This window comes from Semicossyphus pulcher, unplaced genomic scaffold (assembly GCF_022749685.1).
Source record: "Semicossyphus pulcher isolate SPU_LCO1_2020_fin unplaced genomic scaffold, fSemPul1.0.p SCAF_18, whole genome shotgun sequence".
Lineage (NCBI taxonomy): Eukaryota > Metazoa > Chordata > Actinopteri > Labriformes > Labridae > Semicossyphus > Semicossyphus pulcher.
Window position 1 is genome coordinate 8,396,288 of NW_027211691.1, and position 72,089 is coordinate 8,468,376.

The following is a 72,089-nucleotide window of genomic DNA, read 5'->3' on the forward strand; positions in this document are numbered from 1 at the left end:
GCAGCATATGATTTAAAAGAGATTTCCCCTTTTCTCCTTAACTTAAATAGCTATTTTTATGTTGATATTTTCATTAAAAACACAAAGCCTTATATATGCATTAAACACACTTTAAAAATAAGATAAGTAGAAAGCATAATATGTAGACAAACAGTTTTACACCAGGCCATGCAACTGTTGGACTGCATTGAGTGAACTTTTAACTGCAAGACTGCTTTCAAGAAGAGATGCAGAAAATCTTCTACTGAATATGACAGACAAAAATATATGAAATTAAACAATTTCTAACGGTGTGTTCACTGATGTCAGCTTGAAAAGTACATTAGTACATTACTGAAGTACAGTAATATCTCATTTTTGTACCACTCTCCAGCCCCTTCGGCGAACAAACTGCCTTCTGCTACAGCCAAATATTTCAAATGTTGACTCATCAATCCAGAGCACCTGCTGCCATTTTTCTACACCCCAGTTCCTATGTTTTTGTGCATAGCTGAGTCGCTTGGCCTTCTTTCCATGTCGGAGGTATGGCTTTTTGGCTGCAACTCTTTCATGAAGACCACTTCTGGCCAGAATTCTCCAGACAGTAGATGGGTATACTTAGGTCCCACTGGTTTCTGCCAGTTCTGAGCTGATGGCACTGCTGGACATTTTCTGATTTAGAAGGTAAATAAGCTTGATGTGTTTTTCATCTGCTGCACTAACTTTCCTTGGCCGACCACTGCGTCTACGATCCTCAACGTTGCCCGTTTCTTTGTGCTTCTTCAAAAGAGCTTGAACAGCACATCTTAAAACCCCAGTCTCCTTTGAAATCTTTGTCTGGGAGAGACCTTGCTGATGCAGTATAACTACCTTGTGTCTTGTTGCTGTGCTCAGTCTTGCCATGGTGTATGACCTGTGACACGAAACTGTCTTCCACAACCTCACCTTGGTAGAGTTTGGCTGTTCCTCACCCAGTTTTGAGCCTCCGACACAGCTGTTTCTGTTTCAGTTAATGACTATGTTTCAAACTACATGTGAAATTGATGATCATTAGCACCTGTTTGGTATAATTGGTTGATCATACACCTGACTATAATCCTACAAAATCCCTGACTTTGTGCAAGTGTACCTTTAAGAATTGTTGCTGGTTTGAAAGCAAAGGGTAGTAACACCAAATATTGATTTGATATCGATTTTTCTTTTGTTCGCTCACTTATCATTTTGTAAATTGATAAAAATAAACAATTATTTATATTTTTGAAAGCATTCTTAGTTTATAGCATTTTTTCACACTTGCCTAAAACTTTTGCGAAGTACTGTTTTTTCCGATATCATGCAGCCCTAGAGGGTGAAATAAAACTGTGACTACTTGACCAATCAGAAACGATCAGCACTGCAGGCCCTGCCCTGAAAGTTCCTGGACCTTTGGAAAGTACTACCCCCTGCAGTTCTCCCCCTCCCTGTGCTGCGAGTCTGCATCACACTTTCTTTCAAATTATGCTTTATATTATTATATGATACCTCTAATGAAGGAGACTGAGCCAGCATGTTTATTTGCATACAGAGCGGGAAAGTGAGATCCGATCACAAGTGGTCACTGAAGACGCATTCGAGGAGCTCATTAATGCTAGGTGTGAATTGCAGGATTAGAGCTGTCCACTTGTGATCGGATAACCCAGGACAGATGCGTAATACCAAATGTGAACAGGGCCATTGATCAACTTCTATAATCCTTGTCTTCAGTTGGAAATGGACAAGTTAGATGGAGTAATGCAGGGGTTCCCAACCCCCGGTCTGTGGACCGGTACCGGGTCGTAGGTAGTTTAGCGGCTGTGGTTAAATGGTAGGGTCGGACGTCTTTTAATCGGAAGGTAGAAGGTTCGATCCCCAGCTCCCTCAAGCTACATGTTGAAGTGTCCTTTGGCAAGACACTGAACCCCAAATTGCTCCCAGTTGCATAGTTGGGCACTTTTCATAGCAGCCCCCGCCAACAGTGTATGAATGGGTGTGTGAATGGGTGAATGTGATATGTAGGGTAGTGGTCGCAAAGACTAGAAAAGCTCTGTATTAGTACAGTCCATTTACTATTACCATTTTACCGGGCTGTGAAACCCAAAAGATGTCTGTGACATTCCAAATATACGCAGAGTCAGAACCGTCGCATGGGTTGTGTGAAGTGTGCAACCGCACAGGGCCTCATGCCTCTAAAGACACTTCAAAAGTAGCCCAATTCAGCTGGAAAAAGCACGGGCCTGGCAACCCTGGCTTCACATCGCATTAAATTTTGATCATGATGCCTGATGCCCCTCTAAAGCTCTGTGTTTATCAGTTAAATATATGAACTACACAGCATATGGGCATATGACAGCAGTTTATACTTTAACTTTCCGCAAAAATACGGACGGATCGCAACGTTATTGATTCAGGTATGAGCATCAAAACACACACAGGTCTGCATTATATCTGCTCCTATCTATCTCCTTACATCTGTGTCCTCCCCGCGCGTCATGATAAACTACGTGTGGATCACCTCTGGCTCATCTCAAACACAGCATGTGAAGACGTATTTTATGCTTTACAAAGGGTTTTCATGGAAATGCGGGACCGGACGCAACCCTATCAGGGGCAGAGCCTGAGAAACACACACAGATCGGTGTCCTCACTGCGCTGCATGATTATAAACTGCTCACTGCTGGATCACCACATAAATTCGGATAAACTGCTAGGATCACACTATGAATCATCTGTCTCTGACCCGCGCTGTCTCTCTCATCGGCTCGTCCCATATTAAAAACTTAGATGCAGTCTCCTCACTGAATAAATACAGACAGATCGTGTCGTTTCCATGCGTATGACCCAATTATGCGCATGCATGTCAATGAGTAGAGCAGAGCCAAACTACACCCATGGGACATGGGATCTTATGGACCGTTACACTTTAGGAAGGGGTCATTTTTCTATTTTAAGCAGGTTTGGCAGAATTTTGCAGGTGGAGAGGAGGGGAGCTGTGAGGGCATTCAATTTCCATAAAGCAGATTGGGATAAGTTTAAGGAACAGCTGTCAACATGTTTAGGAGATGTAGTGAGTGAGGGCAGCACCCAGGAGTGGAGTAGTTCTTTCTGTGATGTTGTGAAAAGAGCAGCAGAAACAGCTATACGAATCTAGGGTGAAAGGAAAGAGAGGAAAATAGTGCCGTGGTGGAGTCAGGGTTATACTGATGCTGTGCGTTCTCGTAGCGCCATGTTATTGAATATAAGAAATGGCGAGCTAAGGCCAGGAAGGTTATAAAAGAGGCTAAGAAAGAAAGTTGGCAGAGGACTCCGCAGGGGAGTTCCATCCTGTACTGATTAACATAATAGTTAATGATATGTTTGATGGTATAGGAAATGGCTGTGGGAGGTCTCTGAATGCGGATGACAGAGCAATATGGAAGAAAGGCCGTAATATTGATTATTTATTTAAGTAGATGCAGTGTGCGCTGGATGCTCTTGGGGTGCAGATAGGAATATGATGCTGATGATTTATATTGCCATGATAAGAACAGTTTTTGATTATGGAAGCCTTGCATATGGTTCGGCAGCTAAGTCCACACTGGGTAAGTTAGATGTGGTTCAGGCTAGGGGTTTGAGGTAATGCACTGGGGCATTCCGGACAACGCCAATCCTGGCGCTGTTGCTGGAAACCAGAGGCTCCACTAAAGCTGGGACTTGCAAAATTGGGTTTAAATTGGTGTCTTAAATAAAAAGGTTTGGGGCAGCTCTTCCATCAAGCTTGTTGCTGGCAGACTGTTGGGAGTTTAGGAAGGGTGAGAGCAGGCTAAATAGGAGCAGCTTTTTGCATTCAGAAAGGAATACACAGAGGAGATTGGATTAAATGAAAGGGAAGTAGCAGCCTCTGTATGCTGGCCACCTATTCCACACTGGCTGTGGCCAGAGCTGGATGTCGACTTGTTCATTAAAAAGCCAATAGAGGGAGGTACAGTGGGAAATATTGCCACTCATGTTGAGGAACACCTCAGAATGAAATGGGGCAGTTATATACATATATATACTGATGGCTCAAGAGACCCAGAGAGCAGGAGTGGGCACTATGGTAGGTGGAAGAAGGATAGATGGAAAAAATCATCGTTTGCTTTGACTCACTATCTGCTCTGATGGCATTAGGAGGGGGAGAGGGCTGCGGGGCTAGGCCAGACATAGTTGGGGAAATATTAATGATGGTTTTTAAATTGGAGAGGAGGGGTTGTAGTGTGGGTTTGTTGTGGGTGCTGGCAGGGGTGGAGCAGCGATTTTAAAAGTGGGGGGGTTCTTAGGATAGGACATAAGCAGGGTGGACTCTGGCTATTTTGGTGCCCTAGGCGAGTTTAGCCCTAACCCTGCCCTCACTGCTCGACCTGAGCACAGCTAAGCAGACAGATAAACTCCTTGACAAATGACGGATGTATTGTCTTGTGAGACTTTATCTTCACTTGTTTACAGAGCGTAACTGAAACAAAACAAGAAAGAACACTTTTCAGGCACTTAGTGGATCACATGTAAATCTTACATTTCCTTACAAACTTGTAAATATATAAGAACTAAACTAAATATACTAAATGCAAAAGGGAAATAATCATCAATTACATATTCAAGACATCTTAGCAATTGAAAATACTCACAGGCAATGCTTCCCATAAGCCAACAAAGAAGGATGGATGCAGATTCGATATCTAACCCCTGTAGCTTACGGCCATTACTGAACATGTGGCGCTTACTTTCAGTTTCTAAACTAACCTGATGCATTCCTATTGGCTACTGAAACACACAATGAATGAAAACAGAAACAGAAATAGCACCTCCTGCTGGTGGGAAAGATCATCTGCCAGCACAAAAGTGCTGTTGAGTATGGTAGGGGGTGAGAGTGTAGGGGGACTTCTCCTAAAGTCCACTGTCATCTCCACAGTCTTACGTGGGTTCAGCTCCAGGTAGTTCTGACTGCACCAGAGAACCAACTGATCTACCACCTATCTGTATGCAGACTCGTCACCGTCCCAGATGAGGCTGATAACAGTTGTGTCATCTGCAACCTCAGTTCAACAGATGGGTTCTCTGGGGTGCAGTCATTGGTGTAGAGGGAGAAGATCAGTGGGGAGAGGACACACCCCTGGGGTGCTCAAGTGCTGATTGTTGTGCTGGATGTGATTTTTCATAGCCTCACCTGCTGCTCTTGTCAGTCAGGAAGTAGATGATCAGCTAGAGGCAGGCACAGTGAGCTTGGTGAGCTTGTGGTGGAGGATTTCAGGGATAATGGTGTTGAACGCTGAGCTGATCCACAAACAGGATCCTTGCATAGGTCCCTGGAGAGTCGAGGTATTGCAGGATGTAGTGCAGTCCCATGTTTACTGAATCATCCACCAACCTGTTTGCCCGCTAGTCAAACAGCAGGGGCTACAGGAGGGGGCCTGTGATGTCCTTTAGGTGACTCAACACTAGTCTCTCAAAGGATTTCGTGACCACAGACGTCAGGGCGACAGGCCTGTAGTCAGTCTTATGATTGAGGGTTTCTTGGGGACCGGGGATGATGGTGGAGCGTTTGAAGCAGGAGGGGACTTCACACAGTTCCAAAGATATGTTGAAGGTGGGGGCCAGCAGCATTAAATGGATTATCTGTACATACATAACACCCTCTCTGCGACATTGCTTTGATAATAATAGTCCGAATTAATGTACTAAATATGACCTTGACAAAGGCACATTTTTCCACTGTCTTTGGAGCTGCCCGAAAATGAGGAAAAGGTCATGCAAACTATATCTTATATTATCTCTATTGGGTTGGCTGTCTGCCCTCGGGCATTTATTCTTTGACTACTTCTACCTGGATTGAGACTTTCAGGTGCAAATAAAATGATGTTACTTTATACTCACTTCAGGCTAAATACTTTTGCAACAGCCTGGAAAAGCACGGAGATACTTACAGTTGGACATTTGTTTAAAAGTTTTTCCAACTGTTTAGCCATGGAAAAACTGACTTATGCCACTAAAGGTAAAATACAGAGCTGTTTTAGAATATCGGGACAATTTATTAAATATCTGGAAAGTCACTGACCAAGATGTATTAATACTTGAGAATATTATGTAATGCATAAAGATAATATCTTATATTCGAATTTAGCTAGGAGGTGGTGCAAGGGTTAGCGCTGTTGCCTCACAGCTAGAAGGTTCCGAGTGTGTGAATGTGATATGTAGTGTAAAAGCAGCTTTGAGTGGTCGCAAAGACTAGAAAAGAGCTATATAAGTACAGTCCATTTACCATTCCATTTACTATATACTGTACATACTATAACGCAGTAACGTAGCCAGTGACAGAGAGGGGAGATAAGGTGGGGACTTAGCAGTGCGACAGCCGCTTCTCAGTTGGGTCAAGGTTCTCCTGTTGCATGTCGAGACCTCCGGTGCTGGACCATGTGCTTCCCCCCGACATGTGCCGGACCAGTGCCAAAGCTCAGACCCTGGGGGAGGGTCTCGAACCCCAGGAAAGCTAAGTCTTTTAACTTTAAGTCTCTTTTCTTTAGTGAGTGTGTGGCTACATCTCACTGTTAATCCTCATCGTTAATTATGACTGTTAACAATTGTTTGTTTAATGATTTTAATGTAGCAGTGTAGCCACAGCATTCCAGGGAGGATGGGAGTGTAAAGGACTGTTTATTCTGTACTTGCTAATGGCTTACGTTTGCTGATGGGCATTAAGGGCGGTATCTGAGCAGAAACAGGACTTTCTCCAACCATCCTGTGTGTTCCTGAATGGTAGCTGTGGAATGAAATACATAAAAGTTTGTGTTTGTTATCCAGTCTTGTGCTACCTCTTCATTTTGGTTGTCTATTTAGTGACATTTCAGACTATAATTCTTCAGATAAAGCGAGGTTCATTACAATACTACATACTATATACTATGTACTATGTAGTATGGAAGAGCTTTTCAAATTCATTTTGTAGTATGCTACGCCAGGCGGTGCAATAGCCGCCACTGCTGTCCGTCATTTCAACTGCCGCTGTGACGTTCCAGTGATTTGCATTGTGGCATACGTAGGTGAGGTAGACTGGTCCGATGCATACTGGAGATTTTTTCCGAATCAGTATCAGACATCCAGGCATTTTTGGCATACTGCATATTTTGCTTTTGTTTGCATACTGCATACTGGCGGAACCGGACACCAAGCATGTGAGAAGTGCTTCTCCGATGCTCTGTAGTGATGTGAAAAATTTAACTTAAAACAGTCTCCTTGCAAATTTTTTGGACACAGTGTGACTCTTTTTTCTTCATTTATCAGTTCGGCACACTTTTTGGGACATTGATTTAACAATGTCCTCCGCTAAGCAGAGAACCGATACATCGCGTGCAGGCTGCAACAAATCCTCCCAGTTGACAGAACCACCGTCACCGCCAGGTGAAGCCGCTAGGACTAGCATGGCTAACATCCCCAATCTACAGGCTCTACAGTCAATGCATACTACATACTACAAACTACATTTTGGCCAAATCAGTACGTACGCCTAGTATAGTATGGCATTTCGAATACAGCTGATGTCTGTCTCTATGTGTCAGCCCTGTGATTGACTGCCGATCAGTCCAGGGGGGTATACTACGAAGCAGGATTTGTGGTTATCGAGGTAACTTCAGGGTTAACTCCAGGTTTTCGAGTACTACGAAGGTGGTTCACTACTTACTGGGGTAAATCATCATGGTAACTTATGACACCTAACCTGTTCCGGAGCAGTTTATGTCCGAGATAAGAGATTAACCTGAACTCATCACCACCTACTGACCAATCAGGTCTCTTGATTTAGGAGCTCTGTGAGCAGATTATAAGAGGGAGGAGGGAGCGTAGTAAAACACTTCCACTTTACCGTAGGAGTTTTCAAATTATATCCATAAAAGATATTCATTGTGCTTTACTGATGTACATCTACAACAAAGACTGATAAAAACACTGAAGCCTGAAGTACTTTTGTACTCATAAGATATGAAAGTAAGCATTTGTACAGCTTTAAATTGTGGTTTTATAGGCTATTTATTTTATGCTTCATGGGTCTATTTGATACGGCTGAGAGAATATGATCTAAATCTGCCACTAACAAAAATACATCTGTGCAACGTATTAATCTAATGTAACACAGGAGTGTTATAATAAATATATCATGCTCTAATGATTGCGCAGTGATATTATATTTGCACATTTACACAGTCTGCGTTTTTTTGCTATTTGTCCTTCCTGCATTCAGCAGCTGAAGCTGAGTGCATTTTGAGTCTGGATTATGTGTAACTTCTTCATATCTTTCTGAAATCATAGTTTGCTCTGAATTTGTAAAATATGCTGATCAGCTGATGGCAGACTTGCCCATGTTTAGATTGGTCGTTTGCTCCAAACAACGACCCTTTTATGTGAACGTGGTCATAGAAACCCTGGGTTGACATATCGAGTTGATAACCAGCGTTGTGTGACAGATTAGCGTGATCTCCTTTGTTAAGTTAAGTGAAGCCAGAACAGGAAAAGAGACCCTGGGTATGTTGAATCACTTCGTAGTATAGGCCCCAGGGTGTACCCGCCTCTCACCCTATGACAACTGGGATTGGCTAAAGCAGTTTTGCACTACCTTGTGAAGGTGATGAAGCCAGCAGCCACTGTGGTATAAAAGAACCTGCGAGATAGTAAACCCTGTCCAGGTCTCAATCACACCCCGAATCTAGTGCTTCCTTCTCTTGGCACTACATACATCCAAAAACAAAGGACAAGAGTCCCTGGGGAGTGTAGAGAGGTACCTCCAGCTGCCGGGCGTACAGAGAAAGTGGGTTACAAGCGCAATACATTTAATTTTGAAAAAAAAAGACCAAAAAAACCCAACTTTTTATTTGTGTTTTCAAATCACAATTTTCTAGAGCACAAGGAGATGATTTAGAAAGCAATTGATTGACAGAAACTTCCCTCATTTGAGCTTGTCATTTGAGAGGATTTTCTGCTTTTCTTTGTCTTATGCAATAGTAAATGTGTCATTTATTTTCTCCTTTATACTATATGTAACTCATATTTGTCAAGTGTCTAAAACATGTAAAGTCACATTGATCAATGTGTGGTATATTGTTTCTACATTCAGCTCTTATATAGTATAGATATATACTTTGTACATTGCTATTAGCCTATTGTAAATACTATGTATAATGTAAAGTATATCTTGTTTTTGTTTTTTACAGTCTGTCAGATTGCATTGTATCCTTGTGATAATAATTGGGCAGGTATGCAGCAAGCCTGCTGTGTGGCAATATGTTTTCAATACTATTTAAAAAGAACAAATTAATGAGAGGAAATTAAGACTAGTTTAATTGTGGGGTCGGCATTTAACATTTGTATCTCTGACATTGTTAAAATGTTTCTTCGTTATCTGAACACTTTTTCCACACCTATAATTTTTCATTTTATTTGTCTTTTAGATTAGTCTCCAACAACAACTGGGGCTCAGTGGTAGAGTCGGTCGTCTCTCAATTGGAAGGTTGGGGATTCGATCCCTGACTACTACAGTCACATGTCAAAGTGTTCTTGGGCAAGACACTTAACCTGAAAATTGCCCCTGGTGGCATAGCCATCGGGTATGAATGCATAGATCCTGATGGGAAATTGGCACTTAGATCATTGCCATCAGTGTGTGAATGGATGAATGTGACATGTAGTGTAAAAGGAGCTTTGAGTGGTTGGAAGACTAGAAAAGCAAGTACAGTCCATTTACCATTTAACTTATATTGCTCTCAGCAAAGCAAACAGCTGAGATGCTAAAGGAGAAGATTATTTAGAATTATTTGCTGTATGTCTATAGACCAGAATGTTTTTTAATTTCCTTTTTTTTTTCTTTTTAAAAAAAAAATCTGTTGACCAAACTTACAACATTTTGTGTTTTTATTTCAATAAGAGCTCCTGAAGGGTCCATCTTGCAATGCAAGAAGGTCCTCAGCCTTGTCAAAAGGGGTTCTACAAAGGCAGACGCCTACAGCAGCTTGAGGGTGGACAGAAACACAATTGTCAATCCATCATCGACCGCAGAGCTGGCAGCAGTCAATCCTGACATGTAATTTCAAAAAAGGTGCTATGAAATGTATGGCTCAGTGTATTTTGGAGCCAAATTCTGGACTCATCATTGCCATTAAATAAGCAAATGACCTGCTAGACATTGTAAAAATGAAGAAGTTTGACTTGTATGTAGACTTCTAACTCAGTTTTATTGTAAATTGCTGGCTGTATTGATTTTATTTTTGTTGCTACTGGCTTTTTATTAGTATGTATTGTATTGTATTGTATAAGTACAATCATAATCAACATTTGTTCAAATGTATCATTGGCTAATGATTCACAAAATAGTTAGATAGTTATGTTATGACTTTAGATGGTGAGTCACATGATTATTAACTCATTATGAAGTAAACAGGTGCATCCCAGTTGAAATCCATGGCTTGACCCATGTGTTAATCGATACATGAATTTCCAGTATTAGTAAATACTAGATATTGATGGGAAATGAATACACAATTGCATTTTTAAGTAATAGCAATTCATATATTACTCGATCTGTTAATCATATAGACTGACGTTGCTGATGTGGTAATTATTAATGCATGGCTTAGTTGTTCATGAGTCATACAATATCTCATAATGATCTGGGAATTAATTAAGCAAATAATAAATGCATATTAGCGCATATCTATATTAATCAAGCATCATATGACACATCTTTACAGAAAAAGATTTAAAGAAATAGGTGTATAAAACCACTCACCAAAATAGAGCTTGTTAATCAACGTTGTAAGATGTTGCTCAGAGCCCTGATATATTGAAAAACGGCCATGTTTGCTGCAGCATACTGTTTTATTTATTGGGTGTCGGCCAATCTCTATAACTGGTGGTCAGTGTTATGTTTGGATGTGGCTAATTGTGTTGAGAAGATAGGCTGCAATCAGTTTCACCCTGAGAATTACAACACAGTTTGGCGTATTTCAATAGAATACTACATCTGGTCCACTAGGGGCAGATATGATCTGTTATAACAAAAAAAGAAAGGAGAAGAAGAAACTGCGCGAGACACCCAGAATGCCACTGTTGTACTAACATAGCAAACTCGACCGAACCAGAACGGTTTCAGGAACATGGCGACGTTCAGTAAGCATTTGACAGCGAAAAACTCTTCAATAGCAGGCGGTATTTTGCTGTTGTTTTACCTACTGAAACAAAGAAGACGGACGCCCAAACAAGAGGGGTAAGTAATTGCCATTATATCATGTCAAGGTTTGCTTTGCAGTGCCGTAAACTTGGCTTTTGAGTGAGATTTTGATTGCTGTCAGGATGCTAATTAGCACCTGCTAGCTCTCTATTCTGACAGGTGACAGCGACCTGCTGCTGGGACACTGTTGAACTCGCTCCATTTTTGTTTTTGCTGGCGGCTTCCTCTGCCTTGCTTTCGAACAGCTCGAATTCTAGTTCAAAGTACAAACAATAAATGTCTTTGTACGCCAAAAATATCACCTTATCAAATTGCTTCATGTACACCTATGAATGGTCTATTTCTGTCACGATGGCTAACTTTGTAATAACTTGTCATTGTGTTGAGCTGTCTGACACGATGTCCCCTTTCCGTTATTTTAATATTTGACATTGCGTTTAAAAGCGACTCTCTATAAAATGCTAGGTGAAATCGTTCCTGACCGTTTCTAAAATGACAGCAGTCCCTGACCCTGAAATCGAAATTGGAACAATTGGCACTTATTTTCAATAAATTTCAATAGATTATTTTTAGATCAACAGTAACAAAAAATGCTAACAAATTCATTAATACAAAATGAGGGTAAGATTCTGGCAGTTGCCACTTCACTGAGGTGGATTAGGCTATATTTTATTAAGTTAAGGCTCCCTCAGAGTAACCCTAGTTCCCTTAGTGACGACACAGGATATTTTACTAACTTCACTACAGTATCAGTGGGAAATCTGTGAGGAAAACTTTATTATAGCTGAATTAAACTGGGACAATTGTCACTTCACTGAGGTGGAGCACATGTTATTAGGTTAAAGGTCTCTAAGCGTAACCCTTTGGACCTTAATGAAGACTGAAAACACACAGAACATTTTATTCTCCTGAATTAAACTTTGGTAATTATACTTAATTATGTAATAATAGATTAGTAGTTTTTACTGTGATGTGTAAAGGTGCCCTCTTGAGTTATCTTGAAAACAAAGCATCATGTTACTCACTTAAAGGCATTGTACCTCCTTGAGGGCTAACAGACCCGTTGAATGCAGGACTTTTTCATTCAAAGTTGATTGACAATTTTTTTTAAAACAACGCACTAAATATAAAACATGTAAAACAATTACTTTCCTCTTCATGCTTTGCTGCTTTTCTCAGTGCATTATCGCCATCTCCAGCTTGGTGGAATAGTGTGAAATGATTTTGCATGTGTCCTCTTACATCCATCACAATTAAAAACATTGCTCCTTACAGCTATGAGCTGTAAAAAAACTCCACAGCATACCTGTGGTATTGATAAAATAACCAGACTGGAGTGTTTTTAATTCATTAAGCGAATAGGATATTTTAAATAACTTTTTAACTTTGATGCAAAAACTACTTACCATAAAATGCACTGTATAAGATGTACTTTAATGCTTTTTTTTTTAATCTAAAAAGGGTTCTGCTTACTTATTATTACGTATTTTATTGTGTAACGATATTTTACCTAGATGATGGCGTTATAATCTAGCTAAAGCTTCGTCAGGGAGATGCACCGCCAGTGCAGCCACCACCCTCACAACAATCAACGTTACCGTAGGCTGAGCTCAACTATGGTCAACTATGGTCAACTACGGTTGACAACTCACTGGTAGCTGGCAGGATTGCAAACTCGACATGACTAAAACAGATGGTAGAGGCCACAATTTGTGTGTGTTTTTATAGTGTGTCAAATGAAAATAAATTGAAATAGTGTTGATAGTAGTTAATAGTGTTATGAATAAATAGCCATAGAAAACCTTTTTACCCCCCAAAACAGACTGTGTCTTATATTCCAGTGCAACTAATATTCCGGATTTTATGGTAATTCCAATATAACCATTATGTTCATTTTGACAACATACCCCAACTCAACAAGCAATATTGAATGAAAAAGCAGACACTATAAGGTGTTATCCCTCCAGTGAAAGACAACAACAATATGATCTGTCTGATTTAATTATGTTTCTTTCTTTACAGTAGAAAAGGAGGCTCAGATATAGTGCTGAACACTGAGGTGGGTAAATTGTTCATGTGTTTTGTCTAGAGCCTATAACCTTTTCATAAAATGAGTTTAATTAGTAAATTGATTATAAGCTGCACTTGTATTGCATCCCACTATTGTTATGTCGTTTTCTCAGAGAGATGGCAGAAAAGACCGTGCAGCAGTTGACAAGGTGTTCTTTTTTCGAATCCTCCGGATCCTGGGCGTCATGGTACCTCGAGTTTTCTGCATGGAGGTATGACATCAAACTGCTGTTAGACTGGTGTTGTCTTTACCATGATGTTTACATTTCCAGCTGTCGTCCAGAAAGCAGTTCTTCAAATCAAACCCTATTAATATAGTTAACTTAAATTTAAGTAATATCAGGGGCAGCAACAGGTTGTTTTTTTTTTCTTCTTGTTTTTACACTCCATTAGCAGCATACAGGCATAAAACATTTTATTCAAAATGCTGTATAGATAGTATAGCCTTTGACACAGAAACATCAGGTCCATAAGCCAAGGTCACAAGCGACATGGCTGTCTAGTTCATTTTGTCTTATCAGATCAGAGTTGTTTAGATATGCGCAGAGTGAAGGGCATGACAATAAAGGACTTCATGATATGAAGTGTTTTATAGGCTCTACTAACTATTCCTTGTGGTTTTGTCTTTACCACAGACTGGCTACCTTATCTTTATTGCCACCATGCTGGTGGCGAGGACCTACTGTGATGTATGGATGATCCAGAACGGCACCATGATTGAAAGGTCAGGGTCTAGCTACACACCTAGATTAATAATTTAAGTTTAAAATATAGATTTTATAATACATTACTTTGAAAATATATTTTATATGTTGAATGAAAAACTGTCCCAAACAAAAGTAAGTTTGTAAGTAACAGGCTTTCCTCAAACAAAGTTGTACGAAGAGCCAAAGACGGTGGTTGGTATATATTGCTTTGTTGTCTTAATCTACATGGTTTATGTACTATAGCCAAACGTCATTGGACACCCCTACTTCTTATTTATTTAAGGTGTTTAAGCCACACACTTTGCTAACTGGAGCATAACATCTATTGCATTAATATAAAGAATTTACGGGATGTAAAGAGCTTATTGACTTTTAACAGGGTTCCATTGTAAAATGTCAACTTTGCCAAAAGTCAGTTCATGAGATTTCTCTCCTACTGCTTCCACCTCAGTCAAAAGTCAGTGCTATTAACGTGAGGTGGAAGTACCTGGGAGCAGTAACAGCTGAAATGTGACTAGTAGTTGACCACGGAAACTCACAGTGCGGGGCCAAAAAGCCTTATAGTGCGTAAAAGTCAGTAAGTTATTAAAAACTACGGTTGCATCACTAATTGATAAGCTCTAAACTCCCAGTGGGAGCAACATCAGCATGAAATGAGTTACCATTGCAGAGCAACCACATGCAAGCCTCACAATAAGAAATGGGCTGCAAGATATTGGAAAAAAGTGTTCTTTGATATTTATTGTGAAAAAAAATACAGGACATTCTAACCTACCAGATAAATGCAGTGTTTTTATGTACATATACAATTAATTATCATACTTTTTATTATTTAAGACTTTTACGTTTATTTTCCTCTAACAAACAAAACCCCCCTCCTACTTTTATCACTCTTGGTCCGGAGACTCTGACACCCCCATGAAAAAGTAGAAAGAGTACAGTTTCTTTATAAAATGCAGTTTCTTAAAAAAAAAAAATACAAACACACTTGTGGGCTGCAGTTGCGTTACTTAACGGTATGTCATCTTTCATTTTTAATGAGGTTTTAATGTACGATTAATCAGTGTGATCAGCCTGTAACTTTTTGTGACCAAAGCTCACTCTGTCCCATTTCCTAGCGGCACACACAACATCACGCTATGTGCGCTGCAGATGTAGTTGTTAAGTAAACACTTGTCCGCTCCGTCCGTTACGTTACCAACAAACATTTGGTGTAAAAGAAATCCGCACTGCCGTGGCTGTCTCGCAAGCTCTTGTGCGGTCCCTCATATGTCTGCCCATGCACTCTCTTGATCACGGAGCATCTTTGAATGCACACCTCATTTTCAGAACAGTCAGTTCACTCTGTGCTCTGATGAAGAGTTACACTAATTTGATATCAGACAGACTTTTGTTGTAGATTACTGATGGAAAATGAGAAAATGGCGAGTACTAGTAGCAGCTCTACTTGTTTCAGTTAATTTGCCGTACAGACGCACGTCCTGCGATGTGACTATTGCACATGCGCACTTCAGAACTGAAGTGTAAAAATATTTTCGGTTCATTACGAAACTGTGGGGAGACAAATTAGACTACGGTGTGCCGCCTCAGTCTAGGTAATTAATGGGAAACACTGAATGGTATACTGTATTCAGTTGAGGCTTATGCAGATTAGTTCAGTGATCCACATTCAAATGCAGTGAAAAGATTTTTAAGTGTAAGCTAATTAGGTTGTGCTCAATCAAAAATGCATTCTTTTTGACAATTTTCGTTAGTGTAAAGAACGTAGAGATGAAAAATATTGAAATCATTCCCATGGCAGATCATTTGCAAATTGGTCATTGGTAGTCTTTACCATGCTGTCACTTTTAAACTGTAATGCTTGGTAGATGGGTTTGCCAGAAAGTTGTTTTTGTCCATAAAAAAAAATAAGGAGAAAGGTCCAAATTATTAAATGTTTCTGTAGGTTATCATCCAGAGTCTGTTTGCCAGTTACCAATAGTGTAATCTGTTAATTATTCACGGTCATGGTCTGTGTAGTTATTTTTAACAAGATCTTATAAATCCTCAGCCTGCTTAAGCAGGTTTAGTGAGTTATTGTGTCAAATCATTTAAAATGCTAGTCCTGTTAAAACAGAAATGTTATGTTCTCTTTTTCTTTAGTAAGATTTTAATGAAAATGAGTGGGGTGTTAAATTGTGCATTGCTAAACTGACAACTTTGTTTTCATTCTCCACAGCGGTATTATAAGCAGAGACATCAGTCTATTCAAGAAGCACTTTTATTCCTACATATCAGTCATACCAGGGGTAACTCTCTAACACATGGTTCTCATAGAGGTGGAAAAACAAGCTTTAACCCTTTAGACCCCAATGGAATTTTAGAATGTTGCTCCAGCTCCCTGAGAATTCTTTGTTAAATGCTTGTTTACTGACATATTCAAGTCAAACAGCTGAAGCTCAAAAACAAACCAAAATTGACAATTACAAGTTTTTTTTTATTTTAAAGAGCACAACTTTGTCTTTATAATGATACCAAATACAGTGGCTTGCATAAGTATTCATTGAGTTTTTCCACATTTTGTCACGTTAATGACCACAAACATAAATACATTTTATTGGAATTTTATGTAAAAGACCAACACAAAGTGGCACACAATTGTAAAGTAGAAAGTATTTTTTTTACAAATAAAAAACTGAAAAGTGCAGTGTGCAAAAGTATTCAGACCCCTTTTCTCTGAGTGCAACCAATTGCCTTCAGAAGTTGCCTGATGATTGCTGAATAATCGAATGTTGACCTAATGACTAAATAGAGTCCACCTGAGTGTAATCTAATATCAGTACAAATACAGCTGTTCTGTGACGGCCTCAGAGGTTTGTTAAGAGAATATTGGGGAGCAAACAGCATCATGAAGTCCAAGGAACGCACCAGACAGGTCGGGGATAAAGTTGTGGAGAAGTTTAAAGCAGGGTTAGGCTATAAAAAGATTTCCCAAGCTTCGTACATTTCATGGAGCACTGTTCAATCCATCATCCGGAAATGGAAATAGTATGGCACAACTGCAAACCTACCAAGACACGGCCGTCCACCTAAACTTACAGGCCGAACAGGGATAGCACTGATCAGAGATGCAACCAAGAGGCCCATGGTGACTCTGGACGAACTGCAGAGATCCACAGCTCAGGTGGGGGAATCTGTCCACGGGACAACTGTTAGTCGTGCACTGCACAACTCTGGCCTTTATGGAAGAGTGGCAAGAATAAAGCCATTGTTAAAAGAAAACCATAAGAAGTCCTGTTTGCAGTTTGCCAGAAGCCATGTGGGGGACACTGCAAACATGTAGAAGAAGGTGCTCTGGTCAGATGAGAACTTTTTGGCCTAAATGCAAAACGCTATTTGTGGCAGAAAAGTAACACTGCACATCACTCTGAACACACCATCCCCACTGTCAAACATGGTGGTGGCAGCATCATGCTCTGGGGGTGCTTTTCTTCAGCATGGACAGGGAAGATGGTCAGAGTTGATGGGAAGATGGATGGAGCCTAAACATAAAGCCAGGGCTACAATGGAATGATTTCAAACAAAACATATTCATGTATTAGAACGGCCCAGTCAAAGTCCAGACCTAAATCCAATCGAGAATCTGTGGCAAGATCTGAAAACTGCCGTTCATAAACGCTCTCCATCTAATCTGACTGAACTTGAGCTGTTTTGCAAAGAAGAGTGGGCAAAAATTTCAGTCTCTAGATGTGCAGAGCTGGTAGAGATATACCCCAAAAGACTTGCAGCTGTAATTGCAGCAAAAGGCGGTTCCACAAAGTATTGACTCAGGGGGGCTGAATACTTTTGCACACCGCACTTTTCAGTTTTTTATTTGTAAACATTTTTTAAAATCATGTATAATTTTCTTTCTACTACACAATTGTGTACCACTTTGTTGGTCTTTCACATACAATTCCAATAAAATATATTTATGTTTGTGGTTGTAACGTGACAAAATGTGGAAAAGTTCAAGGGGTATGAATACTTATGCAAGCCACTGTATATGCCAAAACGATTGTCTATTTTGTAAAAATCGGTTTAATAAATAACTTTTTGAGAAAACATCAAAAACAACAACCATTAATATATCTGTATAAAAATGTCTTTTGAAATCTTCACGTGAACCAACTGGTCTTCGAAAGACATCTAATATGTACATAATATGTAAATAGTAAGTTCACTGAATAGAGGAAATACCAGACTTCATTCATTAAATTGAATAAAATATTGATAGGCTTATTGGTTTAAATACATTGATAGCTTTAATAAGTAGTGCACATTTATATGTATCTTATATTAACAGTGAGTTATAGGGAAATTGAGAAAAATGTGAAAATTGTCCCCGGTCTCCCCTACGTGCCCAGAGAGCAGCATTTGTTACTGGGACACCCGCCATACCGTGTTTGTTTTCCCTCGCAACTTACTCGTGCGCTGTGAAAAGTCAGATCGCTCTGATCTAACAAACAAAACAACATCTATCATCAGGAATATCCCATAAAGTATCTAAAGTTAGGGTACAGATAAAGTTTGTAGTGACGTTCATTCATCCATACTGGCAGATGGAAGACACTCGGTGTCCCGTGTTTGTTTTCCCCCGTCAACTTTCGGGGCTGTGAAAAGTCGGATCGAAACAACATCTATCAACAGGAATATCCCGTACAGTCAGCGTATACAGATAAGGATATGATCAGATGACACGAACAAAAGAAGATTGAAATCGCTTCAACAACCGGTCAATCAGGGTGAGCGTAATCACTGTTTCTGCCCCCCAAAGCAGCACTCTCATCCCCGCGGCTGAGTCCCTCTTCATATCAAAGTTGATGGTGGGTCACTTTACTGAGCAAGATATAATTATAGTTAATTACAACTTACAATGTCATCATCACTTTCCACAATACATGGTAGATCAGGGTCCTCTTCGAAAATAAGTTGCCTTGCCTACTTTGAATTATAAAGACGCTGATGTTTCCGCGGAGGCTGCTGCTGATCCGACATTTTCAGGACTACAAAACTTTGACAGGAGAATGCTAGAAAAACTACAATGACAACATACATGATTTCCGGTTTAGTAACACTGCCAACAACCTAGACCAGCTGTCTAACAACTGCTAGCAACTTCATTGTCTGTTTTTGATATGATTAAAATGCTTTAGTAACAAAGGCCATTTTCGGCCGTTACAGGGAAATGCAGTACGCCCGTTATGGGGTCTAAAGGGTTATTAAACTACTAACATTGTGGTTATAACATATTGCCTTGTAATAGTGGTGTGTTGTGCTTTTCATAGCTTACTGTCTGAGGTCTACATTTCCTTCCAAGCCACAGCAATGGCCTGTGGGATTTATCAGGTGGTAAAGTTGATATGATAGGCTTACATTACATTACCATTAGCCATTAGCCAACATTTTGATATGTAATTCCATTCAATTTATGTTTTATCACTAAAAGATATGCAGTATTTCTGCAACACAAGTTTCGATGACGTTAGGAACTATCTTTTTTTTCTCTTAACAGATAATGAAACAAAAATAAAAGCAATGTGAAGTTAACAGTTATTAAATATAATTTGTTAATGGGAGAAACTCTTTTGTACATTTCCTAGCAGATTAAACAACAATACATGGTAACTTGTATTTGCCTGAAATTTACAGGTAAGTGTCTGTTGAAGACATAAATCAGAACCAAAAACTAGATTGTGAACTTTTTAGGTTATATGGTTTTGTTTGCCATTGCACTACATTGCAGCAACTTTAACAATTCAGCAGTAACCTAGAAATTCTTTCTATGCAGGTCTCTGTGCAGGACTATAGTCTGTTTCAACCGACAGTTAGTTGTACAGTAACATTATGTAATATAAGCTATAATCTGTTTAATTATTAGTATAATTTCTCAGATGCTGTCTGATCCAATGATCTCCCCTCATAATAGTCTGTCTAATTAAAAGTTATTAATCATGGAGCGTCTTAAAACGATCAATCTTATCAATGACATTGATATGTTTTATAACCTTCATAAACAGTGACAATCAATTAATTTATGGTAGGGACATACGAAGTTAGATACAATATAATTTGATATAATTTGAAAATAATGAAAATGGTAAATGTGCTTATATATTGCCTTTCTAGTCTTTTGAACAATTGCTTTATTCTATATGTTGCAATTGACCCTTTTACACACACACACATTCATACACCAATTTAGTGCCATGTTCAACTAATTGGTCATGCACATTCATACAGCAATTATTGGTCCAATATCTTGCCCAAGGACACTTCGACATGTAGACTGGAGGAGCTGGAGATCAAACCACTGTTCTTCAGACTAGCGGCCACCCACTATTTCTGCCCCAAACAAAGAAACAAGACTCTTGATTATAGAGTAAGGTTGCAGTCTCATTCCATGGAGTCTTCAGGCCCCACTAATCCCCCTGTGGTTATTTTGCTGAAAGGGAGAAAAGAATAGAGAGATTGTGAGACACACCAATATAGGCTTAAACAGGAACTTGACTTTGAAGATGTTGTTTGGTCTTTGTTTCCCAACTGAATTTATGGAACTTAATTATTTTTGATTGATGAAAGTAAAAGAAAATAACCAGTTCCTGATTTTAATATGAATTTTTAAATTTAACCATTTCTGATTGGCCAGTTATGGCATTTAGTTAGCAATACATTTAATTGTTAATAATTTGTTGGTTACGTCATCACAAGTGTTTTTCATGCTGTGCTTGGACAAAACATTGTTTTCTGGAGCCAACTCACATCCTTACTATCTCTGGTGAAAGTTCCGCAGGCAAAACAGCGACAGGTAAACAAAACATAGCAAAATGGCAGCTGCCGACGCAACACCATTGCGTCCTAAAACTTCTAGTCTGGGAGCATTTCACCCTTAACGCTGCAAAGAGAAGGATTGCCTGCAAGATTTGTAAAACGGACCTTGCTTATCATGGGAGCACGTTAGTAATTTGAAGAAATATTTAAAGGGAAGGCACGTTGGATTTGTATATGATGCAGACTAGGCCTGCAACAACTAATTGATTAAATCGATTAAAATTGCTGATTAAAATAGTTGGCAACGAATTTCATCATCGATTAGTTGGGTCTTGGTTATGATGCACGGCATGTGCTGTGAAAACTTCACTGGGGGCAGCCAGCCAATGCTGCGGCTTGTGTAGCTCACGTGATGAATTACAGGAAGTTACTCCGTCTCCTCCTCAGTTTGTTTTGCAGTGCTAATAACGTGTAATAATCATAGACTGTATAAATAATGGCCGTAGTCTCAGTGATGTCACCCATTGGTTCCTGAAGCAGCGTTTTGAAGCCCGAATTGCGCCGCCGCTGGGGGTCACCATATTGGATATGCCAGAGCCGGCTAATCCAGAGACGGGCAAAGAGGCGGAGCAGCTACGGCTATGAAGCTAGGCTATATGCTCCTCAGCGTAGCTAGCGGTTATTAGCCATAGACTGTATAAATAATTAATGAGCTAGTTTGACTTTCCCCGGAGGAGATTCTGTCGGTGACTGACTGCAGGTGTTTAGTTATCAGATTAAAGAAGTAGTGGACTCTCTGCTCGCTCGCCCGGTGAGAGAGCGGTGAGCCGACACGTAACTGGAAACCTAAAATAACCAGTCTGCTCAACACAGCAGTCCGCTGTAATCTCTCCGGGAAAAAGCCAACAACTCCTGACTCCTATTTACTGGCCGACGATTAAATAAATGTTTGATAAATGCTGCACAGGCTAACAAGCAGCTAAAGTGAGCACAGTATACCTGCTACTTAGTGCTAAAAATATTTCAATACAATAACACTAACATTTAACTCATCGAAAAACTGGAGCTCAGACTTCTTGCACAGCCATAAAGTTCCATAAATCCAGAGAGACAGATTATTTGTCCAAACTTTGAATGAAAAAATCCCCAAAAGTCTCCAACAACACAAACAGGTGAAGGTGAGCTCAGTGTCTGTGTCTGTGTTGAAGTCTAGCAGACAGCCAGCAGGATCAACCTGTCAATCAAGTGATCCGGCCCCTATGATTTAAGGCTTAATATAATTAAAACGGGTGTGTTATAAAAAAAATTCACCCCCCCGTACAGTTATTTTGAACAATAAAATTAGCTATTTATAACAAAACCGTTTTTTGTACCGGGCTGTAAACATGTTTATTAAAAAATTTAAAATTGGCATTTTCCCACCTGCTGTAACGTTATTTCTTGTTTTCTGGAGCCAGCCTTAAGTGGCCACTCGAGGAACTTCAGTTTCAACTTCTGCATTGGCTTCATTTTTCAACACCGGAGGTTGCCGCTTGGGTAAAATCAAAGTGTCCCTATTTGGAGGTTTGAAAATACGGTCACCCTACATTATGGAGTTTTTCAATATTTCATGGCTTTAGTCAGAGACACACTGAAGTAAAACTTTTTATATTCACAACAGTTACTTGAGTATTTTGGTTAGTTACATTTCCCTATTATACTCAAGTCATGGCTGCATCCCCAATGTCCTTTTTTTATTCTAGTGGCCTTGTCTGTACTTTCCTTTTTCATGTGAAATTTTTAAGTAAATCAACAAGATATTAATTGAGTTACTTAATTTATATATTAACAATTGATATATATATATATATATATATATATATGTATAAGAAAACATTACGTTGTGTTTTGAATACAATGCTTATACTAAAATTGAGCTTTTTTTCTTTTTATCCGATTAATAATTGATTAATCGTAGAAATAACTGCTTTGCTTTTAACATTAATATAACACTGTAGCGCTATAGGAAGAAACCTAACGCATCTCTCTTTTAAACATCAACTATGTCATTTAACTTAAAAGTCCAAAGTTACAGCCACGCTGTGTGATTTTTCTTATTTACATTTTCAGTCCCTCACCTTAAAACCTTTCCCCTTGAACACACATTATCTCTCCTTCTCATCTCTTGTACTTTATCCTTTTATCTATCTTTTTTCAGTAGTAACCAAATCAGCAGCAAAGTTTAAGACATATTTTCAAATGAAGAACTCCATGTTATTGTCAATATTGTTAGTTAGCACATACCTCTTGTCACTACTGTTAATTTGACTCGCTTGGTCAGGTCATTGGTGCCACCTTGTGGCCAAAGCTGCACTTTGCTAGAACCAGTTGTTATACAACGAGTCCCGACCTGGAACCGGTTGCCCACATAAAATGTGGACCCGAACCAGTCTGGGTCCCAGTTCAGACAATTTTGAGACCCATGGTAACCATGGCCATATACTGAAGATAAAATGGATATAACTTTTGAATGCTTCAACCTACAGACATGGTTTACGGCTCTAATGAAAGGTGACACTTGGAGGTATCCTATCCCATATAAAGATACTACTGACACAGAACTATTAAAGCATAAACTTTTAGTGCAAATTCACCCTTTTGAAACCAAACTTGTGCATATAAAAGAGTCAAAACAAGTGCTATGGATGTAAAAGGAATTTATATAAAAAATAACACACAGAAAACTATTTACACATCTACATGCACACACTTTTTACACATCTATCTGCCTTCTTTAATCAAAAATGAATGTCCATGAATTTTGTGCAGCGATGACAATACTTTAAATTACACCAGATAACTTTAATTGAAAGCAAGGACTCTTCTTCACACTTCTAGTGGAAGCTGACTAGTACGATCACATTCTGATCTGTTAGCAGAGAGTGAGAAATTTCGTAAATAAGTGTCTTGCTCAAGACAGGCTGCTTTTTTTCTGACCAGTAGATCTTTTCAGTCACAAGCCTGCCTCTATAACCTGTATGCAACTTTCTCCTCGTTGATGCATCATCACATTTACTTAAAACTTGTGAAACATGCAAATAATCCAGGCAGTTATTGAGGTCTCCAAAATGGCACTGTATATGTTAAGTTTAATAGAGATGCACCACAAAGTATATGATAATTGGTTTGCAAGATTATGTACACATACCTGTATTTACCTCGAGCAACATTGCTGGATTTTCGGTTAGCTTAGCGCCATAAACGCCTACAGTCTGGAAATTAGATGTCAGAATGATAAAAGACTGTCCAACTGTGCCATGAAGGATGTTTCAAGACGTACTTTTGTTATGTGCTCGATTCAGCATTTCTGTTATACACAAAAAAGACATCAGAAAACATGTTGTGTATAGTGTGGTGGAGCTAAATGTGTTTCTAGTAATCTAGGGTAATAGAAAAAAGATTGTGCTTACCTTGTCAATATCAGTGTTGGGATTTGGTAGAAGCAATTTGGTTATTAATACAAATTATTATTAATAATAATTGTGATTATTAATGTTATTAAAAGAATATCAGTCGGAATGGCTAATTACGGGGCACCACCCTGGGATCAGGTAATAATAACCAAAAGAAGAAAAATCTGTCTCAATATTACATATCAAATATCAATATTGTTATGAAATAATCAATATTGTGGTCGCGCCATGCGTGTGTTCAAAATGGTGGATCAAGTCCGTGTAATTTGAACAAAGAAAACGGGTGCGGCCTGGCCTGATAAACAACTGAAGATAGTGTGGGAAAGGCTGTACCTTTTAAAGGGGGTGGCCGGTGGCCAGTGTGTGTGAGTGCGTATGTGTGTATGTCGGTGAGTACAAAGGAGGAGAAAGATATGCCGGTGAGGCAAAACAAAACAGCGCGAACTAGCTGCAGCAAGATTCAGCAACTGTAACTTTATCACGCAGAAACCCAGCAGATGATCGCAGATCATCAGCTGTGGCACAAGACTTACTGATCTTCGCTTGGTAAGTGAATTAAAACAAACACAGCAGCAAAACACAAGCATAAACGGGAGACGGCGTTCCGCAATCAATAAACAAAAAGAGGCACGTTCTATGCAATCTCTGCCCAGACAAAAGCCTCTTACTTGAGATCACTCTCGGTAGTGATCAGCGTGTGTTTTGTCCAGTGTTCAGCCCAATCCTTGCCGTGATCCTCGGCGCAAACAAAGGTGGATCCGTGAACTAATTCGAAAAGGAAACAAGCGCAGTCGACAAACTTCTGGTGGCAGAGGAGATGTTGTCTGTGTCGGTCCTTCTGCAGGTGACGAGACGCGGTGCAGCGATGCGTCCAAGTTACTTACTAAAGTTGTCTCGGTTTAATCAGCGTGGAGCTGATTGCGTGCTGGTGCAGTTAAAGTTAACTTGAACAAGAAAAATGACCTCCCACAGGACTCAATTCACTGTTGAAAGGCTTGAGGGGAAAAGGTACCTCCTAATGCAACTGGTCACACATGGGAAAGGCAAAGATATGTGGATTTCACTGGCTTTTTTAATCTGCATGAAATCCTGGTTGTGTCACAGGGACCCCCAGGGGTGTCCTCGGCTTTCCTCCAATGGAAGGGGGGAATTTTGCTATCTCCTTCACGTCACACTTAGTATCCCAGAATGCTCCTTCCTTCACACCTGAGTCTTTGTGGTATTGGCACCGAGGCCCCGTCCCCTCCTGAAAATATACACCAAGAGGAGGCTGCAATCCAGGCACCGATTCTACAAGCTCTAGAAATCATTCGCCAGTAGCTCACTACGGTGAAGCAGGAAATTTGTGCTAAAATAGACTCTTATATTGAAGATGTAACTGCGATGCTGAGAGGGGAGATTCTACGACTGGAAACCGACATCGACCGTAAGCTGGAACCTACTCAGGCTGCCTTAGTTGCCCACAGCAAAAACATCCATGAGCTAGAATTAGCGGCTACAGCTAGCTCCGACGCCACTGTCAAGTTGAAAACCGTAGTGCAACTCATTGCCGGCCTGTTATCCAAATTATCAGAAAAATGCATGGACCTGCAGGGGCGTTCAAAACGTCAAAATTTGAGGATAGCCGGAGTGAAATAAGGTAAAAAGCATGGCCAAAGTGTCCGTGATTTTACAGCACAGCTACTCAAAGAGGTACTCGCACTGGATGAGAACCCCGGGCTCGACCGGGCGCACAGAGCGCTGCAAAGCATTTCGGTATGCCCAAAGCATTACCGGAGCCGCCAAGGGATAAGCTCCAATCTGATACAGTAAACGATGTGTGACTTACAGGTTGAGCGACAGCTCTATGGTAAAAATTTGCTGAGAATGTTACTATGCTAAAGGCCTTTAATAATACACCCGGCTACTTGTTGTAAAAATCTGAAGACGTAGTGAATGATTTCTGCATTCCAATAAGAGGGGTGTTTGCTTTTAGTTTTCTCGAACTCTTTAATGCTGAAACGCAAATAGGGGTGGCTTTAAATATTATTTCATGATAAGCTTTTATAGCCTATACTGTGACTGATGAGAAGGGCAATCTAAACCCTTACGTTTGACTTTGTTCTCTGTTTGGTTCATAGATGGCACAGAGCTGCTCAACTATACTTTTAGGAGTTAATTTTCGGAAGGTTACTTAAAAACAATATACCGCTGGTTCGAAGTGTTTATTAGCGGTTCTATTCTTTTTTTGTATTTTATGTATCTTTGGGTTTATAACTATGTATATATTCTGTGGGGAACATTTCAGCGGGCAGGGGGCTGGGGTTTACACCCAGACTACACATGTATCTTCTTTATTGGGATGTACCATATCATTAATCAGAGGATACTAATTAGCTATGCAAGATGATGTAACAAGTACAACAGGGGGGAAAGGACTTTCTTTTTGTAGTTGGAATGTCAAAGGCATGAACGAACCAATAAAAAGAGGTAAAATTCTAGCCCATTTAAAATCCCTTAACTCCGACATAATATTTTTACAGGAAACTCATCTCAAAAATGACTCGCACAACAGGCTGAAATGTAGATGGATTGAACAGCTATATCATTCCACTTTCTCCCCTAAAGCCAGAGGCAGTGCAATTCTAATCCATAAAGGCATCCCGTTCAAACACAAAACCACAATAGCTGATAAAGAGGGCAGATATGTCATAGTGACTGGTGAACTGTACTCAACCTCCCTGACTTTGGTAAACATATATGGGCCGGATTTTGATAGCCCCCAATTTTTTCAATAATGTATTTAATTTAATTCCAGATTTGTCCCAGTCCAATCTGATAATTGGGTGTGATTTAAATTGTGTATTAGACCAATATTTAGATAAATCCTCATCTCTAAGAACAACTATATCCAAGTCCAGTGAATTCCTGAATACTTATATTAATAACTCCAATATAAATTATGTATGGAAGATAGCCAACCCTTCAGGAAGAGCATACTCCTTCTACTCAAGTGCTCATGAAGTTTATACAAGAATAGATTATTTTTTAGTTGATGCCAAACTCTTGCCATACACCTACAACCCAAAATACCATAATATCATTATCTCAGATCATTGTCCACTTACATTCTCTGTTAGATTGGAGGGATCTGCGAAAAGCTGCTGCTGGAGATTTAACCCTCAATTGCTTGCTGAAGCAAATTTTGTGAATACCTTAAATCACAGATAGGACTCTTTTTTGAGACAAATGACACTCCTGGCATCTCTCCTACATTACTATGGGAATCCTTTAAAGCCTTCATCAGAGGCAATATAATTTCATATCAAGCATCACAAAACAAGAGAAGAAAGGCAGAACAAATAGAACTAGAAAAACAGATAAGACAACTAGATATAGAAAATGCTTCTTACCCATCTGTAGCGTCGCATAACAGAATATCAGCACTTAAATACAAATTAAACCAGATACTCTCAGCAAAAGTCTCAGTCTACAGTTAACTAAGCAACAACAATTTGAATTTGGCAAAAAACCACATAAACTTCTGGCAAGACAGCTTCATAAATAAGAAAGTGATCGTACAATACACAAAATAAGGTCAGAGAAAGGTGAATTGCTCTCTCTACCCAAGGATATCAACCAAAGATTTCAACAGTTTTATCAAACCCTTTACTCATCTCAAACAACAGCTGATTCAACGACAATGCAGGCCTTCCCTGGACAGCTGTAGCCTCCCAGCCCTGAGCGAAACCAAACGCAAAGAATTAGGCTCAGAGATAACTGTAAAAGACATTTCAGAGACTATTAAAACTCTTAAGTGTGGGAAAACTCCTGGTCCAGACTGGTTTAATAACAAATTCTACAAAAAATTCAATGAGATCATTTCCCCGCGTTTACAAAACATGTATTCCCAGGCATTTAAGGAGCAGATACTACCACAGGCTTTAGATGAATCAATAATAACATTAATCCCCAAAAAAGATAAAAACCTTGAGGAGGCGAGATCTTATAGAGCAATTGCTCTCTTAAATTCAGATCAGAAAATCCTAGCCTAGCTTGGAGACTCGGCCTGGTCATTGGCAAACTTGTACACCCGGACCAAACCATGTTCATACCTAAACGGCATTCATCTGATAATCTGAGACGCCTGTTTAATATAATGTACTCGCATAGAACACAAAACGAGGCCCTCACAATCATTGCGTTAGATGCAGAAAAAGCCTTCGACCAGGTTGAGTGGTCATATCTCTTTGCAGTCCTGGAAAAATTTAAATTAGGCAAAAAATGTATCTCATGGTTAAAACTCCTATACAAACCCAATTGCCAGAATCCTAACTAACCAAACACTCTCATTGAAGTTTAACTTATTCAGGAGCAATAGACAGGGATGCACCCTCTCCCCGATGCTTTTTGCTCTAGCCATTGAACCGCTAGCTGAGAGTATTAGGTCTCGCCCCGGTATTTATGGATATTAAACTAAACTTAGTTCTAATAAAATTTTCAAGAGTTACGGGAGAAATAGGGTTTAAATTGAATTAAATTAAATTAAATTAAATTTTTTCAGATACCTTCAAGTTGGAGATTATGTGAAAACATACATGCAGGACTACAACAATGCTAGTCCAGATAAACTTGACGAATGTTTGAAGAAACATTCAGATTCAGAGAAGTTGATATCTTATATTTACAATATATAACAAAGCATTAATGCCCTTGCATCCGAGGTTTACAAACGAGAGTGGGAGGAAGAGATAGGTAAACTTGATACAGTTTAAAGTGTTGCATAGGTTATACTATTCAAAATCCAAACTGAATAAAATCTTCCCCAATGTTTCCCCTCTCTGTGACAAATGTCAGTTCCAAGAAGCCACTTTGATCCACAGTTTTGTATTTTGCCCCAAACTTACTCATTTTTGGACTGAAATATTTAGTGTCTGCTCTGATATACTGAAAATCCAGCTAGAGCCAGACTCGAAATTGATTATACTAGGAATATCAGAGGCACTCAGTAAATTATCTATTCCCCAACAACGCTTTATCTCCTATGGACTAATCTCTGCAAAAAAACTCATACTTAAATTCTGGAAAAAAGCTATAAAAAATGTGAAAATCTGAAGCATTTTCTACCATGTATGAATGTCAAAAATTGTTTGCACAAATGCTTCTAATTCAAAACATTGACACAAAAGTTACATTATTATGTTAAGGATACATCTAACATACATTACTCAAAAAGCCTTAATTCCTAGTGACACAGCTGGCTGTTGAGTGAACTGCAGTCCTTCTTGAACACGCTCGTGCGGACACTCTCACACATGAACAAGCATCCAGGGTTTTTGCCGAAGGCACACGAAACTGAGCATGCTCAATCTCGGAACTCACCGGCTCTGTTTACTTTTCACTGACGATACGTGTTTATTGACCGGCATCATGTTGTCCAAAATCAACACTGTTTATCATAAAACCTAAGTTAGTATCATGTAAGCTGACGAAGCTATTCGTCAAGCTAGACAACTGACATACACACTCAGATAGTATTTTGGTAGTCATAACATTAGCGAGCATGCTAAGTAGAGCCAGACCGATTTATCGGTCAACCGATTTTATCGGCCGATATTCGCACTTCACAGATATATCGGTATCGGCGTAAACGTGATCCCATATGCTCCGATATAAACACATTTTATTTTTTGCAGTGCTGTGGGAGGGCGCAGTTTAAGCTTTGACAACATGAGAGTCAAGTTCTCAGTCTTTTTACTAAAATATATCTGAAGTCAAGAAACAGACATCCTGGCTCAGTGGTAGAGTCGGTCGTCCTTCAATCGAAAGGTCGGAGGTTCGATCCCCAGCTCCCTCAGGCTACATGTCGAAGTGTCCTTGGACAAGACACTGAACCCCAAATTGCTCCCGGTGCAATGGGTATGAATGTTATATCTGATTGACAGTTGGGCACTATACGTAGCAGCCTCTGCCATCAGTGTATGAATGTGTGTGTGAATGGGTAAATGTGATATGTAGTGTAAAAGCAGCTTTGAATGGTCACAAAGACTAGAAAAGCGCTATATAACTACAGTCCATTTACCATTTACATCTCACTCGTGGTTACAACTATAAACCAGCACAACAATGACAAATACCAACATATTCAGAGCATATGTCCTAAACAGACACATTTAAGACACTAACAAAATATTTTATTTGCATTTTGGAACATAAATAGCCAACTTAAACTACTCAGTGAGCACTAGGTGGCAGGCATGATGGGAAATGAGGACGTTCCTATCGCTGCCAGAGTGCGCGTCACAGCTGAGCAGAGCGGCACACACAGCGAAGGGAAAAATTAGGAAGCAATATCTTTCCCATACAAAACGAAACATTGTGAACAACAAACTCATATTAATCACAGTAAGGCCAAAGAAAGCTTGCTTTAAGGGCACCTCTGTTTCTACCCTCTGCGCAGACGAGATCCCGTGTGTACAGCCTGGCTCTTAGTTAGTTTTAAGTTCGATAGTGATGAAGGTACAAGGGCTTTAAGCTCTGTTGTCGGCTAGTTTCACAGCGGTTACGCTCTAAACAACAAGCTTACCCCTCTACACCTCCGAACAACCCCGCAGGAAGATACAGGGTTTTGTTTTAATAAGCCATCGTCGCACTGCTGCCAGGTGTGTGCGTCTGTCTACACCACCCTCCAAAATGCCCCAAACAGAGCATAATTATAAGAATAGAAACACAGACGAAGCGCAGATCCTCTACAGATACAGACACACTTCTCCTGGATTTTAATGTTGATTAAGAAGGAATATTTAATATGGAAAACCCTGCTCATTAAGCCTTTTATTACTATTATTAACAATATCAGTCTGTCAGATGAGCTGGTGTGTGTTTAGTGACTTTTATCTTCAGCAGCACTGTGTGAAGGTGGGAAAAACAAGAAAATCATTTTTGTTCCTACTTTTGTGTGTTTTTGTGTTATACTCACTTCTATTTAATTTGATATTTTATTGTTGTGCTATTTAAGTTGCTACAGAAACACTATTTTATTTGAATTTTGTATGTCATGCAAATGTGACAATAACTTTTCAGATTTTGAATTTTAATATTTTATTTATTTTATACAATATCGGTCGGGCTCTAATGCTAAGGTTAGGGTTAGGGTTAGCTCTAACATAAATACACTGCATAAATCATGCATTGTGCTTCGTTACCAAATGGCAAATTACGCCAGAGAACCAGCAAATCATCACAAGCACAAGAAATTGTTAAATTATATATGAATATTTTTTTTAGCAGGAAATACTGTCATTAATGTTATTCATTCAGTTATGTTTCTTGCTCACTGTTAAGCCTCTGTATATTAATTTCACCACTTCAGCAGAATTATAACAGATATACATGTAAATATGAGCAGATGAGAAAATGGAAGGAATTCTAAAAATACTAGAAAATATACCATCAAAACATCTGAAATTAAAAAATTAGGGCTTGTCTCTATGGCTAAAATAAATGACTTAGCTTAGGACTACTCAGCTTTTCGATCCATATAAGGGGTTATTCACTGTAATTGGACCACTTTAAGTATTTTTTTTCTGTATTTGTAAGGCTTTTTAGGAAAACACTTTAGATGGCACTATGTGGCTCCTCAGCCATGAACTACAAAGCCATGTAAAGTATTATGATAATATGGAAATGCATACATTGAATGGAATCATGTTTTAATCTTTGCTTTTACTATACTTTTACTGTTAGCTTCATATTTGTAAAATAATTCTTGATCTTTTGTAAGTTCAAGCAGATATGCATCAGTTCCCCAGATGAAGGAAATTACATTTATGAAGCTTCTGTATTTGTCCCACTGAATTTCTTGGCAATGTTTGCTTATCTTTGTGCATGTTGTGGTTTGCAGTGCAATTATTGGTCGCTCAACAAAAGATTTCAAGACCTTCTTGTTCAGCTTTATCAAATTCATGCCACTTGTAAGTGTGTTTTTTTTCCTAAGTTTTCATTTGTGTTATTATTCTTTAACACATTTTTACTTGAGTGTTACTTTATATTCCTGCACATAGGTTTGTGTAGAGAGGAGACCTGATATGAAAACATTTCTGTCTCCAGCTGTTTAACAACTAATTTCATGCTGATAGAGGAATAATTTCATTTAGTAATTAAATGCACTATTGAAACACGTTACATGATCATTCTTTTGAATAAACATAAGCAGTCTTTAAGAGTTGTGCAAATTTACAATGTAAATGTAATGCAATGTAAAATCATAAGCAATGTAATTTTTTTTTATCGTCAGCAAATCGCTTTAAAAGACAGAAACAATGAGTAAATCTGTCTATCAATACCATTTCTGACCATTTTTACCCACTTAAGACAAAAATGGATAAATGAAATAACACTTACGAAACATGAGGATTTTTTAAGCAGCAGTTAAATTCTTAGATGTTGCTCTTTGGGGCAGTAGGACAGTGCATGGGAAAATACAGTAGGTCAAAATTGTGCTCATAGTAATGACTGAACAAACAACCCGGTGCGAAAGTTTGGCTCACTGATTAATAGTTTTTGTATAGCAATTAAGTTCTATGGCACAGAGACAAAATGATATACTAGGCCTAGATACTATTACAATTGTAAATAGAATACATTCTTTGTTCATTTGTTGACGATAAGAAAAATGGGCATTTGCATTGCTCTCATAAAATCATACTAAATATTCTGCTTTGCATGTTTTCTTTGTTCCTTACCCTATGCTGATTTTAATACAAAACAAATAAACATTCTGTATATATGCAATAATTATTCAAGAAGACATACTGAAGCAAAGAGCTCATCCTGAGACATGTACACATGAATGTTATATTTCACTTGGTCATTCCAGATAGCCTTGGTGAATAACTTCCTGAAGTTGGGTCTGAACGAGCTGAAGCTGAGGTTCCGTGAGAAGCTCACAAAGAGCTTGTACGACCAATACCTGCAGTAAGTACTACAGCTGCCCATCTATTATCTGGTGCCTTCGGATTGTCATTTAATGTTTTATGTCATTTTTTTTAAAACAAAAACTTGACAAACATGACACTATCCTGATTTCAGATTTATATTATTAATTGAATATATCTAGTTTGAGGAAATAAGCAGTTAAAAGACAATTCCTTGTGCTCTGTTACTATTTTCTGACAAAATAAATGATTCTTTTATTGATCAAAAGATTCATTTATAACCATTACAGTCATTAGTTGCAGCCTCAGACTTACTTTCAGTGTACTTCACAATTGCTGCGAACTGACAGACAAGAAGAACACAAAATGGAACATTAGGAGCAGTTTTACATCAACAGAACAAAAAATAAAACTTAATAACATCTAAAATGAATTGGCCTATTAAAATCAAAACAGAACATTGTTGTACATGTCTTGACCACAGTGTGTCACTGATTGTAACCTTGTTGACATTTTTAAGTAGTCTCTGCTTTGATGACCCTAGTGATTTAATATACCTTGTTTAAGGGGAAACCCAAAACTGCACTGTCAACTAAAACAGTCTTGTAAGTCCATAAATGACAACGTTATCCCATTTCGATAAAATTTCAAGACACAATTCAATTCAGCAGCAAATTACAATATATTGTAATGCTTGTCTGGGGAAAAAGTAGAAACAGTCATTCTAAGAATTTTTTTCTGGACAAGTTTATGACCTATTCAGAACCAGTGAAACCTGGAGATTCTCTGGTTCTCTTTGTTTAGGCAGAAGTTTAAGCAAGTATTCTGTGTGTTTCTTGGCTTGTTTGAGTCTTTACTCTGTGTTTTGCCTCTACAGAGGTTTCACTTACTACAAAATGGGAAACCTAGACAACCGGATAGCTAATGCAGACCAGCTACTTACTCAGGATGTGGAGAAATTCTGCAACAGTGTGGTGGAGCTGTACTCCAACCTCAGCAAGGTACCAACCCTTTTTGGCTTCTAGATGAGTAATGTTAAGTCTTCTAGCATACAAAGTAAATAAGAATTTGAGTATTAAAAGCTTAGGGTGCTTTGCAAATCTATGTCACATAAATGAGTAAAGTGTCTTATGAGCTTCATCAGTCAAGCTATGTGTGGCAGGCAGATTACATTTTATTTATGAGACTATGCACACTCTGCCTCATGTATGACAGCCTCATATGCCTAAGCAGTTGACTCGGAAGAGGGCCACTAGAGGTAAAGGTTGAGGAAAGACAAATAAAAAATGTCTCTGTATACGAAAGGTATTCAGACATTTTTGAGTTGAAATTATTGACCCTGAACAGATTCTGCTTAAAAATGCAGCATTCATAGGTGCAGAACCAGATTCTCGTATTTGAAGTGTTCTACTTTTTATTTGTAGTGCTTTTGTGCTTCGAGTAGTATTGACTAGAGGTTGACTGACTGATCGTTTTGGCCGATTAGTTGGCCCCAATAGGCGGGGACGTACTGTACATCGCGTGCATTCGCGTTTTTAATGGAGTCTCCATACGGGACATACACGTAATGCAGGTGCCTGGGATAATTGATGAAAGTTAAGTTCATAACACAGCTTTATTCACAAATTATGAACATGATAAGGTTGTTGTTTATAGTATTGCATTATTAATGAATAAGACCATCGTTAACTTTTACTGCTTTTCTGCCGAGCTCATGCTGCGGTCTCTGTTTAGCTAGCAAACTCGCTACAATTTGGCTAGCAATGAGTGCAAGCCGATCACAACTAATGGGATCATATCTGATCATTTGAGGGGCACTTTTGCTGAAAATATAAGTTTGCGTGTGCAACTCCCGAGGATACTCTGAACAACTGTTAGAAAACCATGAAATGCCACTCGTATTTGGAGACCATGTAAACAAATCCAACATATTTCCAACGATACTCTCCTTATTATACAAATAAAATTTGATTGATTGATTATTATCAAAGTCGAAGTGGCAAAAAACGAGTAAAGCATGTCACGAAATCAACACAAACTGTTATGTTTTTATTTTGTTATTTATTTGACATAGACTTTCAGTTTAACAGTTATGTGTAAGGATATGTAATAAAGATAAATATTGTTCATTTAAATTAGTTTCTTTTTTTTTTCGTGGGGTAGGGAGATATCGGACGATTCCGGCTATTGGCTTTTTCCTTGAACAAACTATCGTTATTATATCGGCCTTTAAAAATCCACTATCGGTCGACCTCTAGTATTGACCAATTACGTATCAGCAGGATTTGGTTGCAGGCAGGAAATATAGTCCCTGTGGAGAGCAAAAGGGGGGACGCAATCCACTGTAATGCCAGCCCAGGTCAAATCGGCAGTCATCTGACAACGATTTCAATTTTTATTTATCCTTATAAACAGATATCAGCATGCAAGTACAGTTAACAATCAATTCTTGATAAATAATTTCAACGTGAGTGACAAATTTCCTAGATGCTGTGTTGTGCAAGGAAGTCCAGGAAGTCAAGATTTCCTTGCATCAGAAATTATCAATCAATCCAACTCATTTTCCAAGCATTTTAAGAGTTAGTTTTCTTCTTTTCTTGAGGACAGAGCTTACAAAGCTTGCATTTATACTTTTTACAAATCTGCAACATGATGTAAGACCCGTTATTTGCAAGTAAATTTCAAGGAAATCTGTTTCTTTGTCGGGTTCATTCCGCTGTTGTAAACCAGAGTGAAGTCTTTGTTCCTTTGTGTGTGTGTGTGTGTGTGTGTGTGTGTGTGTGTGTGTGTGTGTGTGTGTGTGTGTGTGTGAGATTGTGGGTTTGGCCTTAAATAGACTTAAAAGTCCCAAATAATATTTTGTACAATTGTTTAATTGTACATGAAAACACATTGATGTGCTCCCTTACACTGACAATAGAGCAAAAAGAGCTAGAATCATGTTTTGAGTAGAGTACCTTTTCATTTTGTAATACCGCAATATAATACTGATACCACCAGGAAAAGAAAATTAAAAGAAATACCGTGATGTAAATTTTAGGTCATATCACCGACCCCTAGTATAAACCTACATTAAAGAACCAGACATGAAAAAAAAAATAAAAACGTGAAACCACCAGAATATTAAACCAGACTAGGTCAAAACCTATTATGTGGCTGACTGTATTAGGTCAATGCACCCCTTGGGCAATGTGTTACAAGGACTGTCCTTATTAGGCCGATGACAACGATACAGGTACCACCCAGCACTACTTTCATGCCATTATTTACCGCACCGCCTTTATTAGCTCACAGAGGACTGATGTAGATCCTGAAGCATGAACTAATTCAAAAATCGATTTTGAATTGAGAATCGTTTTGAATCTAATCGTGACCCCAAGAAACGGAATCAAATCGAATCGTGAGACACCAAAAGATACAGTCAAACTAAAACTAACTGGAAAGGGATAAATCGGTGCTTCTCAGCTTAAACGGGAACACTAGGAGTTGGTTTCCATCAGAAAATGTTCAGCTGTGGGATGTGATGAACCCTGCCTTCAGAAAAGTGGCAGGATAATTTTAAGTGATTTCAATTTTATAAATCTTTCTCTCCTCTCTGTCCTGTAGCCTCTCTTGGATATTGGCCTTTACATATTCAAACTGACAAGTGCCATTGGTGCTCAGGTAAGTAAATTACCTTCCATGTTTTCTTTAGTCATGAAAAAACAATGCGTATGTAACAACAGTAATATACACAGTACAGCTAAACTATGACTTCAATGCTAATTTAGACCTCTATTATGGAGCTAGATCCAGGCCAAAACATTTGTTTATATATTGATATATATAACTTTCTGATCAGTTTTTCAGTTTCAGATCTTTTTATTCTTTCAGTTCAGACTATTTGCCTGAATCTGGCATGGGGGCGTTGCCTCAGCATTCACACTTTGAGATTTGGCATTTCCCGCTTCCACATACGACTATGAACGCAGCATATATCGGCTAACAATGGCGTCTGCTTCACCAGGACATGCTCCGGCTGCCAGTGCTCAGGTATGAAATATTAGCTAATATAATATTAAGTGTCTGTTAGATCGTAGTACAGAAGCACATTGCATTCACCAAAGAAAATTGGACCTTTTATCTGGTAATTGTGAGATCTTTTCTTTTAATTATGAGATTGTATCTTCTCGTCACCTGAATGTATCCTCACTGCTCTTTCAATTATAAACTTTGAACTGGTCATAGGCCACGTCTGTGTGTAGCCCACTTGTGCTGAGAAGTTTGTTTGAAGTGTAAATGTTCTAAAATCGGTGAGAGTTGCAGTCAATAAATATTCTAGAGGTGGAATTGTTGTGGATGTTTGTTGTTGTCAGTACGTGGCTTTCACCACAAGATGGGCCGTGCGGATGAGACTGTTTGTTATCTAGATGAGCTGCTCCTGCAGGCTTACTCCAGGGAAGAAGCTTTGTTATGAACGGTTAAACTTGCATCACATCCTTGAGAAAAGTTTTGGCCATAAAAGCCAAAATTTGGTGGCTTCCGAGACATTGTAATGCCACTATTCTATCACATACACTGATATTCATTATTAAATATTTTAAAATGTAATAATTAAGTAAATTATTTTAAAGGAGAACTAGGCCTCTTGGGCATCGTTTTAGCCCACTCTGTGCCCACCCACTCAGTATTCATATTTGGATTTTTTAATACATTACCAAAAAAAAAAAAATATATATATATATATATAATACACTGTTGTAGCCTGCTATGTACTTAGACTCTCTTCTTACTTATTACTATGATGGTTTTGAACTGCCACTGTAACAACTGTCCCTGCCTTCTCTCCCGCCAGTGTGCACTCGCAGGCTATTTGAAGTGTTCCTGTACCCACATCGCTGTGGCTCAGTGAATTAAATGCCCTCATAATCCCGCTCTGCTTGCATTTTGACACTTTTACAGTGCGTAATTATTGTCCCCGCTCTCTCACAACAGTATATGCGTGAGTGGAGTGTGATGCTTTGTTTCTGAGGAAAATAACTCCATCATAATAATCATCCCCTTAGCATTTTGACCCAGACAGATGTGATTACTTTCCACTGTAAAGGCAACAGGCACGTACAATTAACAAACATCAAAAACAGTAGCCTACAGTACTGCCTACTATTTGTAATGCATCTTAGAGATTGATCTGCTGTAAAAGCCAAATGTAGGCTATATAAAGGTAATACATTGATGTGTTCATTCATTAAGGCCGTAAACGTCTGCTTGGCATATTGGGGAAACTTTGTAATGCTTACTGGGCGGCTGAAGTCTGCTCTCCGCCCAATCCGGTCTCTCCTTGGGGCGGCTGTGGCTCAGTGGTATTGTACTGCATATTAACAGCAGCTCATACAGAGTTTAGAACATTTTACAATTTATCAGACAACAAACTAGACGTGACCAAAGACCAGTTCAAAGTTTATAATTGACAGAGCAGTGAGAATGCATTCAGGTGACGAGGAGATATGATCTCGTAATTAAGAGAAAAGATCTCATAATTACTGGATAAGGGGTCCAGTTTTGTTTCTTTGGTAAATGCAATGTGCGTCCGTACCATGATCTAACAGAGACTTACTTAATATTAGCTAATATTTCTTTCCTGTGCAGCACTGGCAGTCGGGGCTTGTCCTGGTCAGGTGGACGTCATGGCTAGCAGATATATGCAAAAGTCATTTGTGGAAGAGGGAGACGCCAAATCTCGTAGTGTGGCTGCTGAACTTATACTGTAATGTGTGCTTAGTGTATCGAAAGTGCGCAGTCACACTCCTCACAGTACCTACGTTTCCTGAAGGCAACATGATTGAGGAGGGTAAGAAAGCCTTCTCTGTCACCAGTCACATCATTCAGCACCCCTCTTAGCTGAGGCCACGCAAGATTCCGGTCAAAAGTCTAAACTGAAAAAAAAACAGATCTGAAACTGAAAAGCAGATCCGAAGTGAAGAAATATTTGAAACTGAAAAATAAAAGTTTGAATCTGAAAACAGAAAATCTGCAAGTGAAAAGAATTAAAACCTTGAATATCAAACTACATATAAAAGTGAATGTTTTGAATTAATTGTTGAATTTTTCAATATTCAAGTTAAAAATGTAACTTGCAGTTTTTTTTCATGTGCATTTTTATTTTTCAAATAAACAAACTTTTTGCCCCGGAGAGTGAGAGTGACCTGTAGTAAAATGCAGTAAAAATAAAGATAAATTATGCTGTCTAAATGTTTTTTATGACATTAAGTGGTAGAATTAAAGAAAAAATCCATGTTTTGTTTGAAGTGTACTTATTCGAAGTCAGCCACCAATAACAGTCTTTGTTAGATGCCAACACATGCCAAAACACGAAATATGTGGGATACGTTTAAGTAGACCCTCCAATATCAACATAATATTGCCAAGACTTTAAAACTTTGAACTTTGAACTTGAAAGAATGTTCCAATGAGTCAATGAAGTTATACCAATTATAAATGATGCAGGAGGGTATTAAGATATCAAATCTATGAAACATTGCCCATTTGAGTTTTTTTGTTTTTTTTGCTAAATAAAATATTGGCACCATCACCTTGGTAGTGCATTTCCATGAGATGTATAGGTGAATCTTAAGAGTGCAGCGATCAGTCATTTTATTGGTAACAACTGTGCATGTTCTTTACATATTGCAGCAGTTTTAATTTTTTTTTTTACCTTTGTATGAGTTTGAACTGATAGGTCACCATGATTTGTTACCATGGTATTCACCATACACATCCTACAGTCATAGTGCCAAACAGTTACTGACTTTCATTGTGTCCACATCTCCACGGCTACCTAGGGTCCAGCCGTAATGATGACCTACCTGCTGATCTCAGGTCTCTTCCTTACAAGACTAAGGAGGCCTATAGGCAAGATGACTGTCACCGAGCAACGCTACGAGGGAGAGTACCGCTACATCAACTCCCGCCTCATCACCAACAGGTTAACACACCAGCTAAAACATATAACTGTATAGCTGTTTGCTTCAAAAACGCAATAATTTTTTTTTAACCTCTCTTTAGTGAAGAGATTGCCTTCTACAATGGGAACGTGAGGGAAAAACAGACCATTTATGCCACATTTAAGAAACTGGTGAGTAAGAATTTAGCTGTATATTTGACAAGGTGAGAATATGTTTTCTGAGTTGACAAAGGGGCTACTTTAATCTTTTTCAGTAGAATGGCAAGGTCCTGGGTCATATCTGACCACAACCAGCCAATTTAATAGTTGTTCTTGGCTGGTTGTTGTTGTTAGCTTCAGTCTCGTTTTTTGTTGCACTTGTAACCGAACTCAACTGTAATGCCATGGTGTCCATGAAAAGAGTTTTGTATCAATCAATGAGAGAAAAGAGACAGCAGTGTGTTGGATATTTAACCTTTTCTTTAGCAAGGAACAGATATTAAATGGAGGGCAGATTAATTTGTCAGGATTGCCCACATTCATTCGACACAGAGGAAAAAATATTTTCCAGTTTGTCCTCATCATTTTTGTTCATAACTTCAGAATGTGAACATAATGTATTTATCTTGTCTTTCAGGTGGACCACCTGCATAACTTCATCTTTTTTCGCTTCTCCATGGGATTTGTGGACAGCATAATTGCCAAGTGTTAGTAAATATATATCTTGCCATAATTAACAATGTTCAGGTGAAATCCCTGCTGTTTTTTACTAAGTGTAAGGGATCAGAGAAACATCACTTCCCTTTATAATACTTGGTATTGATATTCATGTTAATATATCGGGAAACATAAGAAAAAGAAATCCATGAAAAAATAATTTTTCAAAATACCATTTCAGCAACAGGACTTTGTTTTTCCATGAAATTTAGAAGTAGACCTCCATAATTTGAAAATGGAGAGCAATCCTTTAAGTCTATAAAAAAATTTTATGGAACACAGGGTTCAGTGCCAACACTGCTACTTACTCCTGGTGAAAAAGAGTTTATTAGGATACCAGGGGGCTAAGTAGCCATAGCAAATTAAATTGTAGACAATGTTCTTGTTACTAAATTGAGGTCCACTTAAAAACAAGAGCTGTTATCCGTGTGTCTCTGTTCCTTGTGTTTTCACTTGTTTCTCCTTTTCAGACCTGGCTACAGTGGTGGGCTATCTGGTGGTTAGCCGTCCATTCCTAAGCCTTTCGCACCCCCGACACCTCCACAGCTCACACTCTGAGCTACTGGAGGTCAGAGAGCTCACAAAAGCACACAAACACACACAGAAAAACACACACATGGAAAGCTTCTAGTCCATCAAAATAAGACAAATCTACATTCACCTGCTTTGACACGTGGCCATTAGTGACAAATCGAAACTTAATTTGTACTGAGACAGTAATGTTGAATCAGTTTACAGTTGAAACCTAGACTTTTTAAGCTCCTCACCCTCAATCAGTGTCAAAGCATGTGCCATCCCCCTTTCATTTTTTATGCAGATGTTTATACTTCTATCTTGTTAAAATTATAGGTTCATATCTGTCAGTTTATTTATTTCTACAAATTTAGTTACGTTTGGTGATTTAATTGCAACAATAAAGAAAACATGCAATAAGCTCTGTTTTTCTTTAAGTTTAGACTTGGACAAAAAAGGTAGAGCATCAAGCCTTTGTGCCTTGTCTGTAGTTGTTCTGACAACACATTTTATAGGTGATGCCACCATAAAACGAAAAAACTGCAATATTTTCCTGGTAGAAAAAAATTGAATAAACAGTATTATTTACCTTAAAATGCTTTGAAATAATTATTTGGAGCTGATTTTACCTAACGTGATTGGACCTTTGTGGCCCGTAGGACTACTACCAGAGTGGGAGAATGCTCCTCAGAATGTCCCAGGCCCTGGGCAGAATTGTACTGGCTGGCAGAGAGATGAGCCGCCTTTCAGGGTGAGTGTCATAGAATACCACAAAAACAAATACTGTCAAGAATATTCTACATAATAACCTCAAAGGTACTACATGCTCAAAAAATATGGTGAAAATATAACATGGTAATCATCGCATATATCAATGATTTCTGTGAGAAGCACATCACATGTAGACTTACTCAGTCTGGATTACCCTCTTTCTAGATGCTTATTGCTTACTTCCACAGTTTAATTGTACTCTCTTCTTCACTTTAATTCATGTTTTAAATCACAATCAACTTTAATCTGATCACTTTGCTTTGCTTCAGAACCCCCAACACACCGGGACGTTATTAATGAAGATTGATCGTTAACGAATGACATCTGCACCTTTATAAGCTTTATAAACAGCAACAATCAATGCATTTACAATAGGGACATACGATACACAGTAGGAATGATTACATTGCGTTACAGAACTGCATATGATCGTGTGCGGACAGAGAGCGTCCTGATGTACTGTGACTCCTGTCACTGTTTCACTGCATTAGCGCATTATTAACGTGTTAACTTTGACAGCCCTAATATATATATAGATATATATAGATACACGCACCATATCCTGTTTACAATACAATAATCGAGTGATACACACTGCAAATTATAAAGGAAACAATGAAATATCCAATTGAACCCTCTTTTTTAAAGAAATCAAATCTTTATCCAAGTTTCTCGATTTGTTAATGTGTCTTTTACAGATTCACTGCTCGTATCACTGAACTGATGAAAGTCCTAAAGGAGCTGAATTCTGGCAAATATGAACGCACCATGGTCTCCCAGCAGGAGAAGGGTACATATAAATACTAACTGAAAAAAATAAGCACATAGATTAGTTCTGATTTCAGATAACAGTTAATGTGAACCCAAACACCTTTACTGATTTGGATTTATTCCATTCACCATAGAATCAGACACTGCAGCAAGACTTGTTCTCGTGCCTGGAAGTGGTCAGATTATCAACAGAGATAACATCATAAAGTAGGTCCTTTTTCCTGCAGTTGAATATGCTTGATTTCTGTTTTTCTGTTCTTTTCATTTGTCATAATTTTTTATTCTTTATTTTGCAGATTTGACCATACCCCCCTAGCAACACCTAATGGAGACATCTTGATTAGGGACCTCACATTTGAGGTAAAGCTCTAATCTTTCATTGTCTTGTCAAGAGAGGCTAAATGTCATAGACCTATTTAATGATTTAAATAAATGAATGAATCAATAAAATTAGTTGAATATTGATTGAGTTTGGACACAAGCATACCTTTGCACTTTGAGTTAAACTGAATAAGACCACAGTTACATCTCTTTCATTATATTCCTACATGTCATTGTTTCTCTGTCCTCTGAAGGTGAGGTCTGGCACCAATGTTCTTGTGTGTGGACCAAACGGCTGTGGAAAGAGCTCTCTGTTCAGAGCCCTCGGAGAGGTAAGAAACCATCAAGTCAAGTGTGGCTAAATGGCCTGTTAATCAGTTTGGTCTGTCAAGTAATGCACATATGATCTCCATAGATTTCTTTATATGTTATTCTTGTATTTTTAAGCTGTGGCCACTGTTTGGAGGACACCTGACAAAACCTGAAAGAGGGAAGCTCTTCTATGTTCCACAGGTAAAAATCCTCTGTTGGCCATATTTTCTGTTACAATAAAAACAACAAAAATGGTACATGGGAAATGGACTGCAGTTGTTTAGCGCTTTTCTGGTCTTGTGACCACTCAAAGCTGCTTTTACACTGTCACACTGTCACATTCACCCGTTCCCACACTGATGGCAGAGGATGCTACATAAAGTGCCCAACTGTCAGTCAGTCTTAACATTCATACCTGATGATAAAGCCACCAGGGACAATTTACACATGTAGACTGTGGGAGCTGGGGATCGAACCACCAACCTTTCGACCAACTCTACCACTGAGCCACAGCCGCCCCCAAAAAACTCCCTTAGCTTTGTTCCACCTCTAGCTTTTGACAGCAAGTAAGTTTAACTTCTGGATAATTTAGCTAGGCAAAACAAAATGCCTAAGAGAAAGCAAACCAGTCCTGGATTCATAAAGCCAATGTCACATTTTGAGTCAGATAACATAAGACTGAGTGACAGTTGTGAGAGTTGATTTCCATCAACATGTAGATGATGAGCTGGGAGGGTCAGCTCTTTTTCAAGGTTTACTGTGAAGCCCAGACAGATGATTCACCATCAATTCCGCAGCTTCCTCCCAAGAGTGAGCCTTGGTCAAACTTGAACATCCCTGAGCAATTTAAGTACTTTTATAGAAAATAATGTAAAAAATATTATTTTCAGACTGTTGACTGACAACTTTGTTTCCTAGGTTCACAAATGTGGAATTGTTGACATGATGACTGAGCTGATGAAAGTGTCGGTATGACACCCCTTAAGAATACTGTGCTGCAGTACCCAGGAAAAGCAGCAGCTTAGCTCCGCCTACCCTCTCTGGCAGACCAACTACTGCTGAGTGATGGAAAACACATCGCTAACTGGGTGCTTCTCGTGAATTTTTCCCGTGAATGTCGCCACAGACACCCAGTCCATAATAATACTGTAAACTTCAACTGCAAAGGCTTTCATCTGTGGGCCATTGGCTCAATCCCCATTGTGTTACCTCATTCAGCGATAAATGATGATTTACATTTTTTTTTTAATCAAATCAAATCAAATCAAATTTTATTTGTATAGCGCCAAATCATAACCAGAGTTATCTCAAGACACTTTACAAAAAGTGCAGGTCTAGACCGACTCTTTGTTATGTTATTTAAAGAGAGGCCCAACATGAATCACCATGAGTAGCACTTAGCAATATTCGGCAAGGAAAAACGTCCTTTTAACAGGCAGAAACCTCGAGCAGAACCAGACTCATGTAGAACAGCCATCTGCCTCGACTGGATGGGCCGAAAATGGGATAGAAGGAGATGCAGGATAGAGACAGGCAAAGAGAGCAACAACAACATATGTTCTTGTTACAACAACAACATATGTCCTTGTTACATGAACAGACACATACTTATGGTTACAATGCCAATAATAGTGGTAGACTAGGGTGAAGATTAGCTAAATAAATAAATTAGCGAGAGAAGCAGAGTAATGATAAAGGCTGAGGTAATCGTAATTGTAACAGTTGAAGTCAACAGGTCTACTGTTAGCATTAGCAGCAACAATAATGATACTATGGGGAAGGCTGATGTTAATGAAAATCTTTGAGATTATACCTTTAGTATATTTATACCTTGAACTCAGCTGTCTACATGTACATGTGTGTAACTGGCTGAGTATTTAACATAGTTTTGTCGTCATGCACAATGTAAATTGGAGGAATTCATGCAAAAATCTTGTTTTTGTCCAGAGACCCTACATGACTCTGGGTTCACTGAGGGACCAAGTCATTTACCCTGACACCTATGAACAACAGAAAAAGAAAGGAATCTCTGATCAGGTGAGACACAATACTCTCCACATACTTAACACCTTTACTTTCGCTTTTGACTATCTTATTACATTCCTTTTCTTGTGTCCAGGTGTTGAAGGATTACCTGGACAATGTTCAGCTGGGTCACATTCTGGAAAGGGAGGGCAGTTGGGACTCAGTTCAGGACTGGATGGATGTTCTCAGTGGAGGAGAGAAGCAGAGGATGGCTGTAAGGATCCACTTACTCTCTAACAACAATCTAGAGAAAACATGACACAACAATTATTACATGATAAAAATAAAAATAAAAACTGCCATCTATTTTCTACATTTTCTCTGATTATCCTGCTCATAGTGGTAGGTGAATATCTTAGCTTGTACCTTCACCTACAATTTTTTAGATGTGGCAGATTAACACTCATAAATCATATGGGCACAAATTGACTGTATGGTAGACTATACATAGCAGATTTCTACTTCCTATTTAGCAATAATTCTGGCATTATCAGATGATGAGCATTATCAAATGATGAGTGTATCTGTGTCTGTGTCTGTGTTTATGTATGTAGATGGCCAGACTGTTCTACCACAAGCCCCAGTTTGCCATTCTGGATGAGTGCACCAGTGCAGTGAGTGTAGATGTGGAGGATTACATCTACAGCCACTGTAGAACGGTACAACCCTACCACACATCTTACACTCAAATACAGTACATCTCTGAGATACAAGGTTTAATAGTATCAGCTGAGAGAGACATGCACATTCAAGCACATTATCTAAGTCAGTGAGCAAGAAAAAATAACTGACAAACTAAAAAAATTGCATTTCCTTGCAGAAAATGCATGGGAATGCTGAAAGCTGACATTATATTGCATAACACTGCTGAAAATGTAGAAATTGCATAACACTGCTAAAAATGTAGAAATAATATAAACAGCTGGAAGCTAAAAAAAAACTAAATGGAGGAAGAAAGATGAGAGAGACAAAGAGAGTAACAGCAACAGAGAGACAGAGAAGCGTGTGTGCATGTGTGTTAAACTGCAGTGTGTGGACGCAGTTGCTATGGTGATTGGGGTCTACAGGGGAACAGAGAAGGGGCAACAGAAGAGACATACAAGCAGTCATTAGACAGCTGAGACAGTAGATTTATGTGAAGAAAACCTGAAAATTTGCCCCCTAAAAGTGCTTATTTTAAGGTTTAAAAGTAACAGGTATCAACGGATGGTACTGTGAGCATGTAGAGAGTCTGCTGAATGTGTAGATGTGTTTTTTATGTCTGTTATGCCAGAAATGTGGGCCCCACAGTGAAATGCAAAAGTACTCCTAAGTGGTTTCCTTATGACAGTTGAAGTCAAATTTAACATTGTGGTAGTTTTATCGGTGCCTACGTTGCTTTACGCCTGGAACGTGCCAGAGCAACACACAAACAACAGTTCAGTTTGGACCTCCGAGGTTGATTACCTGCTCATTTGGATATCATTCTGTGATTTTTGTGCTTCTACGATGGCTGAGTACAGTAGTTAATTAAAAGTTATTTTTTCAAGATTTCAGTGTGTTGTTGATATGAAAATGGGAAAAAAAACGGGAGTCAGTACCGGTCTGTACATTGTGTTTTATTTTGAAATGACCGGATGCTGTATGCTGTTGTCGTGTGTGACTTCCTGTTTGGAACGATCTGCTCTGTTCAGCTTGACGCGTCCTTGAAGCAGCCTCTGTCGAAAAAAGACCCGGCGCGTATCTTCAACGGAGCAGAGTGGAGAGACGCGTGCTGTGAAATCACAAGCATTGACTTGAATAGGTGCGATCGACTCCGGAGGTCGCAGCGCACACGGAAAATGCTGGAGACAGATCTTGTGGAATTTGAGGGTTAGAGTTCATTATGCCAAAACTATTAATCTGTTTGGTTACAGTTTTTCTGTGGTAGAGAAATATATTTCCTTCATTTTGAGGGTAAACTGGTGTGTGTGGAGTAAAAATTGGGGGCTGAGGAGCAAATTGTTTGGAAGAAGTTTAGGAAGTTTAGGTCAGCATTTCAGGGGTTTACGGAAAAGGCAACAAATACAGGGGAAAAAAATTGTTATTATTACAGCATCAATGAAATGCTGTTCTCTATTGTGACAATAGAATGCTTTTATAAACCAGAGTATACAGGACAAAACCTTTGCAGATATAGACTGAACAGCTACAAGAGAGTGTGTCGACACGCCCTTTCCGGCACAATGCTATTCTCCATAACTTCTGCGACTCCTTGTCATCTCAGCTACAAATTTCACCCATCTCTTTCCAAGCAGCGCTCGAACAACGTTCCAAATTTGTCGGCGCCAAGTTTGATAAATAGACCGAATGAGTAATAGATACAATAAAGACCTAATTACTGTAACATCTTCACTGTTTACTAACTCTGTTTCCGGCACGTTTGTGACATCAGACGGTGATGCAGCAGAAAAGAGACCGTAAGCAGTATGCTCCACTGGCAATGGGAAAAGAAATAATCAACATTTATAAGCGGGTCTTCCCAGGTCTGAAAAACTACCAATTAATATCTTAGAAATGTAACAAATAAAGTTATACAAAAAAAAAACACATCAAAACACACGGAAAAATCAAAATAAAAGCATTGTGTACAAACAAGGGAAATCAGAATGCCAGATCAGGCTTTTACTTTGTCTTGTCACTTTTTCACAGTGTATTTTGGCCAAGAAACGCGCATGGCTCGCTGTAAAAATAGGCGAGCCTCCCAATCTCTAGATTTCGGAACTCTCTAACCTGTGTTCATGCATTTAAAATGAAATTGAAGACGTCATGCACATGCCACGCTTCCAGTGTGAAGTCGCCGTTATAGCAATAGGTATATTATTACTGCCGATAATACCGTGACTTGCCAGAGCTGCCGTGGACTATTAATAGTAATAGTGACTATATAGTAGTAAAATAGTTATATCTTTAGCTGTTTGCGCTACGGTAGCTTTATTCGGGAAAGCTCTGGGGGCAGCTGCTGCTGGAGGAGCTGAAATTGACAGATTAGCCACTTGCTGCTCTGGAGCTTTAGAGGAGCAATTCAAACAGCCATTGTTTTGTTAAAATGGACGATTAGCACATTAAGTGGGAGAAATGTGGTAAAAACGCAGCACCGGGCAAGCAGATTTGTTCCTCATCATGTCATAATCATGCATTTAAAGTAAACAGTGATATACCTTTAATAAACAAATCTTGTGACTCCTCAATTCACGACAATAAGTGACCAGCGAGGCTGGGAGGACTCGAGTGTGGGCGAATTGGTTGCATGCAGTGGGTTGATACGGTCTGTTGGCTTGTGGGCACATACCTGGAGCCTCCCCACATCAGAAAGCCTGTGACACCCCACCTCAATGGCGATCTGTCAGTTTCAGCTCCCCCTTACAGCGACAGCTGCCCCCCAGAACTTCTCTGAAAAATTTTTCAGAATATTACATTAAGTTTCATGTGTATAAATACATTCAATTTTAAATTATGTGATTCAATTTTAAATTTTTTATTCCGTTATTCAAGTCGTGCAATTCAAATAAAAATAATTCAAATTCAGTTTCTACTGACACATATTTCTACCCATACACTTGGTTACAACACATCTTGTTGCCAGCGCCTCACATACAGTATGTATCACCAGAGTTCTCGGCTAATGTCCTAGACCAGCAGGGGCATAAATGTGAAGGAGAAGAAGGGATATTATTTTTTTCAAAACAAATTTATTGAAAACAATAGCATAAAATACATAAACTCATTTGCAAATTAGAGAAATACAAAAAACAACTCAAATATAAGTCAAAATATTAAATGCAAAATATAAAGTGAATGGCTTAATGCAACAGAGACGGTGCCTGATAGAAAAACCATATTACAAGAGTTATTTACAGAAGTAAGTACATTTCAGTCAAGCTGCTTCAATATCAATCCTATATTATATCAGTCCTATGGGGCATAATAGCCCAGTCCTCATAGATTTAGAGTTCTTTAAAGGGAAAGAACTTAAAAGCTTTTCTGCTAGTGAAAATGCCTACTGTTCCGATCAGGGGCATGCAGACAGCCATTTACTGTAGTTAATACACTGACATTGGATAAGAACCTCGATTCATTGGATAAGAAGATCTAGACCATTCATAAACAGAAAACGTATTTAACCAAGTAGTCCACTGATACGGAGATCGGCAGTTTGGTCCCCTGCTCCCAGTCAGCATGTCGAAGTTGAATTCGAAGATATTGAACCCCAAATTGTGCCTTGCATGGCATCATCATTGGAGTGTGAATGGTTGAATGTGACATGTAGTGTTCAGTGCGATGGGTGGCCTGGGCCGACCCACTTGATCCACTGGCCCACCCTAAATGACATTAACAATGAAACACACAAGAACAGATTAGAAACATCAATTTTGGAAAAAAAGTAATAGATGGCATTTATTACGCGACTATCATGTGTGAAGTCTGGACCACCTAGTTGACCCACTTAACGCATGCTACGTAAAGCAGGTTGCTTAGTAGCAAATGATGCCAATGAAAGTAATATGAAAAATATATCTTAGACTACTACTACTACTACCTTGATCATTTTATTCTTATGGCACAAAAGGTATCTTTATATAAATACCTCAAAGAACCAAGTCGCCAGAACCCTTGAATGCCCACGACTTGCCGGTGACACCAACATCAACTTTGCCAGCAAGCATAAATCAAGCTTATGCCAGTGAGGCCTCCGCGTGGGACTCCAGCTTCATTAGCGGAAGAGAGGGTGCTGCAAATGAAGAAAATGGACTGCAATTTCAACCAGAAGAATGTCCAACTACTTCTCAAGGATGTTTGTCCACAGCCATGTTTTCTCCGGTGACCATGTTTTCTTCATCGCCCACAACTGCCACTGCTTTGCTTCCTCCAGTGGACCTTTCAGCTCCAGATAAACCTGCAACACAGCCAAAACTACAACTTTGCCTTGTCTCAATATTCGATCACAAAGTCAGGAGCTTTTCATGACACTGGTATGACAAATATGATTTTTTAGAGTACAACATAAGCAAGGATGCAGTGTTTTGTAAAATGTGTTGGCACTTCAGTAAGATTGGCGGCAGGGAAGAAAAATTCAGATGTCATGGATATAAGGACTGGAAACACATGAACACAGCTTGTTACAAACACGAAAGCAGCAGAGCTCATCAGATATCTGTACAGATATACAGTAACTACAGAGAATGCAGCAAGTGCGACCGCGGCACGATCATGCATCAGCTTGTCAGCACAGAAGGCCGACAAGGTGAGATAATGGAAAGAAATCGCAAGTATATAAAAGTTATACTTGACATTTTGCTCACGTGTGCAAAGCAAGAGATACCATTATGTGGATACAGGGAAAATGATGAGGTAAAAAATGCGGTGAATTTTATTGAGTTGTTTAAACTTTTGGAAAACATAATCCAGATATACAAAAGAGACTGGATACTATCATGACTAATGCAAAAATGCTCAGCCATAATATTCAAAATGACCTGCTGAGTGCCGCTTCCACTCTGCTGCTTCGACGCATAAAAATATAACTGCATGATTCAGAAGAAACTTACTATGCATTACTAGCTGAAGAATGTAAGGATATATTAAAAAATGAATTGGTTGCCGTCTGTTCAAGATATGTTTGCATGGGATCTGTGAAGAAAAGAGCAATCAGCAACATGTTTTGGCTTTGTTTGAGTTGGACCAAAACTTGTGTCGGATTTGGATTTGATGGAGCATCTGTTATGGCTGGACATAAGGGAGGTGTTCAAGCTATCCTCCGGAGTACATTTAAAATCTATGTAATCTGCAATCTATGTGCATTGTCACTCTCATGTTCCAAGGGGACTAGATTTTCAAGATGTAGTTTGCTCTGCAGATTGTTCCAAGTTCAGGCAGCAAAGTAGGAGAAAGCTTTTTCCCTAGCTCTGTACAAACTATTGGAACCTGGTAAGAGAGCCACCTAGTGGAACAAAGCTGAAGACTACTGGAGGTCTGTGTCAGGAGGTTACATACAGGTGCATCTAAAAAAATTAGAATATCGTGGAAAAGTTCATTAATTTCAGTAATTCAATTCAAAAAGTGAAACTCGTATATTATATAGATTCATTACACATAAAGTGAAATATATCAAGCCTTTATTTCTTTTAATAAAGGCTTATGACTGTAGAACTCCTCTCGGTGATGGCAAGGAGGAAGCAAGCAAACAAATAGACTGAAAAGTGAATTTACTCCATGACTTAAAGCAGCATGACACTCTAACATTCACTTATTTATGGTTATAAATCTTTATGCACATTTGATCAGTACTGTTTTGCACTAACTCTTGCTCATCATGTTTATATTTGCACTACCTCCATACAGCCACTACTCAATGTTGCAGTGTATAGTTGTAATTTTAATAGCCAATGTTGCAGTGTTAAGCTGTAATTTTGATAGCCTATCTGTCTATCTATCTGTTGTGTTCACTCTTTATGACGTGAAGAGAGAGGTCAGAGTCAAATTGATGCAGTCGTAACTGCTGCAGATGCGAACAAAGAAATTTATATTTCTCCTTGTACTCTTTAAAGAACTGTTCAACAAATCACAGTTTGCAACCAAAGGCCTGCAGTCCATAAATGTGTCAGTGCCAGACACAGTGGATTTGATTGAAAATCTTAATTACTGACAGACATCCGCTCAAGTCACAGCTGTAACAGTGAATTCCTAAGGATGCTTGCTATTACGAATGACATACAGTATATTGCATGGATATATGACTGCCCTCCCACTCCATAAGCTCCCAGGTCGATTTAAAGACAGTACAGTCACTTACTTACCAGGGAAAAACTACAAGGGTCAGCAGCGACAATGACTTGCGGGCTATATAAAACCAACTAATAGACTGCCAGCTTAATGAACTCAGTGCTAGGTTCCATAATGACTCGTATGATCTGATGAAGAGCCACTCTTCTGGCAACCTCTTGTAACAGTAGCTTGGCCAGCGTTTCCATATCAGCGTGACCGAGTCGGAGCTTTCAGTGTTCCTCCAGCATGATCAATCAATCAATCAAATTTTATTTGTATAGCGCCAAATCATAACCAGAGTTATCTCGAGACACTACAACAAAAAGAGCAGGTCTAGACCGACTCTTTGTTATGTTATTTAAAGAGAGGCCCAACATGAATCACCATGAGTAGCACTTAGCAATATTTGGCACATTGGCAAGGAAAAACTTCCTTTTAGCAGGCAGAAAGCTCAGGCAGAACCAGACTCATGTTGAACAGCCATCTGCCCCGACTGGATGGGCCGAAAATGGGATAGAAGGAGATGCAGGATAGAGACAGGCAAAGAGAGCAACAACAACATATGTTCTTGTTACAACAACAACATATGCCTATGTTACAACAACAACATATGTCCTTGTTACATCAACAACAACTGGTAATACATACTTATGGTTACAATGCCAATAATAGTGGTACACTAGTGTGAAAATTAGAAAAAAATAAATTAGCGCGAGAAGCAGAGTAATGACAAAGGCTGTAGTAATTGTAAGATGCAAGTCAGAGGGCACGGGGAAACTTTTAAAAGTCTTATTGATGTCATGGAGATATGCAGCAAGGAAGTCTTCCCTCATGTTTATTGCTTTTTAAAAGCACTGATCACTCTGAAATGGACATAATGAGAGAATAAAAACTGCCATAAGGAGCTCTATGCTCACCTCTTGCCTGAAACTGCTCTGTCTGTTAACATTTGAGATAGATCTTACAGCAACTCTCGACTATAATGAAATTATAAACATATTCATAAGCAAACCCCGCCGATAACTTCTGTAGGGACACATGTTAGATGAGAAAGTCTGATGAGTATTTTTAACATGAGTAAAGAAAGGAACGAAAATTATACTTTTTTTGTATTCAATACCTTGTAGCCATTTTGCATTGTTGTATTTGGGTTCTGTAATGTTATTCAAAAAAATAATACTTATGTTATTAATGTTGGCTTAAGTGACCACAAAATCCAGTGACCAGTGGTTTCAAGAAACTGATGAAACTGTTGTAGCTAATGAACTGATTTTTTTATTTTTCTGATGGATGCCTTGTCTTGATGCGTGTCTGTGTATGTTAAAGGAAGTATACTGTTTCTGTTGAGACAAACTCCTGAACGAACATCACAATGCGCCACTCTCTCTTATTAAAAGTCAATGTAGCTTGACCAGTAACGATCCCTCTCCCTCCCCACAGCAATAACATAGCCTAAGTAAAAATTCAGCCAGTCTATGTATCCAAGTGTTCTAATCACCCACAGCTCTGTTCATTTTTGTTTTAGTGAGACTACCAGACTACTGCAAACAGTATCAAATTATGAAATTATCAGGCCCAGCCAAAATCACTTCGTCCCATCCATAATTGAAATTCTGGGGCCACGCCTGCTCAGAATAATACAAAGGTGCTATATCAGGGCTTTTCATTTAACATTTACAGACAGAGAAGCCGAAGCAAACAACTGCAGTCCCTATTCGTCTTGTGAAGGGGTCACTGCATGTGTGAAAAAATTAAAATGTGTAAAATGCAGTTATACTTCAAGGATTTATGTAGAATATAAAAGCCTTTATTGTGCATGGCAAAATATACTTTTAGAATGAAAAATGAATAACTTAAACCTAAACGACAAATGGGGATGTAATCAGTAAAATTGGTAGCAAATGAGAGTGCATGAGTGAAGAAGTCTCTGGCGTGTGTTTCTACACCATACAACATAGCACCAAACACCAAACAAAGCCAAATGAGTGTCTCAGGAAGGAGAGCACCAAACAACTAAGCTCTAAAGGAATTTTTCAAAGGAGCACTGGTACACTGGGTCCAGGTGCTTCCACTATTGAGTAGTAGAGAGTCAGAGAGAGAAACAGAGAGACAGAACAGATAGGCACAGCGATAATGAAAACAATAATTATGATAAACAGACATAAGCAAATACAACTATACTCATGATTGAAATATTACTGAAAAGCAATAAAGGCTGTAACAATAACAGTAAAGAACATATCCTGAACAAAGCTAACCCCAGATTCAAACATTAAAGACCAGGGTAATGCCATCTAGGGTAGCTATATTTATTAGATAATGTATTTCTAAATCTATTTTGTTAAATCTACAGGTTGGCATCACTTTGTTCACGGTGTCCCATAGAAAGTCTCTGTGGAAGCACCACGAGGTAAGGACTTAATGCTATCTGTGTTGTGCAACTTCTCTCTTATCTTATTTTTATATATATGTATATATGTGTGTAAATATATGTATATATATATGTGTAAATATATGTATATATATATATTTGTATATATGTATATATATGTATGTATATGTGTGTGTGTGTGTGTGTGTGTGTTTGTGTGTGTGTATATATATGTATGTGTATATATGTATATGTATGTGTGTATATTTATATGTATATGTGTATGTATATATATGTATATATGTGTATGAATATATATATATGTATGTATGTATGTGTATGTATATATATATGTATATATTTGTATAAAATGACTTATTTGTATGCATTATATCATTTCACTTTCTGTTTCAGTTAGTTGTACTTTTGATTTCTTCCCTCTTCCTTACTGTTTGTATATTTTCATTTCTTTCATGTAGTATTATCTCCACATGGATGGCAGAGGGAACTACGAATTCAAACCCATCACTGAGGAAACTGTGGAGTTTGGCTCATAACTAACTGCTGACATCAGCCACAATTACATTGCTGTGATTAAACCTGTCCATTAAATTCTTTGCACTCAAGTCAGACATTATAGCTATAACTAGAAAGTATTGTTTTTCATCAAGTGTGAATCTCTTTTTTTCCTTCCTGTCCCTTTTCTTCCTTTTTTCACTTTGATGTTCTTTCATTTGTTCAGAGTAATTATATATAACATGCAATTTATATAGCCAACTTCTAAGTTTTGTTTTACACATTCAAGAGCTGTTTGAGTAAAGGTGAAAGTATACTTAATGGTTTCCATCCCTGCACATGCATTAATAGCTAACAGTAGTAACAGAGGTTAGCCTGTAGACATAATGTAAATTTAGTGTACTGTGGGGCATTATGTTCTACAATAAACCGTGTCCTGCACAGAATAATACTGAAGTATGCATGCTCAACATCATTCTTCTTAGATGTGCACTCACACAATTGATGATCTAGTCCTCTTTGTGGGTTCTCATTGAAGTTAAACTTTCCACAGCTGACAGAAATTTTTTACCAAGTACCAGTAAAAAGACACTAACAATAACCGGGGTTTGTTCTTTTTTTCAGTTTTTCCAAAGAAACTTGATTGTGTTGTCACCTCAATGTATCAAGCTTTTATGGTGTAATAACTTTTTCCAAGGATAAATTTGTTGAAATATGTCATGTCATTCCTTCCTCTTGTATCACTGTTTCTCTCGTATTTTCTGCCACTTTGATATCCCATAAAGTAAGTTAAACTGTTCTCATGGGATAAAGAGACATGAGAATTATTATAATCAGCAAAAAAGTTTGATATCTCCAGAAATAATAATAACGAGTATTTGATAACTAGCTTTAAATCAGAACTCAAGACTAAACATGACCTAATTGTGCAAATGACCCAAAATATAACAGAATCTCTGGGTTCAAGTAGCTGCAGGACTTTTTTCCGGTGGCAACTCCATATCTTCGAGCTACAGAGTAACGAAATGAATAATGATAAAACATTTAATTTATTCGTTTATTATTAATTCCAACAGTTAATTTGTTTGCTAAATATCTGTTCTTGTCCTTTTCCCCACTGTAGTGTTTGTTAGCAAAAAATTGTGGAATAAAATAAAATTTGCTCTTCACATTGAAACCTTCAGCTCCAGTCAGTTGCTTTTTTTCCCCATCTATGTATAATGGACCCCTAGTAAATTAGCTACATTGAACTCGATTTATACCTGTTGATCATGACTTTTAAAGATAACAACAAAGAGTTTTTATTGACATTATTAATGGAAATGTATGACATTCTGGTATTATTTGAAATATTTTTTTTGGTGGTAGGAGTTTTGAATTGCCCCTCTGCTATTTGTGAACACATTTATGTTCTCTCATTCTAATACACTGTAATTTTATTTTGAGTCTCAGCTTTACACACGGTTTTATGTAAAGATGGTTTTATTTCACTCTGCATTACAAAAAAAATAAACAGATATAATTAATTTTCATAAAGAGTTTTATTTTCCTTTTTGTGTGTTTCTAAGGGAGGAAGGGAGAGATAGAGTAAGTAAGGGATAATGTATAGTGAGCGGGTTGCGAAATGGAACCCCAACACAAAGCAGCAACCCTGAAGGGGTTCCCATGCAAAAACAACCTGCTCACTATACATTATGCCGCCTTTTACACGATTACACACTTACAAAATCAATTATTTGACAACAAATATTGATTTGGAAATGATATTATTCATTAAAAAATTATATTTTCATAAAAAAAATAGTCTGTACACTCACAATGAGAGCTGCATCCATAGCAACGGTTAACTCTAGCCCTCTGAAAATTTGAAAAAACAGCTATTCCATGCAGAACCTCTCATACTTAGCGAGTTCTGTCTGTGGTCGTTGCTGTTGCATTGCTCAAAGCCTGAATTGAAGCCAAAACGGCCCTTCCGGTGTTTTCAGCACATTAGCTGGCAACAGGCTTCATTCATTGCTGGTTAGAGGCAGTTCTTCTTCTCCTTTATTTCCAGCAGACGAGGCACATTGCTGCCTAGACGGTAATCACTCTGACACTTTAATTAGGCCTATATCCTGGGATATAGACCAGTGTTTTAAGAAAGCATATTAATGCCTTGGCTCTCTCTTTATCAGAAGCCCCATCTCCTAGTATTGTTCTCATAGAAAGAGCAATGAATAGCTCCCCCCTTCTCCTGCATAAAGTGGACAGTGCATCACAATGTGAAGAACAGATTCCAGGACTCCACAATGATCACAGCAGCCATCACTGTGTTTCCCCACTAGTGCCAAGACACTGGCAAGTCCACAGTGTCAGTCTCAGTCTTGTCATCTTGATGTCATCTCTACGTGTGACATGCCTACTGACTCTGTTCCCAGCACCAACTGATGGAATAATGCTGTATAATTTTCTCCCTCTGTTGTCTGCATCCAACTCCTGCTGTCATTGCCGGTTCAGCCTTTCATTGTTGATGCTACAGTCCAACAGTCCATTCTGCCAAAAGGCACCTCCATCTCCACCCTATCCCCTCCTATACTTGCCCTAGCAACTCTGTCTGCAACTTCGTTCCCCTCAACCCCAACATGTGCCGGCACCCAGGCGCGGCGCACCCAAGGGTGTTTTGGGTGATGCGACACCCGCACTTTCGATAAAACATAATTCCACCCCCCCCACTTTTTATTGATGAAAACCTATTGGTCAAGTCAGATTAACTGAATGGAAATCCAGCAAATCACAGCCGTTTGACCATCTCACCAGGCCAGCGAAGAGTTAAGAGCTGGAGCAGAGTAAAGTTATGTGGGTGCAGGAACAGACTTTGTCACTCGTTGCTGGCTGTCAAAATAGGGGTAACAGCCAGGTCCAACTCAGTAAATAGAATTTGAGGCGGTCTCCTAGGTCGCAACGTTCTTCGGGGCACTGGTTTGAGCCTCAACCGTTTTGAATGTAGCCCCGGATACAATGTTAATTATAAGCCTACTGCCAGATTGACACTTTCACTCCCAACCTTTCACTCTGCTGCTTTCTCTCTCTTACTTGCTTGACAACTGCTCGATCACTAACTACGCTCTTCCCAACACAAGTTACAACGAGAGAAAAGCAGACATGTCCGAGCTTTCAGGTCCAGGTTTAAAAACTCAAAACTCAATCTGTTAACAGAGGGGATGGTAAGAAGTTGGTCTCTGTAATAGGCTTCCTTCTTAATTAGGGCCCGAGCACCGACAACCCTAACCCTAACCCTTAATTATTGTTGTTTTTTGTTTTGATGAACATATTGGCCCATTGTACCTTCTGTTTTTTTGACCACAACATTTTATGTGATGCAGACAGACAGACAGACAGACAGACAGACAGACAGACAGACAGACAGACAGCATGTAATAGACTAAGAACCGTAAGGTGGAACCCATTGTGCAAAATGTGGCAGTGCTCTCCACGCTGGTCCTGCACTGTTGTCAGTGACGGGCTCTAAGACAGGGTGTAGGGTCCATCCTACATACGTCATACGTCCTACCATACGTCACTGATCACGGCGGGAAGCAAGGACTCCTTCACCTATTGCCAGCTCCCTGTGCACACAGGTGTGTGGAAATGAGATTAGTGGATGCTCATGTGCAAAGATCTGCCTTGTGTATGCCTACCCAGAGGGTCAGCATGATAAGAGACTCTTATGCCATTCTAGATGATCAAAGTAATAAGTCTCTGGCCAAATCTTCCTTCTTTGACATCTTTGGTATCAACAAAACATCCTCCCCATACATTCTCAAGACTTGTGCAGGGGTGTCAGAGATGACTGGGAGAGGAGCAAACAATTTTGTTGTTGAATCAGTTGATGGGCAAACCAGTCTTCTCTTGTCCATGCTTATTGAATGTGACATGCTCCCTGACAATCGAAGTGAAATCCCATCATCTGAAACTGCTTGCTACCATCCTCACCTCAAGGACATCGCTGCAGAGATTTCAGCGCTGGACCCCCAGGGCAGATATTGTTCTGCTACTCGGTAGAGATTGATCAGCGAAACAGGCCTCCAAATGCACCATTTGCACAGAGGTTAGCTCTGGGGTGGGTTAGCGTGGGTTACATTTGTCTCAATGGGGCTCACAAGCCTGGGCTTGTATTCCTTTTTCAAAACAAACATCTTGGATGGTCCAGGATCAGGAAGAGGGCAGGTCACATCACTGCAGACCCACAAACTGTTTGAACTCCTTCCCTCTGGTAGGCCTTACAGGGCACTGTACACCAAAACAACAAGGAATAAGTGCGGTGGCAATTTCTGATGACGCGTTAGTCTGGTGTGTTTTAATGGTCAGGTCATATGTGTGAGTCACACTAGTAGTCAGGTTGTCAACTCTGGTTGGCAGTTGTTGCATTTCAAACCATAATAATGGAAAGGTGATGATCAATATTACAAATGTTAAACAACATATCCAGGCTGCTGGAATGGTTACTACGAGTTTATTATATTTTGATATTATCTTCCACTTTAACTGAGTTAATTTTTTTAACCAACATCAGTCCTGATCATAACTACCAAATATTCATTCATTTTCAGAATTTTAACCCTTTAAATGCCAGTTTGCTTATCAATCAAATCAATCAATCACATTTTATTTGTATAGCGCTGAATCATAACCAGAGTTATCTCAAGACACTTTACAAAAAGAGCAGGTCTAGACTGACTCTTTATGTAGCTTAGCGAAAGTTCAAGCAGGAAGACTGTTCTCATTCATTCATTCATCATTAACTTCATTCATGCTACGCTCTCTCTCTTTCCCCTCTCTGTTCCTGTTTCGTGATCAGCTGATTATGGGCGTTTCCATTTAAGTATTAACCAACCAGAGTTAGACACGACGTCTGTGAACCAATCATCTTACTGCTGTCAAACTTTAAATCTGCTCCTCTCTCTTCCGCAATCTGCTCATCGTTTCAGACGATTATTGCGACCCTCCTCCACCCCAGTCACCTCCATCCTTTTCATCAGTGTCCAGTCAGCTCAGCTCATCCTGCATCCTCTCTTCACCATCATCACCACCAGTGTCTAGACTCCATCCGGGGGGGGGGGGGGGGGCTTCTTAAAGCTTAGGTTTGCTAGAGTTCACTATTTTACACATTTAACTCCCGTGCCTTTATGTCCATTTAAGTATTATTATTGTTTATTGCTTTCATGTTCACTTATACTATTTAATGGTTTGTAATAAAGCTGCATGTTTGGCTGATAAAATGTTCTCACGTGGTTGAATAAAAGAATAATAGTTTGATATTTAATAACTGAGTACAAATGAATTTTTTATATCTTTACTAATTTTTGCTATAAATAACACAAAGGATGTTTGCTGAAGTTGCTTGATGTGGCACAGCCCCACCTAGGAAATTTGCCTCCAGCCATTCTAGGCTATGTCCTGTCTACGTACAGGAGATAAGCTGTCCTTCACAAATAATACCTCACAGATATAGGCCTAGTGAGGTCATGTTTGAAACCACATCCTGAGTCCCCAAAATGCTTTTCTCTCTGGTAGCACCCCAGCCTGGGATAGCCTCCAATCCCAGTTTTAGGTGAGTCTCCTTCTTCTGACAACTCTGGGCAAAGCTGACTTTGAAGAAGCCGCGCTGGGTCCGGATAAATCATAAAACCTTACCGCAGTCAAAACATGTCTGGAGCAGGGCCCAAATTAATACCGAAGAAAGGATACACTTCAACGATCATGCAAGCACTGAAAAGGTGAGGAAAAGCATTTAAAAACATTCTTGTTGATCACGTTGTTCTTGCTGATGATTTGCTTACTAGGTTGCTTGTGATCCTTTTCATGTCAAGTGGCAGCTGAGCTGTGTGTGGGAGGGAATGACAGTTAAAGAAAAACTTACTGATTGAATTTTCATGACAGAAAGTTGTGGTAGTTGAGCTGAGGGCCGAGAGCCCCGCTCTTGATTGTTTTAAGTGCCGATGTTTCATAGGCACCTTTAGCCTGCAGTGTACAGTAAACTTAATTTGGCGTGTCCTGACGGCTTGATAGTGTGATATGTTTTTACATCGAAAAGAAAATGCATTTATTGCAAACGACCGGCTGGGCCAACATACCTCCTACAGGGTCGGCTCCACCCTCCACCGGCCTCTCTGGATGAAGTAAAAGAGTAGTTAATCTCATCTATATAACCCTCACCATATTCCATACCTCTGGACTCTCAGCTGCGTGTAGACTACAAACATCGCTGGGTTATGATACACAGAATGAGATTAAATAAACAGTTGATGAAAGTAATAGTTAATTCAGCAATAAACACATGGTGAACACACATTAAACACAGGGATAACAATAGTAAAAATAGAATAGATATAATAATGTATAATAGCTAGAATAAAAATAAGGTTAAGAAAGTAATAATAATAATAATAATAATAATAATAATAACAATAGTAGTAGGAAATACTGCCATCATACATGTGATGTATAAGATGGTACATATAGCACAGTTGTAGCTATTTCCATACATTTCTATCACCCTTTGAAAACACAAAATGTCCTTTCTCATAGTGCAGTAAAGGGCTTTATTCTTTCATGTTCACTACAATCTGACAGTTGTTCACAAGGTGCTGCTGCTGCTGCGGGGGCAAGTGGAGGGAGCTGTCCGGTACAGCGCAGCAGCGCATAGTCAGGACAAATACAGACTTTCCATGAAGAGCCTTTTGGAAGCTATGCATAAAAAAAAAAACGTTGCTTGAAGTTGTGAATCTGAAGGCTCACTACTTCACCCTACTGTTGAAAGAATACATTGTAGGCGTGGCAGCTCCCGTGTTGATTGACACCTGCCGGGGTCCGCCTGTCCGAGTTCTCGTGGCAACTGTCAACACAACAATGGCGCATGGAAAGCAGTGTTTCCTCTAGGATTTTTTTCAGCAGCAGGGTAGAGGGTGTTGTACCACCCAGTTATGTGCGCATGTGCACATCATATCAAAACTATTGCTGTCAGGTGATTACAAAAATGAATCTAATTAATTACAGGCTTTGTAATTAATTGATTTCAATTAATCTCATATATCAATGATTTCTGTGAGAAGCACGTCACATGTAGACTTACCCTCTTTCTAGATGGTTATTTCTTACTTCCACACTTTAATTGTACTTTCTTCTTCACCTCATTAAGTTTTAATTCACAAACTACTTTAATCTGATCACTTTGCCTTAGTCCCCCAGCACACCTGCACCTCTGCTCCCTGCATCACTATTGGCCCCGCTCAACCCCCCCGCCCCCGCTTTTGTCTGTCTCTCTGTCTGCTGTGTTGACTGTCTTCATCAGCATTCTGTTTAATTAAGTCACAAAAGTTACATATTTACGTTTAAGTTATTTAAGTTGCGTTATTAATGACGTAGCGATCTAAACGATCGATCGTTACAGAATGACATCTCCTTTTATAAGCTTTATAAAGCGCGACAATCAGTGTATTTACAGTAGGGACGTACGGAGTTAGACAGACAATATCGCCTCATTTCAGTATAATATTGTGCAGCTTGCTGGAGGGAGATCGCCAGGGAGCTGACAGTTTGATACTGAGCGCACAGCTGATATGGGCACGTGGATTGTTTACACTGCGTATTAGAACTGCGTATGTATGCCGATGTCAGCGATGCGGAGCGGATCCTCTTTTGCCGTTAGAAGTAAACTGGTTCAGCTGTTTTTTATGTGGTTGCCAAGACTTCACGAGTTCACTGTTTCAGTGATCTTCCTCAATTAGGAGAGGATGGACGATCGTTGATTTGCAGCGGAAATCTCCAAAGAGTCGTTCAATTACAACTTCTGAAACAGCGGCTGTAACAATTCATTAAATGTATGTGGCGGAAACACTGCTGGTTCTCCAAGTCCGCCGCATTTACAAAATAAAAGAATTACACGTTGTCATCTCAGATGGTGGATGTGCACCCGGGGACAGCACACACAGGCATGATGGGAAAAGGCGATTGTTATGTAACTGTGGCAGGTATGTGCAGAGATGTTCAAGGTATGAGGACAGGAGTTAGCGCAGACTCAGAGAGAGGGATTGATCGCGAGTCCAGAAGTGTTAATGCACCTGTGAGGGCGGGGCAACTGCTGTTGATTATTTCACGATTGGTTCGAGAAAATGTATGACGACATAAATATCTTCACTGACCACGCCCAATTTAACCCCAGCGTCAGGGAAGTTAACAAAGTAAGAATGGCAATAACTCCAGTTTGGATTAAAAGTAATTTTTAAAACTTTTAACATGCTTACAAGTATGTACATAAGACTTTAAATTGCATAGTGAGTGAGTGTGTGTGTGTGTGTGTGTGTGTGTGTGTGTGTGTGTGTGTGTGTGTGTTTGTGGCTGTTTAGTTCGGATATAAATGGTAGATGAGATGCCAGACAAGTGAATTTCCCTTTGGGGATCAATAAAGTTATTGTTATTGTTATTGTTATTGTTATATGCACCTACATGTCTAAAAGTAACCTCAACATGGCGCATGGCGACCACATATTGTCTTTGGCAGTAACATTTATCAAGTGACATAAACTGATTTGTTTGCACTTCATCACAACTCATCCTTGAAACCAGGAGCAAACAATTATCAAATATCAAATAAAATAAAAACACATCTGTAAAAAAGTTATGAATGAACCTCAATTTAAATACCAACATGAAAAATGCCGACGTAGACTAGTAAGGCCTAGTAAGAGCTATCGTCAAGGAGGCCTAATAAAGACAGAAATAGAAATACTATGATACTCTCACCATAGGAGGAGAAAAAATGGTGCCACTATTTGTGCTCAGACACTTAATAATGGTTGTAACAGGCTGAAAAGAAGAAAGCTATATTTTAATATGTCAAAGGATTATGACTACCAGAGATAAAACGGTATATTGACAATTGCACAATATTTAACAAAAATAAATTAACATTGCAATTTATTCATTTTCTGCGATATATAGATCCAGATACTGCAAGTATTTTTTTTTCTGTGTTGTCTTTGTTCAGTATTTCTTACATTTTGCCTGGTAACCAACTGAGAGTCACATGTTAGACACAGAATCCTACACCGTTGGCTGCGTACCCGTGTAGCAACACTGAAAATGCGTAGGAAGTGAAGCAAAAAGGTTCCCTTTAACTGCTGAATCTGTCGCATTGTGCTTGCTGCATGCAATAATTATTTTCCCCAGTAGGTGTCAGTAGCAGCTTTGGTATATTATCAACTGGCGCTGTACTCCCAGTTAAGCAGGAAGTGAGTGCAGTCGTAAAGCACAAGACCGTAGGGTAAGCAGCAAAACAAGCTGATTTTAATACGAGACTTTCTGTTATGTTTACAGTGACTGTATTATTTGGAACCACATTGTCATCATTCCGTGTGTGTCACACCATACAGTTATCATGATTACTTATTTTAAAATGGTATTATCTTAAAGAGCTCATAGTGCCATATTACCCCTCTAGAACATTGCACTCCTGCTTGCTTACTCTCTAAGAGTAGTATAGATGGTAAGTGGTAAATGGACTGTACTTATATAGCGCTTTTCTAGTCTTTGCGACCACTCAAAGCTGCTTTTACACTACATATCACATTCACCCATTGATGGCAGAGGCTGCTACGTAAAGTGCCCAACTGTTGTCAATCAGATATCACATTCATACCCGTTGGCTATGCCACTGGGAGCAATTTGGGGTTCAGTGTCTTGCCCAAGGACACTTCGACATGTAGCCTAGGGGAGCTGGGGATCGAGCCTCCGACCTTCCGATTGAAAGATGACCGACTCTACCACTGAGCCACAGCCGCCCCATATAGGAGGTAGAGTCTTCAGTTATCAGGCCCCCCTCCTCTGGAATAATCTACCAGTCAGGGTCCGGGAGGCAGACACCCTTTGTACTTTTAAGAGTAGGCTTAAAACTTTCCTCTTTGATAAAGCTTATAGTTAGGGCTGGCTCAGGCTTGAACCAACCCATAGTTATGCTGCTATAGGTTTAGACTGTCGGGCGGGGGGATCTGACACACCAAGCTTCTCTCTCTCTCTGTGTCTCTCTGTGTGTGTCTCTCTCTTATATTAATGCATCTTATTAACTATGTATCTTCTTGTGCCATTAACATTACTAACCCACAGTATATCCCTTTCTTCTTCTCCTTCAGCCATGTAAAAAAGGAACAGAGCTAAATAAAAATCCAAACAAAAAAAAAAAGCTACTTACCCTAACTGCTGTCAGCTACAGTAAGTGACCTTCAGAACAATCTTAAAGTCGAGATGAAACGGCATTTCGAGTGTATCTAGCTTCTGTATATTGACATATTTCCGAGTGAAACAGGACGTTCAGGAGGGACATATCATTAGAGGGTTCTCCACAGCGCAGTAGCTAGCTAACTGACCGAGCGTTCTTGGTGCTCTGCGGCTAAATGTTGCAGATTGACTGACAGGTGGATGTCGTGATATTATTGGTTGAAATTGGTTTGTACTAGCTTATGTAAGCACACGTGACATTTTGTTTTACAGGAGGAAAAAAGGATGAGATTTTGATATAAGAATACAAAGAAATGGATTTTCAGCATTTTTTTTTGGCCTATATTGTCAAATAGATGCACAATATTACCGGGAATGTGATCTAAAAGGACTAAAATGACATTTTTCATTTCATTTCGACTTTAAGACAGAAAACTGCTTTTGTAGGCAGTTAGGCCCATAAGGTTCTTGTCAAAGAATAGAGCAAGAGGGAAATTCCTCATACTCTCCCCATCTCAGGGGAAAAATGAACAAATCTCAAAGAGCTTGTGTGCAAGGGAAACTGTTAATGTATTTTTTCTTCATAACAACAGGTACGTGGCTTTAGTGTATAAAGCACGGTATGTTCTATTTAATAATTTGAATGTTTTGCATCTGTATAATATTTTATTTTGCTAGTAGTCTTTTGAGGGGTTTTTTTCAATTATTATTTTCCACAAAACACCTCTTGAATTATATGTTAGAGATTTCAAATCTTCCTTATTTTTTTCTTTTTAAAGATTATATTTTTGGCTTTTTGCCTTTATTCATAGGACAGCTGAAGAGAGACAGGAAATGTGGGGAGCAGAGAGTGGGGGATGACATGCACCAAATGGATTGGCAGACCAGGAGTCGAACCTGCGATCAGTGCTACGAGGACTGTAGCCTCTATACATGGGGCACCTGCTCTACCAACCGAGCCAAACCAGCGCCCCAAATCTTCATTATTTTTGACTCAAACTATAGGGCCCTATTTACAAGGCGGAAGGCGCCACGGATAGCCCGTGGTCAGGACTCATACAATCTCGATTCAATAGAAAAATAACATTTTTTTGTACATTATTAACATTTTGCAGACCGTAGAGACATGTCCCATAGTATTCAACAGTACTTCTTGTATAGTATTGTTATACGATTTTTAATATGTGTAGGGGAGAGAGAGAGAATACAGGACAAAGCAGACACTTCTTTGAAATGTGTATTTTTATTTTTAAAAGAAAAACATTTTATTTTGTTCTTTTCCCCCGTACTTTTCTGTGTGTGTACGAAAGTGTGTGACTTTATGTAATAAGACTAGAGAAGGCTGTTTCTCAAAAATGAAGTTACGTAGCTCTGCATAAGTTCCAGAAGGAAGACTTAATTTATTTACGTTCTCTCTCTCTCTTTCCCCCTGTTCTTCCTGTCTGGTGATCAGCTAACCAGAATCCATATCTGAGAGAGAAAAAAAAATCTGTGGGATGAGAATGAACTTCGTTAGGGAAATGGACCATTAAAATATAATTTAAATTATAGCGATTTCATTTTCTCATTCTTCCTTCCTGGCCCTAATGGCCCGCTATTGTATTGTTCTGGCACATCGATTGTACAAAATATTTTACCGTAACTCCAGAGTCATTATGCTATAATGAGCTGTAATCTAAGACATTACCAAGAATGTTAATGTAACTGAGGGTTTATGAAGGCACCTAGACTTGATAGAAGTACAAAACAATAAACCACAGAGACCCCGTCGTAAAAACGTCACTCTTTATTCAGAGACATCCATACCAGCATCCCGCTTCTACCGAACCCACAACAACTTCCCTTCCTTTCTCTTTCAAAATAAGAGCTCCAAGTATAGATAGTAAACTGCTCAACAGTATATAATACAAACATGGTTACGCACCAGTTTACATAAAACAGCCCTAATAACAAAATAGCTTACATAATATCACTATCAGCATCACAGCACAATATTCAGGAATTGTGCTTTGATCGAACTGCATATTTGATTTTTAACAAAGAATGTGGATCACAATAAATATGTACCTACAGTTTCATCCACTGTATTCTACTCACCCAGCTCACATCTGATCAGCACCCCTGTCCACCCTAGCAACAGATAGACCTCCGCTCCCATTCTCTTGCTAGTCCACTCATTCACTGTACCGTTAGCCTGCAGCTAAGAGACCGGCACCTAAAACTGTAAAGGCCAGTCAAACGGAGAGGTCTCCCTTCTTCCTACTGTTCTTTAGTGCGGATAAACACATCTCTACCCACCCTGAAAGAAGCCACGCTGCCACTCCTCCATCCTCATTCGTCTACGCACTCACTCCGGTAGTTAACTGTACTGCAGGCTAACGGTAGCATAGCTAAAGCATCGATCGGCTCGTATAAACCTCCCCCGGATATCACGCAGTTACAGTTATGATAAATGGGGCTGCCCAAAGCTATGTACAGGGGCGGGCTCAGCCCAGCCAAACGTGCGTTTTGCCCACTCAATCAAAACTTACAGGCCAGGAGCAAGGTCCAGATACCTTTTTTTCCACTGTTATATACCTTGATAACGAACAGGATAATGAAAATTTCCATGCACCAATTTCTGGTAAAATTCTATGTATGTAAAAGTAAAACATTAATTAATTAATTAATTATTTTTAAAATAATGAGTATGTATTTTATTTATTTGACACGTATGCCTTTTCCAATACATTCTCTGGATCTCAAATTATTATTATTTTATTTTACAATAATTCTACAATTGCCCTCTAATAGTCTATTTATCTGACAGATGGTCAACTATTCTAGTGGTAACTAGATTTTCATTATTTGAATTGAGTCAAAAGTATATATTACTCAAATAGATTGATCAGCTGATGAGTTTCTAACCAAGCTTTAATGAAATGGTAAAAGATTATATTAACAGATAAACAGACATTAACAGATTAACACAATGTAATGTGGAGGTAATATTCAATACATGTTAAAAAAAGAGTTTCAAGCAACATATTTGATTTTTATTTCATAAAAAATTATGATAATCATACACATTTATTTTAATACACGCTTTAACATCTTTATTTCATATTGAAATTGAGTAAAATATATCAATTTTCTAACAGAAATTTATATCAATGTATTTCCCTGACCTCATCCTGAGTATTTCCCTGACCTCTTGAGTGAAGGAATTATCAGACCAATCTTTAAAATTGAAATATATTTGGCCCAAACAATTACATGTGTCAGCTGCAACCTGGGAAGTTATTCTGCTGCATCCTGAACAGCCAACTGCAAGACTTCCTCAGAGCACAATGTCCTGAGTCAGATTGACACACATTGAACTACAGACCATATCTATTCCCTCAACACCCTCATTAAAAAATACGCCCACCAAAACAATTAGTTTGTAGACTTCAAAAAAGCATTTGATTCGATTTGGCATTATGTTCTGTTCTTAAAATTAATTGAGAAGGGTCTAGGAGGGAAAGTTTATGACATCATTAAAAGCATGTATACACATATGAAATGGCAGTAAATTGCCACTATGGAAACAGAATTATTTTCCCAAAGTAGAGGGGTGAGGGCTGCAGTCTCAGCCCCACCCTCTTTAACATTTATACTGATGAATTGGCCAAATCACTGGAACAGTCTGATATCCCTGGTCTCACCCTATCTGACACACATGAAATGCCTACTGTTTGCAGATGATCTGATATTGCTGTCTCCATCTAAGAGGGCATTTCAACAGCAACTGGATCATTTGCAAACCTTCTGTCAGACCTAGGCCCTGAGAGTAAATTTAGACAAAACAAGAGTAATTATATTCCTGAAACGACCCAGGGGTCAGGGAAACCAGTATCCGTTTTTATTGGGCTCCACCAAGCGGCAACCTCCGGTGTTGAAAAATGAAGCCAATGCGGAAGTGCAAAAAACTGCAGTTCCTCGAGTGGCCACTTGAGGCTGGCTCCAGAAAACAAGAAATAACATTACAGCAGGTGGGAAAATGCCCATTTTTACAGCAGAAATAAACATGTTTACAGCCTGGTACAAAAAACTGTTTTGTTATAAATAGCTAATTTTATTGTTCAAGACAACTGTACGGGGGGTGAATTTTTTTATAACACACCCGTTTTAATTATATTAAGCCTTAAAATATAGGGGTCGGATCACTTGATTGACAGGTGGATCCTGCTGGCTGTCTGCTAGATGTCAACACAGACACAGACACTGAGCTTAACTTCAACTGTTTGTGTTGTTGGAGCCTTTTGGGGATTTTTTCATTTAAAGTTTGGACAAATAATCTGTCTCTGTGGGATTTATGGAACTTTATGGCTGTGCAAGAAGTCTGAGCTCCAGCTTTTCGGTGAATTAAATGCTAGTGTTATTGTATTGAAATGTTTTTAGCGCTAAGTAGCAGGTATACTGTGCTCGCTTTAGCTGCTTGCTAGCCTGTGCAGTGTTTATTTATTTAATCGTCGGTCAGTAAATAGGAGTCAGGAGTTGTTGGCGTTTCCCCGGAGAGATTACAGCGGACCGTAGTGATGAAGAGACCGGTTCTTTTACGTTTCCCGTTACATGTCGGCTCGCCGCTCTCTCACCGGGCGAGCGAGCAGCGAGTCCGCTACTTCTTTAGTCTGATAACTAAACACCTGCAGTCACCGACAGAATCTCCTCCTGGGAAAGTCAAACCAGCTCATTCATGATTTATACAGTCTATGGATAATAACTGTTAGCTACGCTGAGGAGCATATGGCCTAGCTTCATAGCCGTAGCTGGCTGATTCATGCGGCCCGCCCATAGAGCTCAGCCATAGGCTGTAGCTCGGTTGCGCTCGGCCTCTTTGCCCGTCTCTAGATTAGCCATCTCTGGCATTTCCAATATGGCGACCCCCAGCGGCGGCGCAATTCGGGCTTCCAAACGCTTCTTCAGAAACCAATGGGTGAGGTCACTGAGACTACGTCCATTATTTATACAGTTTATGGGCTCCACTGACATAGACTAGTTTCCATTTTTGATAAGAATTAAAAAAAAAACTATCACATTTTATAAACACCTCAAAACAAGTGACCCCAACTAGTACCATCACAAAGCTCTGCAGTGCAAATAGGAGAACACGGAGAAGAGTCCTGTCAGTGAGCTGATCCTGAGGCTCAGCTCCTCTAACAGGCCTCAGGACAGCCCTCACACAATCCAGATCAACCAGATGATAGATAAAGAAAAACAACATTACATCAACTATTGGACATTTAGCACAAACACTCAGAGCAAACTGCTGTGTTATTCGGCTCTAAACAGACAGTACACAGTGGAACCGTGACTGATGAGACTTTAAACAGGTACAGACTCAGCGAACACAGCCTGGCAATCGACACAGGTAGACACAGACGCACCTGGCTGCCCAGAGAGGACAGACTGTTTCAGCTCTGTCCACACAGACAGTTGGAGACAGAGACAGAGACACACTTCCTGCTACATTGCAGCAAATATGAACATATCTCGGAGAAATCAAATACAGCAGCCGAGCTGCAGCAAGATTTTCTACTGTTATCAAATTTGGGTTTATTGATTTTTTTTTTTTTTAAACACACTATTTAATTTTATGCACACCCACACACTCACAATGAAATTGAAATTGAGAGAGAGACAGAGAGAGAGTCAAATTGAAATTGAGAGAGAGAGAGAGAGAGCATGGATTGACAGTAGTGCAGACGTGACATTAAAAAAATGTCATTTAATCATGAAGCCTGAAGATAATGAGCACCATTACAGCCTGGAGTCCCTGTTAACAGTGAAAAACAGATTGGCAGCTGTGTCATAAGCACGGGTCCTAACGCAGGTTGAAGAGGCATCGCTTGATCCAATTATATTATTATCAGAATTATGGATGGGGACAATTCATCAGTAACTTAATACTGATATTTTCTGTTCTGTTTCGGCTCAGTTGAGAGGATTCAAAGTTCCAGAGCCATGCAAGTTAGGCGGTTAAGAGTACACAGAACTGGAGCAAACCAGCTGATGTGCCTGAACAAGACGAGAGGTGGGGGTGCAGGGGGGCAGGGAGAAGCCTTGGAGGCGGGCTTGAGCTTGCACCCCCATTATTGGCATTTTTCCTAAACTTTTGATTATGCGGGCAAAATCCACATGAGGGCTGTGCCCACCCTCATGCTGGGGCAGCTGTGGCGGCTGTGGCTCAGTGGTAGAGTCGGTTGTCTTTCAATCGGAAGGTCGGGGGTTCGATCCCCAGTTCCCCAGGCTACATGTCGAAGTGTCCTTGGGCAAGTCACTGAACCCCAAATTGTATAAATGTGATATCTGGTTGACAGTTGGGCACTTTATGTAGCAGCCTCTGCCATGTGTGTGTGAATGGGTGAATGTGATATGTAGTGTAAAAGCAGCTTTGAGTGATTGCAAAGACCAGAAAAGCGCTGTATAAGCACAGTCCATTTACCATTTAGCTAAGCTGGGGAACAATAGTCTGCAAGGGGGGGAAGAGGGAGAAGGGGGGAAGAAAGAGAGAAAGGGAGGAGAAAGAGAGGAAAAAGGAAAGAATAACAGAGAGGCAGAAAAACTTTGCTTGTTTTACTGTTACAAAGACACTACCTAGTACATTTCTCATCTAATTTCCACAATTTTAAAATTTCTGCTGG

General features: G+C 39.2%; 1 protein-coding gene across 2 annotated transcripts; it reads left to right on the forward strand.

Annotated features, from left to right (window-relative positions):
* The first annotated feature begins 11,121 nt into the window (after positions 1-11,121).
* abcd3a (ATP-binding cassette, sub-family D (ALD), member 3a) lies at positions 11,122-56,709 on the forward strand. Of its 2 annotated transcripts, XM_069667440.1 has the most exons (23): positions 11,122-11,254; positions 13,241-13,277; positions 13,402-13,500; positions 13,924-14,012; positions 32,119-32,188; positions 33,094-33,191; positions 34,029-34,152; positions 36,758-36,814; positions 39,973-40,115; positions 40,196-40,265; positions 40,711-40,780; positions 41,261-41,358; positions 41,963-42,054; positions 42,773-42,864; positions 42,980-43,052; positions 43,142-43,205; positions 43,421-43,498; positions 43,614-43,679; positions 45,426-45,515; positions 45,598-45,717; positions 46,058-46,162; positions 54,640-54,696; positions 55,137-56,709. In XM_069667440.1, the coding sequence occupies exons 1-23, from the start codon at positions 11,145-11,147 to the stop codon at positions 55,212-55,214; spliced, it is 1,980 nt and encodes a 659-aa protein (XP_069523541.1). In that variant the 5' UTR covers positions 11,122-11,144; the 3' UTR covers positions 55,215-56,709. The 2 variants fall into 2 exon arrangements, with proteins under 2 accessions (XP_069523541.1, XP_069523542.1); XM_069667441.1 differs by lacking the exons at positions 39,973-40,115; positions 40,196-40,265; positions 40,711-40,780; ... (10 more) ...; positions 54,640-54,696; positions 55,137-56,709 and adding an exon at positions 37,025-37,095.
* The last annotated feature ends 15,380 nt before the right edge of the window (positions 56,710-72,089 follow it).

What these genes read in the sequence shown, in the direction of transcription:
- abcd3a (XM_069667440.1), top strand. Translation starts at nt 11,145, where the DNA reads ATGGCGACGTTCAGTAAGCATTTGACAGCGAAAAACTCTTCAATAGCA. An exon ending in GGACAGCATAATTGCCAAGT is followed by an intron (nt 40,781 to 41,260) that starts GTTAGTAAATAT and finishes TCTCCTTTTCAG; the next exon opens with ACCTGGCTACAGTGGTGGGC. An exon ending in TCTACAGCCACTGTAGAACG is followed by an intron (nt 46,163 to 54,639) that starts GTACAACCCTAC and finishes TTAAATCTACAG; the next exon opens with GTTGGCATCACTTTGTTCAC.